At 42.9% G+C, this 72,089-nt stretch overlaps 1 protein-coding gene across 1 annotated transcript; it reads right to left on the minus strand.

The window, feature by feature from the left end:
- Positions 1 to 5,790: 5,790 nt before the first annotated feature.
- Positions 5,791 to 23,528, minus strand: C4H4orf54 (chromosome 4 C4orf54 homolog). The gene is given in 3 exon segments (XM_068542493.1): positions 5,791 to 10,605; positions 18,121 to 23,494; positions 23,496 to 23,528. Coding segments are annotated over 2 exon segments (5,370 nt in total). The 3' UTR covers positions 5,791 to 10,605; positions 18,121 to 18,157.
- Between the last annotated feature and the right edge of the window lie 48,561 nt (positions 23,529 to 72,089).

A 72,089-nucleotide genomic window follows, 5' to 3' on the forward strand; every position in this document is an offset into this window, starting at 1 on the left:
CTTTAATAAAATCTGAGGGGCCTTGGTGAATACAAAACACTTATGGGATGAGAAGACAATTCCTAAAAATTAGAATTATTTGTGCTTAACCAAAGCTTTCCACAGTCTCCCTCTACCCTTATTACCCAACATTTTATATTACACCTGTTAGGCGACATGTACTGCTCTAGGCACTTCATAGGTATCCAATCGTTTCATTCTCAAAACAACCCTATAAGGTAGAAACTGTTATTATACACCTTTTGTGTATGGAGAACTGAAGAGCAGAGATATTCAGTGACTTGTTTAAGATCGCACAGCTGGTGGAGAGCAGAGTCAGGGTTTAGCCCTGGAGTCTCCCTCTAGAGTTTAAGCATGTAACCGTTGTACTATGTTACCTACCCGGGATCCAGTCTAAGCTCCTAAGCCTGGAAGTCAATTTCTTCTCCCCACTCAAGTTCGACATTTTATTCCAGCCTCATGTGCACCAGTCTTCACGAACAGCACCCCTCCTGTTCCTGCCACGTGCATTCTCCAAACACACCAACATTCGGCTGTTCCGGTTCCTTGGCTCTCATCCTTCCACCTGCCCTTCTGCCCAAATGAATCTTCCCAAGCCCAGCTTCCGCTGCATTTCCTATGCATAGAAACTGCCAGCCACTGAGCCACCTGCTTCCCAGGTACACTTATTACATATACCACCGCTTGTGAATTAACCATACCAACCTGCCCTTCTCTCTTTCCTTATGTCATTAAAATGTTCTTTTATTATGTAAATGTCCTATTTTCCCAAATGAAGGGTGAGCTTCTCAAGCTCAGGGCCACGTATATGTCCTTAGTATCCTCCACATAGCACAGCCGGTGTTCAGTAACTACTGAGCTATTCCCCAGGGATGTCAGTACGTTTGTAGCTTTCAGGATGCTCAGACTGCCTTCAGAGTGGCCAAGGAGACATCTGAAGCAGACAGAGCCTGCTGTCTGTCAGAGCCTCCATAGTGAAACAATGTCCCTCACGGCCCAGTGCTCTAACGCTTTCCTCAAAAGAAAAAAATAAAGGAACAAACAATAAGGGCTAGATGAACCTTGCCAAAAAGGAAGAAAAGCAATATTTCTTTTTTTATGATAAGCAATTTAATAAAATAAACATGATTTCACAAAAGCTCCTGGTCAAAACACAATTTTTTTTATAAAATATTTTTCTTAATTACAAAATACTTCAGATGGAAAATAGAGGGTGAAACATCTATGCATTTAAGATCCAGATTTGGCACTTCCCTGGTGGTGCAGTGGTTAAGAATCTGCCTGCCAATGCAGGGGGGCACGGGTTCGAGCCCTGGTCCAGGAAGATCCCACATGCCACGGAGCAACTAAGCCTATGCGCCACAACTACTGAGCCTGCGCTCTAGAGCCTGCGCGCCACAACTACTGAGCTTGTTGTGGTCCCTTGATTCTTAACCACTGCACCAACAGAGAAGACCTTCTTGACTTCAGATATTTTAAAAAAATAGACAGGTATAGTTAAAGCCCCTTTTTTGTCTTTCCCTGATCTCCCTTCCTCCCTCCATAGAACTAGCCGCTCTCCTCAAGTTGGTAAGTATCTTTCTATCCAGACTTTTGGTTCTAAGGAAGTTTCTGTGTAGTCATAAAATAGACATTTTTGTTTGATATACTTGGGAGTTTATATAAATGGTATCACACTGCACCTGTCATTTTGCAACTTGATTTTGTCCCTCAGCATTGCTCTTCAGATTTATTCATGCAGATGCAGGTGGTTCCCATTCATTCATTAAATGATATCATTCTGTTCCACTGTACTAATAAGCCTCATTTTATTTACCTATTCTCTTATTTATAGGTATTGAAATTGTTTCCAATGTTTTGTTATTTCAAAAAAAGCAGCCCAAAGACACTAGTTTTTGCTTTTCTTGTTTTTGTGTATGTTTGTATGTGTACCTTTGCTTTATTTCGTAAGCACTATTTTTTTTAATGTTCCCAAAAACCCTGAAACAGGCATTTATTGTTAAAAAAATCATCGAGGAAAATGAGGATGGGGAGGGGAATATCTCTCTGGGGATGAGCACAAGAACGTGATGGGTGAAGTGCATAGTTCTCCGCTCAGGACCTCAACCTTCTGGCTTCCCTCCAAGAAAGAGGTCAGCTGGTGGTTACCAGTGCCCTGTGGTCCAGAGCAGTGGGTCTCAAAACTGTGTGCAGAAGAATCACCTGGAGGGCTTGTTAAAGCACAGATTGCTGCCCCTCCTCCCCATTTAGGATTCAATTGGCCTGAAGTGTGCTGAGGATTTGCATTGAAACAGGTGAGGTTTCCCAAGTAAAGCGCACACTGTTGATGGCGGCCACACTTTGAGAGCCTTGCTCTTGAGAAAAAGGAAGACACTTAAAGTCACAAGAAGACCACCGGTCTCTCCTAAAGTTTGCAAGCTGTGTGTGTGTGTGTGTGTGTGTGTGTGTGTGTGTGTGTGTATGTATTTGGGGGGATTGTTGGGGGGTTGAAAGTAAAGAGTTTGTATTTTCGGCAGGGAAATATGTATTTCAGCAAATCACAAGGAGCTTCTCATCCCTCAATCGTCAGGATAATTTTATAAAAGTGCTAAAATATAAAGTTTCTAAATGAGGTGTTTGCATGTTTCGGGGTGGATGGTGGGGAGACATCTGTGTGAAAAGTTTTAAGAATGTTTATGTCCTTTTATTCAGTAATTCTACCCAGAGGACTTTATCTCAAGGAAATCATCAGAGATGCTTGGAAAGATTTGTGTTCAAAGATGTTCATTGCAGCATTTATTTTCATAGCCCCAAACCATAAAAACTAAGTACTTAAAAATATGAGATTGTTTAAACTTGTTATGATACAGCCATATAAAGAAATTTAAGATATAGCTGTTAAAAATCATTCCTTTAAGAATACTGGAAGATAAGGAGTTAGGTTTATAAATTTATGAAGATAAAAATAGACTACAAAATAGCAGGTAAAGTATCAAATACACTTGCAAGTATTTATTTCTGGAGGCATTTTGTTTAGTGATTAAGAATTTTCCCTACTTTTCAGTTTTTAGAAATTTTAACATTTTCTAATATCCTTCAAAGAACATTCACTATTTTTATAAACAGGAGATAACCCAATAAATGGTTTGAGTATTTTTAAACAACCTGTATAGGAGTGAACTTGAATTTTTCAGGAGCAGAAATGTTATAATGGAGAGGTATATTGTAGTAGTTAATATTTCTTGAATACAACTACAGGCTAGGGGTAATATATATTATCTCACAATTCTCTCTTTATAATGATATATAATATGTCACATATTATATATAATAATGTTATTCTGCAATACTGTATCTAATGTGTGTTTGTGTGGAATATACATATGTGTATAATAAAACCTGTTTTCCCTCTCTATCCAGAAGTACTGAAGGTATATAAGCCTTCAGGGAAGATTACACTCAAGGGACAATCTGTTGATTGGGTTGTAACTTCAAGGAGCATAAAAAAATATATACTATTTTGCTGTGTCTTTGATGACTACCTTTTCACACCACTTCTGTTGGATAAACTTGCTATCAAAGGGTTTAGTCCATGCTACTTCTCCATACACCCCTCCCCTTATTGCCCTTCAGCAGCTCCCTGCCCCCTACACAACTAAACAGCTTTTTCTTTTTCAGTCTCTCGCTATTGCGCTGGTTTTCTGGTTCTCTTCACACCTAGCCCTCTTTGCTCCCTGCCTGGCCCATGCTGGGTCGCTGGCATGGATCTCCTCTTTGTGGCTGCTGGCCAGTTTCCTCTTGCAATCTCTGTGCATTTGACAAGGCTTAGACTGGAGAGCTTCATCAGCGTATCAGGCATTCTCACCATGTTTAAAGGCTTCCTGAAATCCGAGCCCCTTCATGAATCAGAGCACCTGGCATATAGCAGGCATTCATTCATTCCTAAACAACATTGATTCCCTCCATGCTGGAAATACAGCAGTGAAATTCTGCCCTCTGAGATTCCAGCGTACTCCCAACACACACACAAAGCATGCCCAACAAATCTTGTATAGACCATTCTCATTCCAGATTTTTTCTAAAATCTGAGACTACAGTAATCTAAGAACTAACTTTAAAATTCCTTTTTAAAAAAGTGTCTGTTTAAACACACTCCTTAATGAGGATGGTGGTTAAAACAAGTTTCCGAATTATTTGACACTCTTTCCATTGAGAGCTGCGACTGTGTCCCTGCCCACTGAATCTGGGTTCTGGGATTGCTTGTCAAATAGAGTACGCTAAAAATGATGCCGTGTCCCTTCCTGAACTAGGCCGTGAGAAATGGGCAGCATCTGCTCCTGTCTCTTGGATACTCATTGTTGGAACCCAGACACCATGTTTTGAGGAAGCCCAAGCAGCCCAAGGAGAGGCCCAGCCGAAGAGGAACTGAGGCCCTTGGCTGGCTCCAACTGAACTCTCGGCTGATAGCTATCATCAGCTCTCTAGTCACGTGAGGAGATTCTCCCTGGAAGTCATGCTGCTGTCTGAAGCAGAGCCAAAACGTCCATGCCGAGCTCTGCCCAAATTGCAGACTCACAAGTTAAACAAATGATTTTTGTGTTTTTTAAGCCATTAAGTTTTGGAGTGGATTGTTACTCAGCAATAACTAGAACGATGGTTCTGGACATAGGGCAGTGGATCTGCTTTAGTAGGGCTTTGTTAGGTGGTTAAATTGCTCTGTATAAGAAATAATAGGAAATTAGAGGATTCTGAGCCAGCAAGCTAAGGAGCAGAGGAAGCAGAGGATGAAGAGAGGGAGAGGGCTCTAGCCATAGGCAGGATGGCTAAAGCACAAATGAACTCAACCACCAGCAAAATTACCGCGTGCCAGAGATGGCAGGGGACTGTATAAGAACAGGGATGCCAGGGCTCAGGTTTAAGGAGTTTGCTAATGCAGCTGGCTGCCCGTGGGGTGGAGCACCTGCTAATCTCCATCCCATGTACCCTAAGCCTTCGGCAAAACCCTGCCACACATATACAGTCTCAAGTCTGGAATACTCAGGACGGGATGGGTGTCCTGCAATGAAGCCTGGTGGGGTAACGCAATGCAGAGTAAAGTAATGCACACCTGAGGCAAAATGGAAGAATGGAATTTGAGAATTCACTGGAAACAAGAGCTGGAAGCCAGAGGTGAGTCAGGAAAATACAAGGCCAAGAACAGCCCTCAACTTAATTTCTTGCCCTACAACCCCCAAACCCTGGACATACGTAAGGGATTCTGGATGTATGTTCTTGTGGAATGTGGTTTCAAGTCTTTTGGGGGCTTCGATCTTCAGGTTTATAGTGACTTCAACTAGTGCTTGACATTTTACAGTACTGATCGTCCCTGTGCAGTGGGTCTCCAAATGTGTGCTTCAGATATTTAGGTTCTGAAGGGGGCTGAGGGGGCCTCAGTGTGGACCCTCGGGGACACTCGTTGTCTGGGTTGCTCTTTGGTGTCCACGGAGCATCCCGCAACCTGGCAGGTGCCCCTCACAATGCTACTTAAAAATGGAAGCAGTTAGATGCCTTCGGTCGATCAGGTGAAATACTCCGGGTACAGGGAAAGACCATACCAGCCTCTGACCTCCAGAACTGTAAAATAATAAATTTGTGTTGTCTTAAGCCACTAAGTTTGTGGTTACCACAGCAAGAGAAAACTAATACAACCTGGATGTGAAACATTATAATAGAGTATTTTCGTTAAAGGAAGGATTTATGTTAGAAGACTGAAGAAAATGAAAATGTCCAAAGCTTGTTTTTTTGAGTTAAAATAAAGAGAAAGAATGCATGTTTTCTTTGCATCTACTTTTACTGGGGAAAAAAAAAAAAAAACCAACAACACATTTTTTTTTTTTCAAAAAGAGTCAAAATAAAAGACCATTACACAAGATCGCACAATCACAAATGCTGGCAATTAAAGGTAAGTAAGCTAGTCAGTCTCAGAGAGTCCTTGTCTAAGTAGTTTTCTCCATATGCAATCCACTGACACAGTAATTCTCAGAGCTGTTGGGCTGGATTCAGAGTCCCAGGGGCCATGCTCACTGCATTCCATAATTGAATCACATCAGACCTCAAGCAGGAACTCTTCCACCAAGATTTCTATCTTGAGAGCAGTTTAAATGTCCGTGTTCTTTCCATTTCCCACTGGCTTTTTTCATAGTCAGGGGTATAATTCAGCGTTAGCCAATGTCTTTCTCCATTTACCACACAATTTACTCTCCTCTGTTTGGGACCTAACTTCCTCAGTCTTCACATTCTTTTCAACCATCACTGTCTTTACTGTACAGTAAGATGACTTCAATGTAAATATAGAAACCTACACCTTCAAAGGGGGAGAAAAAGAAAAAACCACCTGCTAGAAAAAGATACAGGGATGACAAGTAATTTCAGGGAGCCCTGGATAGCACTTTTTGCCATTAATACCAGCTTATAAAAAGCAAGTAGGAAACTTTAAAAAAGAAATCAAATTCCATGTGTTTTGTGTGTGTGTGTGTGTGTGTGTGTTTTATTCTGCACCATTATGAATCAAATAGGAAAATAACTAATAATATGCTCTAGCTGCAACATAAAACAAGAATGTTAACAGCTTACAAATGCTACTGTGAACATTTAGTTCTCTTCTGAGACACGGGGCATACAAATGAGTCCAATTTTCAGAATCCTCCCCTGGGCCTTGTAATGACATGTGACACAGATGGACACGTTTGGTTTTTTTTTTTTCCCCAAGGACCAGAGTCTGCAATTCCGATTAGATTCAAGCTCAAGGTACGATTTAGCAAATGCTACATGCTTTATTAATGATTTTATGCACCTGTGAGGTCTCCTCAGTACCCAGAAGTTAGTTAAGAATATAGAAACAGTCTCTTGAAAATATGTATCATATCTATATGTATACTTCCTTAGGAATTCTGTAAAAGCCTAACATAATTTGTGAAGTTGATTTTTATAAGTAGTTTTGTAAAACAAACCTACACATAATTTTTCCCCTCAACAGTACTGATAAAATACAGGGCACCTTCTTCTTTCAAGTATTTGGGTAAAACAGCATACCCTGAGAATTTGGGGTGCAAACCTACACCTTGTAAACTGTAGAATGAAACTCCTCAAGCACCACATTGGAAAATGTATATACCGTGATAGTTTTTAAACAGAGACTATTACTGAATGTGTTTTCTCATACACATATAATATATACTTATCATGAGATTACAGTCAATCTACTTAAGAATCAACACTGTCCTGCACTCCAAAGTATTATTTCAGGTAGCATGGGCATTCAATTTGTAGCAAACACTGATTTCCATTTCTATGAAATATGAAAAGAATTAAAATGCATTAAATCTCTTTAAGAGGCTAGAATGATGAAGTCAAATCTGAAATTAAGAAAAAGAAATTTATATCGTAGATATTTCCTAGTGATATAAGGATGGGCTTGAAATGTGTGTTAACATTTAAGATTTATCATAAAGATGTCAAAGTGTAATTTGTTTTAGCTTATTTACTCAATGATATCCAGAGAGCCATACACATACAGACATACGGAGACACAGGCAGACATACAGAGAGCCTATATGTTAAGTCACTAACTGCATATTTGGGCTTCGTTTCATCCTGAGGGCAATTTCAGTGAGTGCTTTTTAAGAAAATACATTCTGGTGAATTAAATTTTCGTACGGGTTACAAATTTGTTCAGTTTTCCAAAAACAATTCAAATGGAGCATATTTCAACCTTACCATTTAACCAACAGGGAAAAACAGGAAATGGGTCAAGATTTCTACACACAATGCCCTGTGATTCATCTGGAAAACTGAGTCACACATGTAACCCTGAGAAAAAAATGGCAAAAGCCAGACTCTGCAATGCTAATTAGATTCAAGCTCCAGGCACTATATAGGAAATGCTACATGCTTTAGTAATGGTCTTGTGTACATGAGCCATAAAAGAGGAGTTCAGTAGCTAAAAGGACACTGGTAGGGTAATGGTTTTATGGGTCCGAAGGCTTCATAGACTCTTGGTTTTTTCTACTTAACTCTGGTTGAAAAAGGAAGGGTACAACTGTTTTATTCAAATATCAATTCAACCTCAAGAAATAATAAGACAACGAAAATGAGGATTTAGATTTACCTCATGTTTTTAAAAATGTTCCTCCCTATCACTGGAGGTAGTAAATGGCCCGGCAGGTTTGATTTGGTTTTTTATGGCTTGATGAAATGGAAAACCATAAAATTAACAGTAGATGATATGGCGTTCATAGAATACTATTTTAAAGTCACATTTTAACCACTTGGCCATTTACTACATCCACAGCAGCTTCTCAGAGGACATGGCCTCTCTGATAGAACCGACAAATGAAAAGTTCTCCTTTCTTTCCAAGTTTCTGTCCTAGTTTACCTCAATGTGAGAATTTAAGGCTCAGATCTGCTGATGATAAATAATGATAAATAGTGATAAATAGCTCACGGGCCTCCCAGACCCTTGGTAGGTAAGAACTCTACCACATGTTCTAGGAAAGGAGATGTCTCTTTTTTTGAAGACCTGGCAAGCCATTGACTACTTGACACGAGCACTGGGTTTACCTAAAAGTCACATGTCATTTTAAAACAGTCTTTTCAATTCTGGTTCTACCTACCAAATCCTATCTGAGTTTCACAAGATGTGTTCAAATACTTGAGATTTCATGGTGCTGCTTTAAGTATTATAAGTTTAAGATCTTTGACTGAGTCTACTTTCTTGTTTCAATATTAAGTGGCCTCTTACCCAGCACATCTCTACTGAAAATGAGGAAGGGCTGATGCTGTAAGAGAAGTTTCCCAGTGGTGAAAAATTAAGCAAGTTCTGGGGTGAATCTGTTGACGTACTTGGGTAAGAAGGCCTCTATGACAAAGGAATAACGTTTCCCCAATATGGCACAAGGGCATCTTTTCCAAACACAGAGATTGTTTCACATTTCATGTTCCATGTCTCAGAGAGGCTATCGCTTCATGTCATAGCTCATCAGCCCAATGATTGATTGAATTGTGACCAGAGCTGACTATTCCTGCCTCAAACCCTTCCTTTTACCCAACAGAACTTCTTTTCAGAGTAAGATCCCTTTAAGGAAGTTCCTGAATGTGAAATTGAGTTTGTTTTTTTTTTTTTTAAAGAGTCCAACTAAGATGGAAAGCATAAATACAAAGTAATGAGATTACATAAATCATACAAAAATCAGTCTCTTAGTTTTTCTACTCACATCTTCAGTTATGAGCAGTATAAAATTTTGTGGTTTCAAGAAGCTGTTTTAAGCAGAAACCAATATCGATGATCATTAAAATCAAAATAGGCTTTAAAAGGCTTTAAAAAATTACCAGAATGCTTTATCTTTGAACAAATAAGTAAATAAGAGGAGATTCCTTTAAAAAAAAAAAAAAAGCCTGGGAGAACCTTCAAGTTATTGTTTTAAAAAGTAAAGAAATATTCCAATGTAACATTTGTTGAATACATATTGACTCATTATTATGACGAGCTAAATGTCTATCTGTTCAATCAACTCTTCAAAACTCACCATGAACACTCACTAAAATAACCTTCAGAATTGGGCTACAACTGAGGCAGTATTGAATGTCAATGAAAGATTCTGTGATTTGGATTCTCGACATCTCTTAAAACCATAAGAAGCAAGTGATATAAACCTAGGTCACTGCTATGGGTATGGCTAGGGCTGGAGATAATCAGAGCCACCAAATCAGAGTTTACTTTCTACTCCACTGCCCCAAACAGGTCACTCTTCAGACTCCAAATAATCCGTGAGAGACAGGAGTGTGCAACTAAGGAGGGAGGGATCATTGAAGAAGAAAAATAATCCTATACACTCATAGCAGAGGTTGGATTCTGAGGGAAGTAGATATTTTATACCTTTCTGAAACTAAGAACTTAACTTTAAATGCAACCACTGGCTCTCTAGTCTTCCAAGCCATTCTATTTTAAGGCAACAAATAGTGTCATGGCATTGTATCAATGGGAAAGTTAAAACAAGGCACAAAAGTTAAAACCACTTTTTCACAATCACATTTGAAATCATGCTAAACCCAATAAAAGAACATGTAAAACATAACCAAGAGAATGACTAGGCATGATCCAAAATGCAGACCCATCATATTTAAATCCAAACAAGTGCTACAACTCTGCCAGCCAGCCCTGATATATTCTGAGAATCTGCAGGGAGATTTGTGATCCAAATTACTGATTTGCTCATTTGGTTTACAACAGAACCAATCCTACTCTGTTGTATGTTTTGACTGAACTATGAGAACATGTAAGAGATTGTTTGCCTAGTCACAAATGCAGGAGGGAAAGATGAAGGGAAAGCTTATATTCTGTATTAAAGTATAAAAAGAAATAGTTTTATGCAGGAAAAATGCAACCATTCAATCAGCTTCGTAAAACTAAAATAACACAAGCTGTCTTAACAGGGTTATTCAGAAAAATACAGAAACTTACACACTTGGTTTATAAGAAGCAAAAACTAAGAATAACATATGTAGAGGAAGGTTTCCAGATGAATTCTTAGTGCTGTTACAATGCAGCCTTCAGATTCAAGAAGATTCATCCGTCTTTCTGTCTTGCTCCTATAAAGAAACATAATCAAGGAAAAGATTGTTAGTAAATCTCGCTCTTAAAGAAGGAAGAAAAATGACAAAATACATTTTATTTAACTATTTGGCTAATTTCAGTGTGAATAATGATGAAATTCACATTTTAAAATGTGTTTCGTGAGTGTGTTTCTGAACCTACTAGACATCCTACTGACTTTAAGAAATTGCCCCAAATGGCACCCTCTCTTTGAAACTTGAATTAAATACAGTCAACCATTCAAAAATGATTTTAGAGTTAAATATTTAGTTGTACTGAAACCATCCATAACAGAGATAAAATAGTATAACAGACATGTTCCTAAAATATACAAAAATGATATTTAAACTAAATTGAAACATTTGAAATTTACCATGAGTTATTAATCTAGTTAAATGAATAAACTCTATACTCTACAGTGAATGGTCACTACCTAAATTACGTGGAACTTCATATTGCGCATTTTGTTTAAAATGAGATATACTGGTTAGAGCCTATAACTTAGTTAAATCCATTCTAAGACAAGCATTGACATGTTCAAAACCTTACTGAAAATTAGCCCTTTCTTTCTGTTAATCTCTTTCTCTATATATATCTATTAGAACTTTGCCTAAAGAACATTTTTAAATTAACCTTTGGGAGTTGATATTTGAACATAATATTATGAAGACAGAAATAGAGTGGCCTACAGGTAGTATTTGTTAGGGATTAGAAGACTCTATCATGTGAAAAGTAACTTCTAAGAAGTATCAAATAACAGCTATCTAATCAATTACATGCAGAGTAGTGTGGCAAAGGATATTTTAATCCTGTCATCTAGAAACTGACCTGTGTTAAGTATATACTTAAGGAAAAAGAAGTCTATAAGAATAATTATGGGTTTAGAGAATAGCTCATGTGTATATATTTCAGGTTCGTTGATTTTACTCTTTCGTGTTTTATATCGAGAAATGACTTTCAAGAGGAAAGGGACAGTTGTGGGTTTGGAAACTTCTCATTTGCTAAAAAAGTTTAAAAGTTTCTTTTACCTTAGGACACATGGAGTAGCAACAGGAACAAAAATATATAATTACAAGGGAGAGGAGAAGAAAATAGAAGACTAAGAAGAAAAATTTTAATGTGGATGCAAGGATCTAATGAAAACTCAAGCCGAATCCCATTGTGAAGCAAGGTTTGCAAGGACTCTCTGAGCAGAAAGGGAACAGAGAGAGAGAGAGAGAAACAGTGAGAGAGAGAGAGAGGGAGAGAGAGAAAACACTACAGGATGGGGAGAGCAGTCTGAGGAAGAGAGGAGAAATCTGCTTCTACCAGCTGCTGGGGTCATTTTTGGGGATCCATAGTCCAGATACGGCCTTTTCATTCTTTTACAGGATACTGCTTCCACTTATATTAACTTTAGAGGGATTTTGTTTGAAACTCTGAAAGTAATAAAATGCTCCAATTCCTATTAAGGATGAACTAATAAAAATTGCCGGTTCAACCTAGCAGAGGGTCACGAAGAAGTCAGTAAAGGGAGAAGAGTGACTGCACGGTGTCACCGGGCAGTTTGGCCTGGATGACTTCCCATGATTTTAGGACCGGAACACATGACAGAGTTCAGCAGGGATGTTGGGTCAGATTTTCCCTTGCTCCACAGAGGTCTGTGCCCAGACTGAGAGGAAAATCACCACATGCAGCTGGCCAACTATGCCCAGAGTTGTGTAACATGCTGGAAAGCCGTGGGGCATACTAGAGGACCCCGACCACAGCCAACTGGCCTGACCCAGGGGATCAGGCAGCCCAAAGGGGACTGCAGAGCTGGGGGCATGACCTCTGGTTTGGGGAAATATCAAGCAATCCTGGATACGGGTCCCTGGTGCTGTCCTGAGAGTCTACAGGAATAAGGGCTGACTTTCTGCCTTGGTGGAGGCCCCTGAGAGATGAGGGGCTTCTGAGGCATTGATGAGCTTCTAGTCTCCAAGGGAGATAGAACTCTTACTACATGCCATGGACTGTATGCCACGTCCTTTGCAGTGATTTTACGATTCAATCTTCACGACGCTCCCGAGAGGTATCCCCATTTTACAGGTGAGGAAACTGAGGTCCAGAGAGGGCAAGTCACTTATCCAGAGGAGGAAGATTTTGGGCCAGGGCTGCCTGACTTCATGGTGCAGATACCTGGGTTTTAGTCAAAGCCACACAGTTTCTCTTAGACTGAAAGGCATGAGCCCATCAGTATCCAGTGGGATCCCATGCTCAGGTGACAGACCACACTCGCCCCTCCCCACATACACGCAAAATTATCCCCCCCTCCACACACACACTGGGAGCCACAGCCCCTAGAAGTGCCGGAACTGTTTCTCTTTGGGACATAGGAGAGCTAAATTTTAATCAAAAGAAAAACACATATGGAGGCTTAGTATACGCTAGACATCGCCAGATTCGGGGTCAATTTCTTACCTTATTCCCTCCCTTTTTTTCCCAAATAAGGGAAGAAGGACAATTCACAACAAGGAACTGAGACGGGGAGGGCAGAGAGGGAGAAAGTGGGCAAACTAGGGGTCATCAATAAGAGCATGGGCCCCCAAGCTTGAAGGGCCTGGATTTCAGCTGATCTCTTAATCTGGGACAAGTTATTTTTTCATTTGTCAAATAGGGATGAGAATAGTACCCACTCGTTTAAAGAATCAAGTAGTACCATGTTAAATCTTAGTATATAATAAATGGTTAATACACATTACTTTTCATTTTTTATTAATTTTGTAGAGAGTTGAGAAGAAAATATAAGGCAATAAAATTGTAGAGAAAGGCACAAAATAATAAGAATGGGGAAAGCTACAATCCAAGAAAAGAGAAAGGGAGAAAAGAAATGGCAAAAGAAAAAGACATGAGGAAGATAATAAAATAAAACAGCAGCTATATATAATAATCAGGAGAGGAAGCCACCATCAAGTTAGGGAAAAAAATAGATATAAATGAATTGATTCAAGAATGTAATCATGGGATGCGCTGGAAATGAAATGTCAAGCTTGCAGCCTGCAGCCTCGTCACCCGGTCTCGTGCACAAGGCTGCAGAGAATGCAGGTGAAGGAGCCGCAGCTTCAAGCCTGCCCTTGAAGCTGTCCAGTCTGTGATGACAACAGAGTCCAAACAGAAAAGGGAGGAGAAGGGAAAAAGCAAGGTGGGGCTTTAAACTAAATCAACTTCAAGTGAATGGGAAAGGAGAAACCACAATAAGGAATTAAAAAAAAAAAAAAATAGCAAAGTACAGAAAGTAAATTCTCAAATAAGAGGTAAGGGAAGAAAAGAGGGGAAGTAAACTGTGGGCCCGACCCCAAGATGGAGGACCAGAAAGAAGAGTGGCCCTGGGGAGAAAAAGACAAGGGGACTGGGAAGCAGTAAGAAAGAAGCAAATGGAAAATAGACTCTGGTCTGGGATGATTTAGGTTTTGAGTCCCAACTCTGCCCCAGAGGGACACTGTGACTTAAGAAGGGTCACTTAACCTCTCTGAGACTCAATTTCCTCCTACAATTTTAACATAAGGGGATGGCGTTCAAGGATCTAAGTACCCTGTGGGCCCCTTTAGAAAACTCTCCGACAATAGCTCCCTCTGAAGCCCCCTTTCTCTTTCAACTTCAGTTGCTGATCTTTGGGGCTCTGCTCAGGGGGTAGAAATAACTCTGAGGAGTTGGCGAGAAAAGAAAGACCAACGATGTAGGAACAACATGAAGCACACTCAGAAATGAAGAAACAAATGGGTAAAGTTTTACAGAAAAAAGAAGAGACTTTCAAAGGAAACAAAATAATTGTAATACCCACTGGGTAGCAGGCATGGTGCCAATTAAAGTTTTCTGTTGTTATTATTACACATTTATCTTTATGCCCTTGTAAACGGTATTTAGTATCAAGTCTCAAATTTTAAAACAAAAATATGGTATCTAAGTGGCTGGGCAGGAGAAAGCATGAAAGTGAATATGTTAGGGAAGGAAAAACATAGCTACCTGCCTCGAATGACAGAAAACTAAAACAAAAATAATCTCATCAGAAAAGGCATCAAAGGTCCTGTGGAGAAGGACCTTTCAAAACTAAAATGAACGAACAACAAAGGCCTAAAACAGAAAAGGCCTAACAAAAAAGGAGAGAGTTGTGAAGTTCTGAACCGTTGTGCTCAGCACACTGGTGCGTTACCAATGGGTTCCTGTTGTGACTCTCCGGCCACTGGGCCACCGGCTGGGAACAGCCTGGTCCATTTATCACAATGTGTGATGTCATTACTAAATTCAAATAAAATACGTAATATTACTACTTATCTTCTGAGATGGGTTGTGATCTGGCAAAGTTGGAGGAGCACTGCAACTTTCACCACAGGAAGAAGAGAAGCAGGAAAGACCCTACCTATGAAAGCAAAACTAGAGGAAAATTCATAACAGAATAATCCGAGAGTAGCAGCAGCTAGCTATGCTCAAATCTATACCGGGGAGAAAGCAAGGCTCCCTGTTACAATGTGCAGCTAAAAATAGATGATGAAATACTTATTATTTGAGCTGGAAGGAATCTTAAAGGTTAAGACAGGACTTGAACACTGGTTTTGCAGTTCTGCATGTACGGTCCGTGTCCTCCAGCTGGAGTGCAGGCTCCTGGACTGTGGGACGGTACCAGGTCACGTGTGGGTTTATAGCCTCACCGCAGAGTACACCGTGCCTGGCGGAGTGTAAACATGTAATTCACATTTGTTGAATGAATGATGGAATTAGTGCTTTTCGTTCAAACATTCATTTCACAAATGTCTGGAGAGGCAGAGCAGATCCAAGGTGTCCTGGCTGCCAGTTCGGGGCTCATTGCACTTCTCTGCCATCCTTCTTGTGTTTCATGCCTCCTACCAACAAAGAAACAGCGCATGGTGTGGTCCGGGAGCTGGGAGCCAGGCTCATCCTGGCTCTCTCACTCTCTGGGGACCTCAGCAAAACCGTTTCTTTCTAAGCCCCAGTTTTCTTCTCTGTGAAATGCTATGCTTGGATCAAACCATTTATGTGACTTCTAGCTGAAAGGGGCACATAAAACCCTACCCTACCACAAGGAAAAACTCTGGAGTAAGTCTGGTTTTCAAAGGAAATTTAAACTGAAACCAGCTTCCAAGCCTTCTCACACTGACCATCCGTATGAACATCAGCTGATGGATGGGGGTGTACAATGTAATTTTTGATATATCTGAACCACGTTTAAATTTTTTTCACACAAGGAAAAGAACGATACACTTCTTTTTTATGTATCTGACTTTTCTTTGGAAAGTGGCATAGAACTTTCAGGATGGTGAGTTTTGAAGGATTTTTATAAGGATTTAAGTTATTACCTGAATTTGGGTAATTAGATTTCTGCCTGTACACAAAAAGCTGATAATTAGCTCCTGACTAGTCTTTTGCTTTCTATCTTTAGGGCTGTGGACTAAAATAAAGGTTAAAGAAGGGTAAGCTTTCAAAGAAATCACTGTTCAAATCTCCAGTACAGAAAACTCTGATTTGTATTTGTGTCTGATGGAAACAACTCCAGGCCTAATCTCTCCAGACTCAGCAGACAGGAGAAAAGCCAAAGGCAGCTGCTACAGGGACACGATTCGAGCGTGTGCCCGGTTCCTCCCTCCTCTGGGCCCTGTCCTCCCTTCCCCTTGCTCTGCACCTGCACAGCTCACACAAAGGCCTCGCAGGATTAGCTGCTCCCAGAGAGCCCTAGGTAAACATACCACCTGTCCAGAAGATGAAAATGCTTTTATCTAGAGGCTACTCTTTTCCTTCTACAAAATGAATTCTCTAAATCTGCGCCTCTTCCACATGCATATTTCTTTATTTTCTACACTGAACAATAGATACATTATTTATCTTTAATCTTCCCTCCCCTCTGTATTTGTGGTCATTACATAGGGCCCGTTGCAAACTCTTGGAAAGGAAATCATCTGTTTCTAGACTGCAAGTAAAATGAGGCTTGTGCTTTCACCTGAATTCTTACAGAAAGACCCAAGGATTTTTGAACAGTGGCCTAACGTTGTCTTGCAGTCCAAGAAATGTAATGCATAGTAACAATCCCTTAATTTGGAAAGGTTTTATATTTTGCAATACACTGTTGTATCATCTGACATCCAGATACATTTTGAGGAGTAGAAATTATTGACACACGAGTGTCATGGGTGCTAGAGAGTTCGCATGTCTAAGAACACACAGCCTGTGAGAAGACACTGGGACTCTGATCTAATGAACCTACTTCCTAATTTAAGGCTCTTTCCTTGAAGAAAGAAACAATGTTCCTGTTTCTTTTAAGTACAGAAGAGAGAGGAATGGCTTATTTCTTTCATATAAGCATAGAAAGGGTTCCTCTCCTTTCTTGGTTCAGTATGATCTTACCAAGGAGTGAAACTCCTTAGAAGCATTTATGTCAGCCCTTCCTCGTGTGAAGGGGGCAGGAGAATGAGAGGGCAAATTTCTCCCCACAGTGCTGGCAGCTTTGTGCTGTATCTGAAGGTTGTCCCTGTCTTATGTTTTTGACCTGAAGTGTCCTGGTTCAGAAAACCCGAGCTCACCTTTCCTATCAAGTTCCACGGACTGTAGTTACAGCCAGGACTCCTGTCTGTGAATCTGAATTAACTTGGGTGTCAGGATCTACATCTACTTCATCTGATTTCCTTTAGAGGGGGCAAGGGGGAGTTGATTCTTTTCTGAAGGGAGAGAATGCAGATAGGAAAATGAGTGCCTTGTAGGGGTCAGCAGCAGAGCGTAGTGGATTCAGTCTGAACGAACTGGATCAAACACAGCAGCTCCATTTCAGGAGTCACTGCAGGCCCGGAATCTCCTCCTCTCCTGGAGGTCAAGCCGAGTGTGTGTGTGTGTGTGTGTGTGTGTGTGTGTGTGTGTGTATGTAAAATACCTTAAAGACTGGACTCACCTAATAAAAAGTATTCTGATTGCCTGAAAACAGAAAAACAAGAGCTTAAAAATACAGCCTTTTTGTATAAGAAGCTTCAAGAGGAAGATGTGGTGGAGGGAGAGAAGGCTTTCTGTGGATTTTAGAAAACCTCCTAACAAGAAAATGTCAGTCTTTGACTCTCTTTACTCTGAGGAGTAACCAGAGTAACGGTGTCCCCAGGGATTTTCGTGCCTGTCACTGGGGCTGCTAAGAATAGAGTGAAGCTCGCTCCGGAAAATCCAGACCGGGTTTTTATTTCTTCCCCCTGCCAATCTTCACCCAAGGCTAACCTGATAGATCCAGGGTTCCCTTCCCTCCCACTCATTGTGGGAAAAACACTCAGGCAATTTGAAAAGGTCAGAGGGGAAAGGCCAGCTGTGGGACTGAGGCGTGGGGAGAGAAGGAGGCTTGGCAAGAAAATTAGCTCCTTCATAATATGGATGCAGTTTTTGTTCTATTCTTCCGAAATGCCCATTTCTAGAGACAGCCTCCGCTGCTGTTAAGTCTGCCCCTTCAAACAGAAAGAAATAGGATTGCTGTTAATCCCTTAAACCTGATTATCAAAGTGATGTCCACTCACCAGCAGCTGCGCCCTTCTGCTTTCTGGTGACCGCTCGTCATCTGTGTTCCACCACGAAGCTCATGGTGGTGCCGTCAAAGGAGGGGGGGGCGATGATCCGCGGCCCCAGGGGCTGCGAAGTGATGCTGATGACAGGCTTGCCTTGCAGCTGGGCAAAGCCCTTGGCCCCCACGAGCTGGGATGTGGCCGCTGGGGCGGAGGCGGAGGAGGAGGTGGGAGACTGACCGGAGGCCATGAAGTAAGGGGCCTCGGTGAAAGATGCAGCTGCCTCTTTGCTGGGGGGCTCTGCTGCCACGGGGGAGAGCTCGGCGCCCCTTGGAGTGTGAGCAATTGGGGTGGGCTGCAGGGCGTTGGCGGGCAGCACCGTGGGCAGAAACCCGGGGTAGATCATGTAGGCGGGGCCGTAGGCCCCGGGACTCAGGGCCAAGGGAGGCCCGGGGAGGGACATGGGAGCCACAGGCTGCTGCTGGGAGGTCATGGGCACGTCCACATACTGCCCCGTCTCGGGGTCAAACAGTCTCCGGGTCATGGGCTGAACTGGCGTGTCCACCAGATAGTACTGGCCGGTTGTCACATCCAGGAGCATCTTGCGCTGGGTCTGCGGAGGCTGCGGCTGCTGGAAGGGGTCTGTGGGGACCGGAGCTGGGCCCACAGGCGCAGGGGCAGGCATGCCTGGAGGGGAGAAGCAGAGGACCTGGGGCTGGGCCCCCTGGAGGGCGAAGGGCAGCAGCTGCTGGTGGTAGATCGCGGTGGGGGTCTGCTCGGGGCTCTGTGGCCCTGCGGGGGCAGCTACCGTCCCCCGGGGGTCGTCGGGCTTGGTGCACCAAGCTGGCCGGCTGGTTCCGCTGACCTGAGAGCCTTTGGGGCTGCTGGGGACCTGACTGCGGGCACTCATTGGGGGCAAGCTGCAGAGAGTGGTGGCTGAGGAGCGTGGGGGCCCCTCCCTCCCCGCCCCAGGCCTGCCTGGAAGCTCCCCAGCTGCAGAGCTCCCTTTAAGGGGGATGGTCAGGTAATTCTCGCAGTCGCTGCGGCTCTTTTCCAGATGGCTGCCATTTTTCCTGCTGGTTACCTCTTCGAGAGATGCCCGAGTGGCCGGAGAGATCTTGAGAGACCGGAGTCCCTGCGATTTGATGCCCTTTGCCGCCGAAGGACTCTCTGGAGCGGGGCCTTGTGGGAACTTGCCAGCGACACCCCCCGTTTTCTGGGTGCTGCTGGCGCTCACCGTGAACACGTTCCGGTGGCCGGGCAGCGGGGGCAGGGGCTGGGCTCTGTCCACATCCTTGTGCACCGGGGGGATATAGAGGGACCGGGGCCTCTCCCTGGCCAGGTTCTCAAAGGCGGCCGCGCGGGCGGACACACTCTCGGCGCTCGGGTTGGAGTTCCTCCGCTGCAGACGCTCTACGGGGCCCCCTCGCAGGACCACCCCTGCGCCTTTGTGCCCGGCGCCCCGCTCCTCCGCCCCACCCAGCCGTTTGGCCAACTTGTCGGGGTCCCGCTCAGCAGCCCCGGCCTCTTCTCGCTCCTCACTGGCGATGAGCGACAGGACGTGGCTGTCGGTCATCAGGGGCAAGGGGTCGCTTTTCCGCTTCCACTCGTTCCTGTTGAAGCTGTACAGCTCTTCCATGGACCTCACGGCCGCCGTCAGCTTCTCCAGAGCATTGCGGGATGTCTTGGGGCCTTTTCCTTCCTCCTTGACCTCCTCCTCCTTGACCTTCTCTGGGGTCTTCTGAGCCTTGGAGACGATCTTGAGCACGGGCAGGTACGAGCCCTGCTCAGGCTTATTGGGGGCGATGGTGGCCACGGGCAGCCTGCCAGATGCCCTGTGAACCAAGACTGTCCCTTCTGGCGAGGAGGAATTCAAGACCCTGCTGCTGCCCCCCTTGCCCACGTTCTCCCTGGGCTCTCGGTCTGTGCTGTCTTCCCTCTGGTTCACCACGGCCTGGCACGTAATCACCATGGGGGACAGGGATCCCGACCCACCAGCTGCAGGAGCCAGCTGCCTGGGTTTGGGCCCGGTCAGCCCCTGCTCTGGGGTGACGCTGCCCTTGTCACTGCTGTCCCCTGACGCTTTGATTAGTTTCCGGACGTCTCTCACCTGGTGGAGGGGGCCTTGGGCCTTGGACTTGTCCCTGACATCTCTCACCTGGAACTGGGGCACTTTTTCCAGGTTGTCCCCCCGGAAGAGTTTCTGCTGTGCCCTGCTGTTGTCCTCAGTGGTCTTGAGGAGGTTCGAGGTGCTGCCACTGGCCAGTTTGGGTGTGAGCAACTTGGCAATGTTGAAGTCCGAGCCTGGCTGTTGCACGCTCCCCAGCCGGATCTTGATTTCGGGAACCTTGGGCCTGATCACTGCTGTGGAGGTGGCCTGGGCAGCAGGGTGCTTGGTGGCCTGCTTCCCCGGCTGCTTGTCCTTGGGTGTCTGCTGGATGTTGGGGACAAAGAGGCGAGACATGATGGTGGACTTACTGGCAGAGATCTCCCCGAGATCAGCCCTCCAGTCGCCCCCTTTGGGGAGTTTCAGCTTCCCAACGGGGGCCTTTTCTTGCCGCTTCTCAGCCTCTTTCTCCTTCCACGACCGGAATGCGCTGTTCTGACTGCGGAGGAAGGTGCTCTTGACGGTCTCTGACGCACTCTTTCTAATTTCACACACCTCTACTGGGTGTCCATCAGCGAAATCACGGCCGGAGCCCGCATGGCTCTCCCGAGGGGCACTGGCTTTGAAAACTGGGGATTTAGACCCAGCTGCGGACCCCTCCCCACCTGCATCAGACACGCTGACCACCGTGTACTCAGAGCCGGCCTCCGAGTGGCGAGAACTCTGCCTCTGCAGGCCCCTCTCCCGCTGCCTCTCACCCCCGGGGGGAGGGCCCTCCGTCTCCTTGGAGGCGCTGGAGAGGTGATGGTGGGATGTGTCACTGACTTCTCCCCTCTCCATTCTGAACTCGTGTTCCCGCTGCATCTTCTTGGAGATGACATTTTTGAGCAGACTGGAAGCGAACTTGGACTTCTTCTGGGGGCCGCCAGCTCGGGAGACAAGCCTGCTGCCCTCGGAGGCCTCGGAGCCATCATCCGTGTCCACGGACCCGGGGCCCTTGCTGGGGCCTTTGGTGGCCCTGCAGGGCCCCGCGGCAGAGCTGGCTTTGCTCTCACTGCGTAAATTCAGAGGCTCGAGAAGGGTGACCACGCGGGAGCCCGACTGGACCTGCTTCTGGAAACACAGAGGCGTCTCCACGTGTTTGATCTCCCCCTCGACTTTGCTGACGACGAACTCCAAGGCCTTGGTCTGGGACTTCTTGGACTGGATGTAGAGCTGGTCTGCGGTCGTCCTGGCCCCGCTGCCCTTCCTCAGACCTGCAGCCATAGAGGCCGCGCTGCTCCGGAGGAGGCTCTGCTCCACCCTGGCTCCAACACCGCCACATTTCAAGTCCAGGAAGGCCGACCAACGCCCAAAGCCGACTTCGGAGAGCGAGGAGGACTCCCGGGAACTGAGGTTCAGGGCCTCAAAGTAGGGGTAAGCGAGGCTCCGGAAGGCCCGGGAGGTCAGGTTACGCACCTCTTTGTCGGCGTCGTCCAGCTCGCTCACGGCACTGGAGGCTCCGCTGGAGTAATCCACCAGCTCCTTCGCCCGGATGGCCCCGCACCGCGTCTGCAGGCGAGCAGGGACGGCGATGAATTTCTTTGCATGGTCCTGAGCCACGGCTGCAGCCGGGTCTTGCTTCAGTGAACTTGAATTGTGTTCAGCAGCTGTAGAGACGCGGAGGCTCATGTCGCCTTCATGCTTGGCAGCATAAATAATGTTTTGCTTTGCACACACGTTGCTAGGCTCATTTATAGCCCAGGAAGTCGGTTTGATTGATAGGAGGATCTGGCTTGCTGCACTCCCGCAGCTGCTTGCGGCGGCTGAGGCTGCCTCCAGCGGCTGCAGCAAGGGCTCACACGGGGTGGCAGTGCCAGGCCCCGTGGCTGGGGGAGTGGGGTCGCTGTCCGAGGGGCCGCTGCCCACTTCCGTGCTGCTGGTGTCGCCACCGCTGCTGCCCGCGCTGGGGCGGGCGGGGTCACTGCCGGTGGGGCTGGGTGTCCGGGTGGCGTTGGTGCTGGGAGTGGTGCTGAGGTAGCAGCTGTTGTCATCGTCCTCTTCGCTCGGCGTGGTGACGTCCTCTGGGGTCTCGTCGCTGCCACCAAAGGAAGCGTAGTCCACGAATGAGTAGATGACGTTGTTGTCCTCGAAATCCCAGCGGGAGGCCAGGCCCACGTCGAAATCCGTGTCCTGCTCTACCTCGCTCAGCTGGATCTCGTGGGTGGTGATGTAGTGAGCCTCCTGGTTTTGGGGGGGGTCCCTGCTGCCCTGAGATTTGGCAATCATGTCTCTGCACTCGGTTCCATCTCCTCCTCTTCCTCCCTCTCCTCCTCCTCCTCCTCCTGCGTTTCCCCCTTCTTCTCCTCCCTGGGGCTGGCAGCTCACTGCGTTCTCACCACTGTCACTCTCAAAGTCTAACGATGAGGACGAGGTGGCCAGAGCCCCCGTGGATGTGGTGCTATCACCCATCTTGGAAAGGCCACCTTCTTCTGCTTTGTCCACCAGGGAGGAGGAGGAGGAGGGAGAGGAGAGGGTGCTGCCCTCATCAGTGCGGGAGAACTGGGATCTGGAGAGTTCCAAGCAGGCAGGAGTCTTCTGGGGGGTTGGAGCCTCGCACTCTCGGCTGTCGGGATCGTCTTGGGCTTTCTCCTGGGGGCTCCTAGAGCCCCTCTGATCGCCCGGGCGCTGCTCCAGAGTAAGTCTCATGGTCCGGGGACTGTCCCTCTGGACTCCAGCTGAAGTGCATATCTCCACATATTTCGCTTCTCGCTGGGAGGGGGCCAGTGGCTTGAGAAGTGGCTGCAGCTGCTGCTTGAGCTCCTGGCTATCTTGAGCTCCGCTCACCCCCTCCCTGACCTCCTTCGGCCTGGCCTGCAGATTCAGCTCAGGAGGGGCGCCTTCCATTCTGAGCCCTCGCCTCGGTGTCAGCGACAGGAAAACACAGTGGTGAGCACCGGGGCGGTCCTGGGCCCCTCCCTGGCCCCGGAGGGGCTGCAGAGTAGCCCGAAGCAGGGTCCCACGTGCCTGGATTGGCCCCAAGGCTGTAGGCACCACTGCCGCTGCTGCCACCGCCTCCCAGTTCTTCAGCCCCTGTGGCGGGGCCCAGGCAAGGCTGAGGGAGGAAGGAAGGCTCCTGGATGGGGTGGCAGAGGTGGTCTGTGGCCAGGGGGCTGCTGCTCTGGCCGAGACTGTGGCCAGCTTCCCGTAGCTGAGCTCTTCTGTCCAGTTGTTTGCCTGGCACCATCGGCAGCTAGGAGTCTGAATGCCATCGGCCACGGAAGAAGCAGCATCTGTAGGTCGAACCCCGGGACTCCCAGAAATGGAAGGAAAGCATGTGCTGTTTCTTGTGCAGCCTTGTTCCTTTCCTGGATGGGGTAAGAGTGGGTCACGTCATTCCAGAAATATTTTTAGTATCTATTCCCTAGTCATACTGAAACCACACTTGAGGGTAGAGAGAAGAGGCTCTAAGATGAAGAGAGAGTGTTGGGGGTGGAGGAGGCATGTGGGTTCTAATTGAAATCGACCAAATGTCCTACGTAATCTATTACAGGGATGTCTAGCAAGTATGAAATTGTTCTTTACTGACTGCCATCTTTCACTCCCAAGTCTGATTAAATGTTTTTTTTCCCCCTTGTTCTTAAATAAAACCCAAATTCAGCATTGCATTTCAAATCAATTACGGACAGCTCCGAAAGACTTCAAAATCTCCCTTGAACATATGGTAGCTTTAAGTTTGTCTCAAAATCTATGCATTTCCTTTCTCTTTCATCTCAAATCAATCAAGTTCTGGTAATAAAACTTTTCACAGGAATAAAACACTCTGTCCTTCCTTCCCCAAAGTCCTACTTTATGAAACATAATCTGTTTGTTTAAAAATAGGAAGAATCCCTTCTAGAATCTTTACTGTGGACTCGAAGTGTACAGGGGCAATTTTTAAAGACTTAGAACTTAACACTTCAAATAAACTTTTAATTATAGTCACTAAAAAGGAGCACGTGGGTTAAAACTGACACGACTTCAAATCCCTACCACCTCAAACAAGTTCCTTAAACTTCCAAAACCGTGGCAAGACAATAAACCTCCAATTAAATATAGCCTGGGCTGCAGCCTCACGGTTCAGTTACACTGGCTGAATTCCAGACCTGCAGGGCACCAAGTCAAAAGGCACAGAAGAACAGCGAATACACTTACCCTTCATGAGTACAGTGCGGCTTGGAGGGAGGTTCAGAGAGGAAATGTGACCCACTGGCATGCCCCATGGCAACGAAGCCCAAATCCCAGTTCACTGGCTCTGAGATCCTTCCATTTCAAACAGTTCAGTAGTTGTGCAAGTGAATTTGCCAGGCAACCCAAACGGGGGCTCTGTACTGGCCATCCTCAGAGCAGATCCCTTGGGTGCTATCCGTGGAGAACCACGACTCTTGGTTTGGTGAGATCTGGCCCTCATCGTCTGCCAGGCCCGATTCCACCACTATACATAGTCTATGTGTCACTTATGCCGATTGAATAAAGCACTATTTTAAACATTCACATTTGTGGGGAACAAAAATAACACCATTAACCATCCCCTTCCAACATGAAGGCAACCCTCACACAGAAAAATGTTCCTTCCTCTGGATGGGCGTGGGAGGAGGTATGGAGTGGGAGCCCCTAGCAACTGAAGCATCCACCTTCCCATCCTTGGGATGTGGACGGCACGGCCCCGCCATTCTCCCCAGGACAACTCCCTTCTGCCCACATCACTGCCATTAAAAACGTGACATAGGGAAGGCTGGAAATATCAAGTATCACAATGTGGATATAAAGCCAGAGCGCTAGATGAAGAGAGTAAAAGAGAAAAGGAAACAGAAAGAAACAGAGAGGGGGAGAGAGGAAGGGAACGAAAGAACTAGAAGGAGAGAGAGAGAGAGGATTTGCTAAATTTGCAATCAACTGTTTTGATTATGGAGAACTGTGTGTAATGGCACAAAATCCTGGATTCTTAATGATAATAAAAATTTTAAACCATAATAATTACAGTATGAGTTACAAAGTGTTTACTATGTGTGAGACGCTATCTGAAGCACTTTTAAATGTGTCTGTATTAATTTATTTAATTCTCATTACAATTTGGTGAGTTAGGTACAAGTATTGTAGTGATTTTACAGATGGGAAAGCTGAAACACAGAGATGTTAAGAAATTGTGGAGCAGAATTCAAACCCGGGCTGCCTAGTTCCAGAGTTTGACCCTCAACCGTGATGCTGCAGAGCCTTGCTGACTTCCACGCTCAAATACTCTCTAGGGCACCCAGATGCTCAATTAGACGGGAGCAATGCATCCTAGGCAATTTCACCTGCATGACCACAAATAAACCACATAACCGTTTCTTGGTTTTGTTTTGTTTTGTTTATATCATCAACCTGTGTACACATTATGTATTCAGGGATTAAGGAAGATGAGCGTATACATAAAATGAAATAAAATATAATTGGCTCCTCCAGGCAAGTAGAGCGTTTTCAATGCCCCATTTTAATTTTGCTTTGAAGCCTTGGACGAGAAACCCTGAACACTTTCTCAAGCACTGTGGGCCATGCACACTCCACAGCTGAATAGGAGATGGAGTTTCTGCCCATCAAGGCAATTATAGTCTAAGAAGAAATTTTTCCAGCACTTTCCATATGGCCCTGTCTGTCATGACAACTCAGCAGATTTTAGCAGTTTTGCCTTGCAGTTGGCAAAGTACAAAATTGGAAGGTCAGATGCCCTGGATGTAGGTTAAAGCATAATTGTCTAATGCCCTGAGTTCTGGAAACTTACTTCCAGAGTTTTGCTTCCTCCAGAGAGTGCACCCCTAGCCAAGGCCCCCCAACAAAGAGAGAAGGTTATCCTAAAAGAGGTACTTACCTCCAAAATATCCGTGTGGCTCCTTTTCTCTTTTTTGTCTAAGTGAATGCCAGTGTAGGAAAAAATCTGTAGAAAAACCTTTTTTAGATAAGGTCAATTTCCAAAAAGTGGGGTTTAATTCAAACCACAAATTCTATTTAAAAATCAAAAAAGCAGAGAATTTGGAGTAGGACAGATTCTATTAAAAGATTTTAAGAAAAGAAACTCATACATGGAAAAACAAAGACCAATTGTAGGGTAAAGAAAAACAATTAAGAACACCAAACTTCGGCCCTCTGGCGTTTTCAGAGCTCTGGATCAGTATATGTTACTATGCAATACTCTCAATTCTGTTGAAAAAATTTTTTGTCATTCATTAGCCATAGAGCCTTTTATTTCCTAACATGACTACAGTCATCTTTTTTTTTTTGCAGATGAACTCAGTGGTTGCCTACCTGATCTCAGCTCTTGAGCAATTAGCAGTGACTAATGCCACCAGCATTAACCCACGTTAAGCAAGCATACTTGCTAGACCAGGCAAGGTATACTCGGCAGACAACTTTATATGGGAATTCAAAGAGCAACAAAAAGCAAATGACTCGTGTCATTATTTTTATCTCTGCAGAGAAAGTTTCTTAGCATTCCCTGAAAGTCTTGTGAAATGTATCATAGTGGGGAAAACTTTAACATGATTAAAGAAGTGAAGAATGAAGGCCAGGCTATCCAGCAACTGGTAAAGGGTATGGTTATGTTTCAGGTCTCTGACAGTGGCACAGTATGATAGACAAACATCTCATTTGAAAGGAAGAACAGTTTATCAGAGGTAGACTGGAAGAGCAGAAATGAAGAGGTGGGTTTAAACCCTGACTCAAACTAGGAGTTGGACAAAAGATTTTCCAAACAGAAACATTCTCAGGATTCTCTGGGGTGCAACAGGAGAGAGAAAGGGAGAGAGAGAGAGAGACTGATTACTTTAAATTTTGTGTAAGGCTTTCCATAAACACCTGCACGCCTATCCGCGCACACTGTTTTCACAGGCTTTTCTTTTCTTCAGACCACTGCTTAATGCCCAGAGTGTAGCCAGCTGTTTCTCTTCCTGGCCCAGGTTGACACCTGTAAGAATTACATCTGAAGGAAAGGCACCATTTTCGTTTGTTTGTTTGGTTGGTTTTTTGGCTGGTTGTGCCAGAGTGCCTATTATTTAGTTAATGATATAAATGTTTTACACACTTTAACTCTTTAAATCTTCTCAAAAACACCATGCAAGTGCAATTATTATTCCCATTTTATGGATAAAGAATTGAGTGAAGACATGTGACCTGGATGACTTTTCACAACTAGTAAGTGCTGGAGCCCTCACTACCTGACTCCGAGTGACTCAAGCCCACACTCAGCTGATGGCTGGGCTTTCAGTCCATGAGGTGGGGGTCACAGGCTCTTTCCCAGTGCTGGCCAGTTAGCTGTTCCGCAGCCTGCACCAGCTGCCTGCACACGGGAGAGCTGGTCACCATGGAGACCAAGGAAACGGAGTGGCAGGATTAGTGTAAAACTATCTCTGTGAATAGAAAACAGCATGTCCCGTGAGGATGAATAAGTAGCCCTATCTTCTTGTGCAAAGAAGAACATGTTATCGTTGAAGCGTGCCGTGCACATTGGAGATGCAACCTCTTAGCTATGCCCTTAAAACTTGGAAAGACAAGAAGGAACAGTTCACCACCAGAAATAAAATGTTCACAGACACAGGGCACGCAGAGGGCAGAGGTGGTGCGAGAAGTCCTTTACTTCTCCCCTTGAGTCAGGATGTGTACTGGGTGTTGCTCCTCTCTGGTCCCTCCCAGCCCACCGCCTGTCTAAGTGGTCTCCTACCCATGTGCCCCCCCCCTTCCCCAGACCCATGCCCCTTCTTCTTCCTCTTGGCCCCTGACAATAGTTTCCATCTCGTTCTCTCTTGAGGGAGTTTTGGGTGTTTCAGATCTTACTGGATAAAGAAAAATTATCCCTTCCAGACCAACCTCAGAGTGAAACTTGGACAGGACAAATAAGTCTTCTTCTACAGGATACAGACCACTTTGAAGAGCCTAACTCTAAATGTTTGTCCTTCTCCCCAAGGCTGTCTGTTATCCTAGCCTGTAGGAGGCGGGAGCCTGAGAGGGCAGTTGCTAAGGTTGCCTCCTTGGTCTGGGAGAGCAGGTCAGGGAAGGTGCCTTTTTAGGGTTTCACAAGTTACTGTAAATTCTTTTCTGGTTGGTGTTGAAACAGAATTTAAAGCATCAATCAACTCAGCTGTCTGTCTATGGAGTAACACCAATGACTTATTTCTGAGACTTTAGAAAGGAATTTCTTTTTGCCTTTTAATTCTTGATATTGCATTTTGGGGGCTAAAATCATGTTTCTGTTTTGTGTTACTTTGGAAAATATTTCTTCTCCCCACATTTCTGATTTCAGACTGCAGCAATTTCAAACCGGAGCCTTTAAAGACATACTCAGTAGTTTATTTTTCAGCTTTCTATTTTCTATGAATATTTGGAATCATTATGAAAATGAAGAGCTCATTTCTTTCCTTGCTTCAAATCTCACATTTAAATCTGCTCAAAATTCAAGTACTGAGATGCAAATCAAGCAACTTTTTCGAAAACAGTCTGACAGTTTCTATCATACATAATAAGACCATTAGGGTTTAATAACATATGTACAGGAATGTTTATTGCAATGTGTTGTGATAGCAAAAATAAATTGAAAACCATGTGAATATCAACCAGTAGAGGACGGTTGATTGATTACAGAGCACGTACGCTATAGCTCATTGTGCAGACATCCATTCTTCAGACACTAAATGAAGAGGAACATACGTTCCAATCGTGGAAGAATTTCCATGAAAAGAAAATTACAGAATAAAAATGTATTAGTGTGATTCTACTTCAAAAACAATAATAAAACTTAGTGAACATTACTTACCATGTAGAAGTATAACACCAAACGGACATTGTTTTTGTATATGTAGGAAGGTAATATTGAACAATTATTATTAAATTTTCCTTTATGCAGCTCAGTGTTGTTTGAACTGTTACAGCAAAAAAGTTTTTCTTTTATAATAAAAAAAATTTATTTTGGAAAAACTTCATTTCTCTGTAAACTTTCCTTAAGTTAAGCCAATGCAGCTTAGAGTGGAAACAAAGGCAACTCACTGCAGAAGACCAAAGAGACTTTTTAAGTTTACTTTCTTATTTCATTAATGTAGGAAATGAAGTTCAGAGACTGTAAGTGACTTGCCCAAGGTCACACAGTGGCAATGAATAGTGGAGGAGGAGTAGAATCCATTTCTCCTGACTCCAAATTCAGTGCTTGTTCCTGTGTTGCTCAAACTTAGTCATCGAAGTGACCAAAGGGAATAGGAGATCAAATTGCATTCTCAAAAAATTGGGGTATGATCCCTAAAAAAGCAAATAATTTTATTGTGGAGTTATGTTTTACCTTAAAAACTAATGTCGATTAAATAAACAAACTATTGCCACATGCAGCAATATAAATGAATCTCACAAATGTAATGTTAGGAAGAAGCCAGCTGCAAAGAGAACATACTAAATGATTCTATTTATATGAAAATCTGAAACAGGACAAACGAATCACTGGCGTTGGAAGTCTATCAGGATGGTGGTGACCTTTGGGGGTAGTGTCAGAGAAGGGCCAGTGGGGCCTCTGGAGTGCTGTAAGTTCTATTTCTCCATCCGGTGCTGGTTACATGGATGTGTTTGCTTTGTGAAAGTATATTGAGCTATATGCTTACGATTGTTCACTTTTCTGTACACACGTTACACAATACGTTCATTAAAAAATTAATGTGATTTTACAACCGTAATATACCCATATCTAATTTCATATATTTTTTTCAAATCTTGAAATAAAGTCAATAGTTTGTTAAAATGTGCAGTAGTTGTCACTTCACATTCCCCTTGGCAAACTCCAGCGTGTCTCCAGATGCACCAGTACCCCTGGTATTGATGAAAAGCGAGGAGTCATGGCCATCCTTGGCTGCAGCAGAAGTCAGGATATTTCGGGCCGATCAACAGAGTGTTCCAGAGCTTGGGCACTGGAGTTACACTGCCTGAGTCTGAATAATGACTCCACCTCTCCTAGCTGTACAACTGAGAACAAGTAATTTAACTTCCCTTTACGCCAATAGGGTACATGTCAATAGAGCTGTGAAGATTAAAACTGGATAATCCACTTAATGCACTTGGCACAGGGCCTGGCCCATAGTAGGCATGGAATAAATGTTAATTATTGCTAACTCTGGTTATGCTGTGTGGAAATTTTAACCCTTCTCTACCTACATGTGTATCTCCCAACTCCACCTCCCAATCAGAACACCACATGTTGCTTTATACGTATCAAATGTTCAATATTTTTTAATTGAATTGAATCCAATGCTTCCCCATGGTCTATAGGAGAAAGTCCAATCTCCTAGTTTTCATTTAAGGTTGTCCCTCATTTCATCCCCGTCTGTTTTCCAGCTTCAGTTTCTTCACTCTTCCATATTAATCCCCTGTCCCAATCATGCAAGTCTAAAACAATTTCCAGGCATGCCTTGCACTTTTGTATCTCAGAATGTTTCACTGCTTATGTCTTGCACTGTCCCCACTTCCCATAATATCCTTCCTCCTTCTCTGTACCTTCTATAATTTAACCAATCTTTTAAAACCAAGATTAAATTGATCTCCTACAGCAATGCTTCTAATCTTTTTTGACTTACAAAACCCTTTAAGAATTTGACAATTGCAATTTGACAATTCTCTTTCTTAGAAAAAATATGCACACAAGTACAAACCACCCGGTTCTGGAGGTTTCACAATCCCTCTGAGCCCTGGTCCAGTCCCCCACCTGTGGCCCTTAGACTACTATCACCATTATAAAGTGACTCTTATTCTCAATGCCCATAGTAATCCCTCTCTGGACTAATACACTGTACCTTCTTTTGACATTTATTTTCACTTTTTTGGGTTTTTTCTCATACCCAGAATGTAATTTTCTTGAGGATAAAGGCTTTGTCTCACACATCTGTTTGCCCACAATGACTAGGCAGTATGCCTTGAACATAGTGAGTCCGGAGTAAAAATGTGTTGACTAACTTGTTCACTTATCATCTGTCTTCTCTCCTCAGGTGATCTCATCCTGGCCCATGGTTTTAAATGCTTTACGTTTGCTGGTGCCTGCCAATATTATGCCTTCAGCCTAGCCGTTGTTCCTCAATTCCAGATTCTTATGCCCCGTAGGCTACTTGACGTTTTCATGTGAATGTCCAATAGGCATCACAGGTATAACATGTCAAGAAGGGAACTCGTGGTTGTTCGCACCACCCTTCCCCTTCCCCAGACGATCTTATTTCTATCCCAGGCTTTTCCATCTCAACAGTGGTACTTCCATCAGTAGAGAAGCTGGTCCTGCCTTTTACTCTGCTCATCCCCATCCCATTCTATGGTAAGTCGTCTTAAATCAATCTCCAAAATATATGCCAAAGCCATTCCCTACCCTCCATCTCCAGAGCTGCCACCATGGCCCAAGCCCTCACAGGTCTCACATGGCCCCCAAACTGCTCTCCCTCTTTTCCCCTCAAATTCATTCTTCAGCTGCTAAAATGATTTTTTACAAATGCAAAGGAGTGCTGCCACTCCCTCTCTTAAATCCCTTTCCATTGCTCTTGGAATAAAGTCCAAACCGCGCACAACCTGGCTCTCACCTGTGTTTCCAGGGTGGGCTCCCTCAGTGGTCCTCCAGAAGCCAACCCTTCCCTGCCTTGGGCTATCAATCTGTCTGAAAAACCCTTCTTCTTTCCCCCGAGCTCTTGAATACCTGGCTTCTCCTTATCCTTCATATTTTAGCTTAATCTTCATTTCCTCATGAGATCTTCCCTGACCATCATATTTAAAGTGGGCCTCAGAATGACCATGTATCCCATCACTCTGTATATTCCATTCCATTCCATTCCGATCCAATTACCTTAATAAAATGTATGTCTTTATTTACTGCCCATCTTTTCCACCAGAATTTAAACTCTCTGTAGGCAGGGGACATGTCTGACTTGTATATTACTTCAATCCCAACATCTAGGAAAATATAAGCTCCTCAGGGCAGAGATTTTCTTTTTCTTTTCTTTTTCTTTCTTTCTCCCCTCCCTTCCTCCCTTCCTCCGTCTCCCCCTCCCTCCCTTCTTTCCTTTCTTTTTCTTTTCTTTTCTTTTTCGCTTCTTTTGTTCTCTGATATTGTCCCCAGTACCTAAAAAGTGTCGTGCCACTAGTAGGCACACAACGAACTTTTGTTGCCTGTGGAAGAGTAGGGACTCAGTAAATGCTATTTTGTCTACTTTATTGAATCAATCAGTCAATCAATAGTTTAATTATTACTTTTGGATAACTGGAGAAAAGCTAACAACATTATTTAGGGAAAATCCTTCTTAAATGACTAGCTAAAAATGATTTATAACTAACGTATCAGAGCACTGTGATCTCTGGGAATTATTAACACATTGTTTATAAACGGTTTCATCCAAAGTCCTTAGAAACACTTAGTACTCAAAAGTTAGCAAACGATTCCCTCGTTATCTTGTTTACCTTAAACATTTGCTTAGTAAAAAACCGTTTTAAATAAAGCAAACATAAACTTCTAAATACACTGTTATCAAATAATACATATTCAGAATGAATAAATCCTAAAATAATGACTTTTGTATATAATTCAGCTCAACAGCTGATGAGGTAAATTCAGAAGAGGCCTCTTTGGAGTATGCCGTAGCACTTCATCAAACCTGTCACTGCGTCCAACAAAATTCTCTGCTGTCTGTACATCGGCCAATTATATCAAGTAGGAGCTTCCTGGGTCAAAAGAGATCTCTCAATACAGTCTTTAAAAGCTCAGGGGTCATTCATCAAGAACGACTGTTTCGGGCTTCCCTGGTGGCGCAGTGGTTGAGAATCTGCCTGCCAATGCAGGGGACACGGGTTCGAGCCCTGGTCTGGGAAGATCCCACATGCCGCGGAGCAACTAGGCCCGTGAGCCACAACTACTGAGCCTGCGCATCTGGAGCCTGTGCTCCGCAACAAGAGAGGCCGCGACGGTAAGAGGCCCGCGCATCTCGATGAAGAGTGGCCCCCGCTCGCTGCAACTAGAGAAAGCCCTCGCACAGAAACGAAGACCCGACACAGCCATAAATAAAATAAAAATAAAATAAATAATAAATAAAAATTAAAAAAAAAAAAAAGAACAACTCTTTCCTTTAAGCTCCAAAAGCTGACCATTTTCTGCCAGCAGCCACGGGTGATGAAGGATGCAAGGAGTTCTAACTTTCACTGCGGAGCATCTAGGCTTAGTGGGATTACAAAGGAAGGAGAAATCAGCCAGATACATTTCAGGCCCACAGACCCTTCTTATATTTATAACAACATGTTTTCCTAGTAACAGTTTATTTTGCTGAAAACATTTAATAAAAACGTTCAGAGCCTCTTAGGAGGAGATGGCTTCACATTCCCTAGTGGAGCACCTGCCTGACTTTAATGTGGTACTATTTTAGTCCCTGGAAACATATACCGCCTTCTGTAAGACTCAAGTTGGTCTCTGTATAATCACCAAGCTCACAGCCCCTAAGAATAGAAATAGGTGCAGAGGGTTTTTCTGGCTAACTCTGGTGAACTGTCCTCTCTCAAGCCCTTAGCAGCCAGGGAAGCAAACTCATGGGAAAGAATACCATTTCTAACTCAACACAACACACTTTAAAATATATATATATATTATTGAAGTATAGTTGCTTTACAGTGTTGTGTTCATTTCTGCTGTACAGCAAAGTGATTCGGATATATAAATATATATATATTCTTTTTCGTATTCTTTTCCATTATGGTTTCTCACAGGATATTGAATATAGTTCCCTGTGCTATATGGTAGGACCTTGTTTGTCCATTCTATATATAATAGTTTGCATCTGCTAATCCCAAACTCGCAATCCATCCCTCCCCGACCCTACCTTGGCAACCACAAGTCTCTTCTCTGTATCTGTGAGTCTATTTCTGTTCAGTAGATAAGTTCATGTGTCAACACAACACACTTTTAATATGAGAGCTCACAAAACGTTTTTTCACTGACTTTGACACATGTTCTCCTAGTTTTGAAAGTTCTTCTCACCTGAGTTTCCTCCCAACTGTCTTAGTGTAACTAAAGCAACCTCTATACAATTCTGGAAGAGACCTCACAGACTGATCAAAAACACAAAGAGAGATTTGGATTGGTACTTGGGGAGACATCCTTCCCTTGGGCCTTTTCACTCACTAAATGGCAATTTTAATTCACAGTGGAGCCACAGGCTGGTTGGACTTCTATGGGTTTCTAAGACTGTGCTTAAGGTAAAAAGACAGGTAAGGTCAAAATTACCCTTGGAAATCCCTTAAATTGCCCATAAATTCTGATTTCAGGCTTTTGAGTGTACAACCCTGTATAACATAATTTGTGAATCTGTATGATTATGTACAATAGATAATTTATAAGTGCACATGTTTCTTCAGTATATAATAAAAAACATATATGCAGAAGAACACTTGACAACATTTTATTTCCAGCCTCCCACGCCCCACAAACAGAGTGGCTGAATTTGCATAAATCAAATTTACTTGAATGGAAGATGGTTCTCTACTTCAGCAATCAGAGATACCATTTGGGCTCTGAGTTCTATCCTGAAGCCTTGATTTCCATTCTGTGCTTGAAACAAGCCCATTAGGAACCAGTTGTGTACCTTAGATATTATTCCCATGGAAAAACTTTAATAAATATCAACAACCTTACTTAGACAAACAAAACAGTCACAAGAAACTCATATTTGGGTCATCTGATTATCTAGAAAGGCAGGTAGTTTTTCTTTCTAAGCCAGAGAGAGCCCTGATCTTTTCAAATTCCTATCTGTTATTTGCTGCCTTTCTTCCATAAAATGATTCATTTTATTCATTCATCAAGTGATTCATTCACTTGATGGACTTTTGATGTTGTACTTGAGTTTTAAAAAAGCCATTAAATGTAAAACATGTTCCATTTCTAATATTGTAGTATGCAATCAAATCTAAATTATTTGAAATGGCTGAAGTGAATGCTTTGTGGATGTGTATATTTGTGTGTGTGTGTGTGTGTGTGTGTGTGTGTGTGTAAGTGGCGGGTGAGGAGGACTGCATTTCACAACCTCTAAGCACAGTTATACCTCTCAGAATGGACTTCTAGAGCACATGTTTACCCTTTTGCTGCGAATGGATGTGTTTTACTCAGTTCTTACTTTGCAGAGCTGCACTTTTTAAAGTTCAGCTCTCATTGCTACTAGCATAAAGAAGACCATGCTGAGGACTCCACAGAAAAAATAAGAATGCTCTCCTCTCCCCAGTGTCTGATGAGTGTGGAATGTAGAATACTCTCAATGAGAAACCAGGCAACTCTGAAAACTGGGATAACCATAGCTAACATGTTGAGGGTGAGGATTAAAGTAGGTAAAGCATGAACGTGTGAAGTACTTAAAATATTGCCCAGCATACAAGGAGTCCTCCATTGTTGTTTGTGTTGCTTCTATTGCTGCTCTCATGATAACAGGCATCCTGGGAATGAGTTCAGATGCTTTTGAACCATCTAGTGAAGGTTTTATAACTCACTGACCCAAGATACCACAAAGATATATGGAAGGCTGGTAGAGTTCACTTTTAATACTAGATATCCATTTGAAACAAAGACTCAGCCAAGCCTTTCATCTTTTATAGCCTTTGTGGGGGGAAAAAAGTAGGCTGTGATTTCTCTGTTGGAGAATGAGTAGAAATCTGGAGGAAGAGTGACTCTATAGGTTATTTAGTTCAACCTAGTTAGTGTAAAGCTGATAAAATTGAGAATAAGACAGGCACCAAGGCAACAGACACTTGTCACTACCAGTGTCTACACTACAAGTAGGTCTTCTTTCCGCATTTGTCCAATTCTATGGGGAAAGGAAAACCAAAATCACATTTAGCCATGAGATTGAAACACAGCCCAATCTTCTTTAAAGGACGTGAACTCTAAAGTGTCTTTTTAAATTAGTCCTACTATGAAGATATAACTAAACCCACAAAATTTTCAGACACTCGACCAAAGCTATAGTTATAAATCTCTATGAAGAGTTGAATAGTTGAACAATTTATGCATTTTCATTATCTATAATAGGTAACCTACCTGTAAAAAGAGTAATCAATCAGAATATAAATAAACACCAAAATTAGATTTATTGTTATAATTTTGCCTTGGTTCAGTAATACGTGCTTCTATCATGAGAATACCTGCAACTTACTTGCTATATTGTGAGTTATAGAAAGGAGTGAAGAGACTAGAAAAATAAGTATGTCGTAAAATAAAATAATGATTATTATAGATGTAATTACATGTGTGCAAGAAATACAGGGTAATAACTGAGACTGCTCTAATATAGAAATGAAAATTTTTTATCTTTTACCTTGTAATGAATTTACCTGCAAGTTGAAAACAAGGAGATTTTTGCCTTCTCCATAATCCTCATCATCACATTGTCATCATTATCATCAATACCTTTTAATGAGTAATTTTTATGAGCCAGCAATATGCTAAGTGTTTTACATATATTATCTAAGTAATCCTTACATCAGTCTTCTGGGTTAGGTTCTTTTTATAATCATGAACCTGACAGGACAACTGAGGCACATCTTTCCTAAGGTCATACTGCTAGTAAGTGGTGGCAGAGCAGTGATTTAACTATTTCCAAAGCCTAACTTCTGAATCACTAAACTTTATTGCTAAAATTTGGTAAATCTCAAAGAAAGGGGTAGAAAGTCCAAAACTCTGAAAACATTTTCAAATGGAAATTAAACTGTACATGAGAGACCAGATAAAGTTGATGATTTATTAGCACTCTAGGATTTGAGGGAGGATCGTACCTTCAAGTTCTATGTGACACTGTATTCATTATCATTTGCTGACCAACATATTCTGCCACAACTTAAGGGCTTAAACCAACATGTGGTTATTATTTCACACAATTTCTGTGCGTCTGGAATTTGGGAGTTGCTTAGCTGAAGTGTTCTGGCTCAGGATCTCTTGTGAGGTTGCAGTGAAGGTGTCAGAGAGGGCTGAAGATGCATGAAGGCTTAGCTGGGGCTGGAGCATCCACTTCCAAGATGGCTTACTCACACATCGGCAAGGAAATCCAGTTCCTCACCAGCAGTTGGTAGGAGGCCTCAGTTCCTGACCATATGGGCCTCTCCAAAGGGCTGCTTGAGCATCTTCCTAACACAAAATCTGGCTACCCCAGAGCGAGTGATCCAAGAGTAAGAGAACAAGACAGAAGACAGGATGCCTTTTATGATCTAGCTTTGGAAGTCACGTACTTCTGCCTCATTCTCTTGATCACGATGTGGGAGGGGACTACACAAGAGTGTGAAGTCTAGAAGGGAGGGATCACTGGGGGCCATCTTGGAGGCAGGCTACCACAGACACCTTCCAAAACTCCCCATCATTGTCAACTGAAGTAAATGGTGATTTTTACACACAGTTTCTATTAGGATGTCTAACCTAATCACCATGGCCATTCTCAGGTATTATTGTGTTTATTTTCAGGAAGTTTTCATAAAATATTTGGACTTAAGAACACAGACAAAGAGAACTAATTTGAATGTCCTCTCTGGATAGTATCCTTTAGCAGTCATTATTCAACAATCTTCTATTATTATCCCATCATTCCTTTATTTTTCAAGGATATTTAGATCCTGGGATTACCACCATCATCATCATTATGGTCTTTCTTGGTATTGAATGGAGCCATAACAAACGTAAGGGCCAACATAAGACCCTGATAAATACTCCTTATGGTTTTTTTGGATGACAAGTATCTATGAGGAATCCTCTTGACCTTCTCCTCATTTCTGTGTCCCTGGCATTACAGCATAGTCTGGCATATAGTGATGCAAATAAGATGAATATTAGAGCTACTGTTGGTGACAAGAACTTAGTGAACATTCTTATATGGGATAATCTTTGAAAGAGAAAGTTCTAAAATAACTTCAAAGAAATTCCGAGGAAGATAGGCTACTAAGGATATAGAACTCTCCATGGGAGCCAAATGGCCACGAAGAGAAGCTAGGCCTTGTGGCCAGCTCAAGTCATGAAGGGTCCCAGCTTCGTGGAAAGGTAGAGCCAACTATTACATCCAAGTTGGTGAGTCTGCCTCAGGAAAAAATGAAACTGACTGGGTTGAAGGGAAGAAAGAAACTTGGTATGACCATGCACCAGGAAACCTTTGCCAACAGCCCAGCCTATGGTAAGCTCTTTGACACTTGTATCTGGTCCCCTCTAAAGCCAGGACAAATCCAGTAGTAATAAACCATGAGGATAATGTCAGAGTAGAAAGGGTCAGGGTTGGAGAGTTGGGAGAGATTTGTATGTGAGGCATCTAGACACACATACCCAAACAGACACTTTATGAGCTGACCCCCCCCCCCGTATTTCTCTGATGTCATCCTTACTTCTCTCCCCCTTACTCTCTGTTCCAGCCATAATTTTCTCTTTACTGTTTTTAAAAACATGAGGTACTTTTCACTTTTGCAGTTTACATTGGCTGTTCCCTCTGCCTGTAATATTCTTCCCCAATCGTCCTCATGGCTAGCTCCCTCCCCTTTTTAAGTTTTTGCTTAAATGTCAATTTCTCAACGAGGTCTACCTTGGCCGCCCTATTTAAAATGTAAACCTGCTTCCAGCTCCTCCACTCCTGATGTACTTTCACTGATCAGATTATTAAATAGTAATTACTACTTTCTAATATACTATAAAATTTACTTATTTATACTTATTTATTATGTTTTTCATTGTCTGACTCTCTCCACTGCTAGAAATAAGTTCAATGAGAGCAGGGGTTTCTGTCTGTTTTGTTTACTCACATTTCCAAGCATCTAGCAGAGCACCTGATGTGAAGTAGGTGCTCTATAAATATGTGTTAAGGAAATAAACGATTTACATATTAAAGGGATGAATCTTGATGCACTGTGGAGAGAAGACGTCTGGAGAAGAGTGAGAGGTGAAGCAAGAAGACCAAGTAGAAGCCTAGCATTCCAGTTCAGGTGAGAGGTGACAGCAGCTGAGTAATCCTGTTTCTGGCCCAGTCGCCTTGTCTGAACAGAGCTGACCTTACTGTGAGTGATTGCTGTACAATGTGCCTCCATTTGGTCCTGGCCTTACTCTTAAATCTTGTTGGATAGTATCTCTTTAAAGCCCGGCTTAAATGTTAATATCCATGTGAAGCCACAATGAACTTCTGCCCATCCCAGGCCAAATTCATTACTACCTCGTCTTGTTTTCACAACATCTTGCCCATCCCTTTATATATAACACTCGTTGCACTATATGAAAATTAGAATACATATCTTTACATAGCCATGAACGTGTGCTTCCCCTGCCAGATCATGAGGCCCTTGAGAAGAGTGAATATATTTTATTGGTTTTTATCTTTGTAACTAAAACAAGATTAATGCCTGCCCATGGTAAATGGTCAGGAAATAAATAACAGCTATTTTAGATCCAGCTCTATTAATTTCATTTTAAAGAGGGATATCTTTTTGTCTTAAAGAGTATTAATTTAATCATGTGGTAACAATTGATGCAAAATGATTCTTTTTGAAAGAAGTCATGCATTTTTACAATTTTTAAAGTCATTTTTTTTTGAGTGAACAAGAGGAGCTACAATTTCTGCAATTGAATTTTTTTAAATGTAGAATAGTTCAAACATAATAGTTTACATTTTGGTTTTGGTTTTGTTTTTTTACCAGAAAAAAAAATCAGAATTTCAGGCAATCACTCATTAGGTCCCAAGTTTCTGGTCTGGAAGGTTAAGCATGTCTTCAGCTCCAAAGGAGCAGATTAAACCAGTTGTGCTGTCAGCTTGAGGCATTTGGAGGCTGGCCAGAACTGCCTAAGAATTTTTTTTTTTTCCTTCTTATTCTCTTCCTTTCTGCCAGGCTCGCTCAGTGAGTCCATTTGCAGAATCAAATGAAAATCAATCCCTTTTATGCAAACCTTCCTGAAGCAGCAGGGCTATGTTTGGTCACAAGAGCAAAGGTTGGTGCAGTGAAAGCCCTTGTGGTGATTTCTCTCCACCCAGGGCTCGCCAAGATCCACTCCACCACGCAGTGATGAAAGGGAGGATCAAACAGCTCTCTCAAAGCTCAGCTCCATCAGACTGCCCTTCTCTAAATATAGCGCACTTCAGTAAACACCACTGTGAATGTGCAGGGTGCTTGCTGGGGAATACATTGCCACCACCATCAAAATTGTATGCACGCTTGTACATATCTAGATCTTATTGGACCCTCTTTCATCAACTAAAATACTAAGCAAATTCTCTTTTTATTTTAAACTTTGACATTCCATCAGTTTCTGCCCAGTGTTTTAGATAAATTAACTTGAGGGAAAGGGCTCTGAATGAGGGAAGGTTGAATCAATGAAGTTTAACCACAGACAAGGTTGAGCTCTCTGAAATTCTTGAAAATATTACTGTAGGCCAGGTTACTGAGGTCCACTGCCCTGTGTCCAGGATACGACACTTCGCCAGTCAAATAAGGACTGGGTCAATCAAATTAAGACATTGCATTGCTTTAGACAGATTCTCCTGAGCAGTGTTTCTGATATAATTATAAAAATGTGTTCTGTTTTATTATCTGAAGCCCCCAATGGTGAAGGTGCTGTCCTTATTTTTGGTTTACGTTCACCTTTGATCCTGATGGAAATTACACATCTTTGTTCTGGAGCCAGCACCTGGTCCTTCGGCTTCGGTTCACCCTCACCTAAAAAAAAGATCAGGTGAGAAAGCATACCAAGTGTGCAAAGCTCAACAATGGTTTAGGACGTGCACCAAGAATGTGATCTCCAATGGGACACCTAGGGATCACCGTCAGAGGATGTGAAGGTTCAAACTGACTTTGACCCACGAAGCCCCCATGCGGGTGGGAGAGACATGGAAATCTAGAGGTGACACTTTCTGAGATCAGCTTCCCTCACCACTGGGCTCAACCACTTTCGTTTTTACATGGAAGAAAGTTTGGAACCTCAGTGATTCATGACTCCCTCCATGTATGGTTTTTAATACCTGTGATTTGGGGGTTGATGAGGTTTTTCATTACTGTACACACCAATTTCTACTTCATTCATCTATCAAGTCAACCCAACACGTTAGGATCCCAGTTTTAGAAAACAAATCTTTCAGTCTTGAATCAGACAAAAAAAGAAATAAAACATAAGATAATGCTAGCCAAATGTGAGAGATGTAGAGTCTAATAGACAGGACCAAAGAGGGAAAATTAAGATCCCAAAAAAGACTTACAAAATATACATTAAGGGTGGTTTTCTTCTTTACAAAAGGATTCCTCAGTAGGTTCCTTTAAATCAGAATTATGCAGACCAAAGCTGTCAAGTGGTAGAAAGAATCAAAAAGTCTTAATTAATGTCCCAGCTACACCGTTTATTAGCTATGTGACCTTGAGCACTTGTCAGTTAACCTTTTTGAGCTTCTGTTTTCTCTTCTATAAATGGAGATAACAACACCTACTTCACAGATTTGTTAGGATCAAATGAGATAATTTGTGTAGAAGCACTTGGTTAACATAACTCATTTATCTGTGAGTTCGGTGAACGTTCAGGGAGCAGGTACTATGTGCCAGGCACCATTAGGCACTGATATTATGATCTACACAGCATGTGACACTTTCATTTGCAATTTTCATCTCTTAGAAACTTCCAACTTGGTTTGTATGTAGTATAATCCCAACTTCTCAGAAATATATCAACTGGTGGGAATTTCCTGGCGGTCCAGTAGTTAAGACTCAGAGCTTTCACTGCCGATGGCCTGAGTTCAATCCCTGGTCAGGGAACTAAGATCCCGTTAAGCCGTGCAGCGTGGCCAAAAAGAGAAAAAAAAGAAATATATCAGCTGGGTAAAGTGAAAGACAATAACACACATTTATTTACCTTTTGTATATTTCATATGCACCATGAATTACGAACAAAGGGCCTACTTCTAGAAGACTTACCATCCTTATTGAAATGAGAGGTTTTGGGACTCTCAGCCTTTCCCAAACACAGAATGGAAACGAAACACCTCTTGGTGTGTGGGCGCAGATGTTACTGAGGGGCTGGCCATTCTAAAGACTCTTCCGTGTTCCTCTGCAGTCTGTACCTTGGGCACATAGCAGGGCAACCTTGTTGGGGCTGGTTTCTCTATTCCAGAGCCAGGCTGTATTGATAGAAGTTCTGCTTCAGTCTGTTCTGATGCCAAGTGCCTTGTACGACCTCCCTGTGTCCTCCCTCAACTGCTGAGAGCCCTCTGCCACCTGCCTTCCTCTCCTCTCTCAGCCCTTGTGTGAAGCAAGGACGGTTTCAGTCTTGCATTAGATCCTAAAAGTGACCATCAGTAATCTTGCCTTACCCTCACCTCTTCTATTTGGTAGGACTTATATACCTCACATAACATTTCTCAAGCAGCTTTGCAGACTACCTCTAGAAACTTCTGTTTGCACAACCATAGGGAGCAGGAGGGCAGCATTGCACAACTTCCAGAGGTTTTAAACACATTGCGGTCTATGTCAGCAGCCTCTCCTGGAGTTGTACAGTGCACAGCCTGTCAGCCGCACCTGGTAGCCTTGATAGGAAAACTAGAAGCTTGGGAAGATTCCCTGAAACTGAATCTGAAGCTTGATCACATGTGAAATCCACACTCTCTCTGTCCCCCGAAAATTGTTTTGACCACTTTAATCTAGCTTTCTAGTCAGCAGTGGAAAGAGTCCTGTCTAAGTGCAGGCATGCTTAATGCCTTGGAATCTCTCTCTTCTCCTCTATCCAAATAGTCAGATAGTCACCACCTTAGTGCAGGTCTCTGTCATCTCTCCCCTGAGTTCCTGTAGCCACCTCCTATCTGGTCTCCCTGCTTTCTGTCCCACCTCCCATCACCATCCATTTGCTAGCGTTGACAGGGTGACTCATCTCAATCACAAATCCACTCATGTCATGCCCCTGCTTGGAATCCTTTAATACCTTTCCATCGCCTTCAGGATAAAATCCAGCCTCCTTAGCATGGATATAGGACCCTTCATGATTCTGGCTCGTGCTCTGGTCTTCTGCTTCTGAAACACCGTACTGGCCCAAGTCAAGCCCAGGCCTTTGTGTCTAACATTTGCTTTGCCTAGGATGCCCTTCCACCCCCTGCCCCGCCCCCTCCTCCTGACCAAACCCAGCTCAGACGTTGAAGACAAAAGCAGGGACCTGGCAGTCAGCAATGAAACTATCTCTTCAGCCCACAAAGTGTGGAATCTTGAAGAAAGGTCAGGAAGAAAGTCATAGCTGGCCCTGCACACGCTGGTTCACAGGGGCTAGATGCTGGTGGCAAGAAGTTCAGAGAGCTCTGCGGAGAGCAAGGCCGTGCTGAGTCTATTTCACTGCTTTCCTTCCTGGCCTCTGGGCCGCCACACGGAGATAACCAGATGGAAGAAAGACCCCATGAGGCGCAGCCTCAAGTTGCCTGGAAAATAAAAGTCAGAAAACGTAGCAGAAAAAGTTAAGTTCAGGAACCAGAAAAACTGAGTTCTGGTCACAGTATCTTTAGATCTCAGCTTATCATTTTATTGTGAAAGGACTGACTCAGTGGGAGATTTTCATATTGTGCTTCATACAACCCTCGGGGTTTCCAGATGTTTTTCAAGGGCCACATCAGGGGAAGAGATGTCGAGGGGGGGATGCAAGTCCCCCAGAGCATTCCCACTCTTGTCCGATATTCCGTTCCTCTGTGTAAGATCGCATCTGAAGAAAGGTTTATGTTGCTTAAAATGCATCGGAAAACCGGAAAAGAGATGAACACACAGCAGACATTCCATGAACCGACATGTGCTTCATCTTCTCCCAGGGTTAAGGAGGACTTGCTGACCGATGTGGTCAGGGGGACCTGGGCACTGCTTGTGGCTGTTCCCTCAGCAGCTTACCTACTCTGTTCCCTCCAGCTGGGCTGCATACCGTCCAAGGATCAGTTGGACTTTGTCCCCAGACCCGTCAGTGCCAATTGTGCTTATGATTTTGATTGTATTCTTTTAATTACATATTATACACGCCAGTGTAATACAGTGAAATGAGTTTCACGAGTACTTCTATGAATGCTAAGGAGAACGTTTTAGAAAGCCAATAAAAACAAGTCACTAAAACTATTGCTATGGAATTACGTGTGAGCAAGTTGATTCTTTGGGGAAAGACTGTAAACATCTAGATGGAATCTACTCTCAGATTGTTTCACAAGTATCTTGGAGTTCTAATTCCACTTTAAAGAAACCCAGCCGGGGAGTTGTGCAAGGTGCATCAGAAAGTGGGGTTCACCGGTAAGAGGCAACAACACAACTCCAAACAGTGTGTCCACACTGAAAACAAGACCTGGTCCTAAATTAGACACTGGAAAATAAATAGACATCTATGTTTTAAGGAAACATAAAATATTTAAATATATATGCATATTATGTTTATCATTTTCCACTTCGAGTTTTTCAATTATCTGATAGTCCAACCACCAATGTGTGTATGTGTGTGTATATATCTAGAGACAGACTAGAAGATATTCTTTCTGCAAAAACAAACAAACAAACACAAAAACAAACCCAGAGCAACAGCCCAGGATCTAAGGTTCTGTTGGCATTTTTCCTCCAAACAGAGAAGACACTTCTATGGAAGTGGACCCTGATTGGCCTTGCATTTGTGCAGCTGTCAGGCTCAGCGGCCACTATAACACAGACAACACGGTCGTTTCCAACTTCGACAGGTGTCCCTGATTTTTAGACTTTCTTAAGTTTCAGCAGAGACTGCAGTATGATCATGGAAAAAAAAATTGAACTAGAAGAAGAAAGATAGTCGAGGGTGCGGAATGAATGGTGTGCCCTGGGGGCCTCTCTAACTGGTCGGTACATTCGTGGTGCCAGGGGGCTCTTGTTGGCAAGCCCAGTACTAGGAAGATTTACTGATGCTGCTTTCAACTGCAATCAGTCACTGAATGACTTAGCTAGTTTGGGTCAGGTAGTGGCAGCACATCTACCATAAATATCCATCTTTGCCCAGTGATAGTTGTAACTGTTTACAGCAAAATCAGCATTACTAGAGGTCAACAGAAATGTGCCAACTGGGTGGGCATTGGCCTAAAAAGAGTAATACATTAGTGAAAGGAAGATGCCCTATCTCAGTTGGTGGAGGTATAGCCATTGTGCAATCTGAGTGTGGATCCCTGGTATGTAAAGCAGTTTTGTGAAAGAATAGTAATTTATTTTATTAGGAGTTTCTATGGCCTGTAATTAAATTACAACCTTTAGTAAACAAATCAAGAGCTTAGTGCCTTAAATTATAGATAAGGCATGAGCTCCCAGAGTGGCATCTTGGCCCATGTAGAATTCCACCTGGGAAAGTGCACTAGGTCTCAAAAAACCTCCAAAAAGTAAATATCTCCTACATCCAACCACTCTCTGACCTCTGCAGCCCCTCTTCTTTATGATAGCCATTGTCTCAGTTCGACATATTTTATGTATATTAAAATATATTTTCTTTTTATAACACAGTTGAAATCATATTTTATATACGTTCTGCAACTTGCTTTATGCGTCTTATTTTTTAAGCTATACCTTGGTGTAGAGTTCTCTTAATAACAAAAGATTATTTAGCTAGCTAGCTCATGTCATACTTTAACGAGGAAATGTGGACATAGTGGGATAAAAAAGCATGGAAACAATACAGAAGGATACAACTTTTTCAAAAACTGCTGACAGCATGGGAGATACAAGAGATCGTGTGAGGGGTGGGGAAGAGGCTGGCATCTGAGAGGGAGACATGTCTTTTTTCTTTTTTTAACATCTTTATTGGAGTATAATTGCTATAAAATGGTGTGTTAGTTTCTGCTGTATAACAAAGTGAATCAGCTATACATATACATATATCCCCATATCTCCTCCCTCTTGCGTTTCCCTCCCACCCTCCCTATCCCACCCCTCTAGGTGGTCGCAAAGCACCGAGCTGATCTCCCTGTGCTATGCAGCTGCTTCCCACTAGCTATCTATTTTACATTTGGGAATGTATATATGTCCATGCCACTCTCTCACTTTGTCCCAGCTTACCCTTCCCCCTCCCCGTATCCTCAAGTCCATTCTCTACATCTGTGTCTTTATTCCTGTCTTGCCCCTAGGTTCTTCATGACCTTTTTTTTTTTTTTAGATTCCATGTATATGTGTTAGCATACGGTATTTGTTTTTCTCTTTCTGACTTACTTCACTCTGTATGACAGACTGTAGGTCCATCCACCTCACTACAAATAACTCAATTTTGTTTCTCTTTATGGCTGAGTGATATTCCATTGTATATATGTGCCACATCTTCTTTATCCATTCATCTGTCGATGGACACTTAGGTTGCTTCCATGTCCTGGCTATTGTAAATAGAGCTGCAATGAACATTTTGGTACATGACTCTTTTTGAATTATGGTTTTCTCAGGGTATATGCCCAGTAGTGGGATTGCTGGGAAGACATGTCTTTTAAGAGCAGGGATAGGCCTGCTGTGATGAGCCTTACCATCTTCTGTGAAATGCAGGGCTAACCTCAGTCTCAACGAGGCTTCATTTTCCAGGGAGCAACCTGTAGAACAGAACTTGAGTCATATCAGGAAATGTCTTCCAGCATTGTCATTATCCCCAGCTGATCTCTGCTAGTTTACAGCACCTCAAGTAAGGTACTAATTAAGTAGGAGTCAGTTTTTGAACGCCAGGCTTTCTGGTGGAGTGGGAGTCAAGCTATTATGAGGGCTCTTTATTCCCTTGGTTAATATCTTTCCTTTCCTCCAGGACTGTGCTTACTCTTTGTGGGGAAGCTGAGTGAGTTTAATGGCGTCCTCTCTATTAACAGGGCCAACTGGAGCACAGTTCCTAAGGAGATGAAGAGTCTTGGGGGTCTTTAGCTTCCATCAGCAGGGATGGAGTTGTTGGATTCTACAAAAAGGGCACGGGCTTCGGTTCAAATCCAGGGTCTACTACACACTAGCCATGCAACCGAGGCATGACTCAACCCTTCAAGCCTCTATTTACTCATATGTAAGATGAGGGATATTAATCCCTCCATTATAGGGCTACTGGTAGAAGTCACTAAGATAACGTATGTTCTCATGGGCCAGGTCCCTAAACACACTGCGTCAGGCACTGTGCTAGATTTCCAGAGATTGGACACATGTTAAACACGTGGTGGTCAGTCACTAGAGACTTGTTGAGCTGACATGATCTCATAAAGTAATAGGGAGACTCAAAAATTAAACAAACAAATAAACACTATCGTTGAAAGGGCTTTGGAACTGTGCTATGAGACAGTAGATTAAATAGCTCTTTCCATGTAAGTTCCACAGGCCTTCTTCCCCAGAAACAGAAATAGAGAGAAGTAGGGAGAAGAAAAATAAGATATTTCTTGAGACTAAAAAAAAGATTCATAGAAGTAATGTATGTAATACATCTACTGCAACATGATTATTAATGAAAAATTCCATTGTGAAGGGTCGCAGCTGAAACCCTGGCCCTGTTCTCTTTGGATGTAGATATTGAGGACAGTATTTCTCAACCTCGGCACTATCGACATTTTGGGATAGATATTGCTTTGTTGTTGGGGGCTGTCCCATGCTTCTTAATGTGTTTAGCAGCATACCTGGCCTCTACCCACTAAATGCCAGTAGCACCCTCCTCCAAGTTGTGACAGCCAAAAATGTCTCCAGACATTGCCAAATATCCCATGGGGGATAAAATTGCTCCCAGCTGAGAACCAGTGCACGAGGGTCTATTTGACCAAAGAACTTAAGAAAAAATATATCCCCAAGGAAGAGACTCAGTACCCAGGCTTAGCCCAATATCAGCACCTCAGTTGCTGGGACACTTCTGAGTGTCGGTGTTTCTGCCACCCAGATCTGACCTCCAGTTCAGCTGCATATTTGTGCCCAAAGGGGAAAAGGACGACAAAAATTGGAAAGATCTGCTTTCACTGAAGTCTCTCCGAGACATTGAGAAATATCCCTCCTTGCCATTGTTCCCTCTTGCTAACTTTCCTCTAGCCACTCCGCCCCTTAGATATTCCTCAAACATACTGTATTAATTGTGTCTTTTATTCTGTACTTTGGATGCTTTGGCATCTTGGGGCTTGCTGACCCTGGTGGGACTCCCATCCAAGGGCTAGGTAATTTCTAGAGATAGCAAACAGCTTGTCCTGTGAGTGTGCTCTCATATGCAAACCAACCAACCCAGAGCCCATACCACCAACCGCCTCCTTGCACACTAAGGGCAACTATTATATTTCCCTGCTCTAACCACCTCAAGACCAGATACCAGACAAGTAGGGACAGTCCCTCTTGCCCAGAGCTCGCTGTAACTATTCAAACTAGCCAATTCTAAGCTGCATACCCTCCTTGCCCGTTCCTTCCCACAGAAACCACGATAAAGGCTCTTGCACACGTTTCTCCCTTGCTCCCTCAGCCTCCAACCCTTGTGCTTCTCCGTGTGCCCCTTCCTCTAGGGATCTGTGAGTGTAAGAAATGATCTTTTCAATGGCAATTGTCTCCTGATCCATTGGCCTCTCCATACCTGGAAAATAATGGAACCTACTTTTTAAAACACCATGTTGTAGACGCTCACAGCTCCAGGGCTTTCTCCAGTTCTTCAAGCACACCATGCCCCTCCTACCATGCAGCGTTTGCCCTTGCTATTCCTTCTGCCAGAGATGACCCTCTTTCTTCAGAACCATTTCCCCCAGACCTAGAGAGCTTCTCCATACCCAGATCTCATCTCAACAGCACCTTCCTCACAGAACTTCCCTGAGTCCCAGCCTGGGTCAAGTCCCTTTCGCATTGTTCTCAGGGCATGCTACTTTTTCTTTGTGGCACTTAACATAGCTTGTGTTTGATTCCCTGGGCGATTATATGATTCAGGTTTGGTTTCCTCCGTAAGACTGGAAACACCAAGAGAGCAGCAGCTCTGCCTATTTTCCGTCACTATTGCATTCTCAGTGCACTGCCTGGTACATGCTATGTGTTCAATATTTGTTGATTGAACGAATGGATGAATCCCTTGGGGACTCCTAGAAATAAGAGGTGGAGCCTTTGAAGAGAACCTGAAGCCCAGCAAAAGAAGGTTGGAAGACAGTCAGAGAAACATATTTTATTACTGTTAGCATGGCTTCATTTTCCCCAGGCAGCTGGATTGTAACAGACAACATAAAGTTGACAACATAAGGTGTTAAATAAATTGTGGTATATACACATGATGGAATATCCTACAACCATTAGAAATCATCTTTGCAATCTAAGTGTCTCATACGCATGTCATAGTCATAAAGAAACACTATGTAGTTATTCAAGTTATATTGCAAATTTAATTTTGTTAACATGTGAAAATGATCCTGACATATTATTCAGTTTAAAAAAAAACAGGTTTTAGAACAATTTGTAGAGGTTGATATTGCCTTGTTTAAAATTAGTATGAAATTATAAATATGGGCTTATGATATGCCAGGCACTGTGAAAAACATTTTCCCTTTATATGAAGTATCTTATATAAGTATCCTTATAAGGAAGATAATATTATTAGTAGAGATTTTAAAGATAAGAAAATGAGGCTTTTAGAGGTAGAACACTTGTCTAAGGCTCAGAGATAACTATATTATTAGTGATCTTCTCCGGTTAGTTAGGACTATTTGCTTTCTCTATTTGCTAAATTTTCTTCAAATAAACATGGGTTAATTTAATTTTGCAGTAAAACATAATAAATTTTAAAATACATATAAACGTTTTTAATGGCAAAAGTGTTCTTTATGCAGTGTTTATTGTCAGATAAGACAGTAAGATAAATTTTATATACAGGAGACTTTCAATTATGTTTTCTAAAATGCTGAGAGAATGTACTGGAAGGAAATGGGTAAAAATGTTATAAATGAGTCTGTTTTTCTCTCTTTATTTAGGCATGTTTATTTCCCAGATTTCTTACAATGACCTTGTATTTGCCTTCACTATTAAGCAATTTGCCAAAGTTGCCTACTGTGGAGCAGTTAGCCCTGAGATGCTTTAACTTCAGGCCAATTCCCCAAAAAGTATCTGAGGCAATTTCAACTCTCCTCCCACAGTGTCAGGTGTGCAAGAAAGAGATTTAAAATGTTTTCCTATAGCAATATTAACTTTTATTTCAAATCTTCACTTTCCAAGAATGGAAAATCTTGGTCTCAATACATTTCACTCTCCTTCATTTCCAGCCCACCTCTTCCTTCACCCCTGTCTGCACCCCCATCCTAGGGATTAACCGCGGTGTTTTAGCACGTCTCAAACATCGGGGAAAGAGTGACATATGTTAGTATTTCAGAAATATGATCCTGCCTCACATCAGTGGTGCTGAAACACTGAAACAAGCAATCTGATCCCAAACCAGACCAACCTGGATTTACCTGTCTGAGTGATTGGCCTTTGCGGGGCAGGACTAAATTATAAAATCCACCCTCCTGTGACTTAGTCAGCCAGGCTGCCAAGAACTCTCTTTCCTCAGGTTGAGAGTTTATTGTCAAATGGAGATAGAATCCTCTTCACCTAGAAAGGGTGGTCACACCAGGTCATCCTGGAGGGAACTAAAAGAGTACATTGAAGCCTAAGCTGGCAGCTGCTTTTGCCTATTAAGTAGTCTTTCTGCTCTAGAGCAGATGGTGTTGGCAGTGCCACGCAAGTCACTCTGGAAAGACACAAACACATTTAAAAGTTGGCTTTGACTTTCCACATTGAATATCCTTTGAGTTTATACCTACATTTAGAAAATATATCTTTTTGAGTTCCCATATATATATTGTATATATATCTTTGAGTTTGATATATACATGATATTGTATGCCCATATCACTAGCATTTATGTGATGTTCACTTGGCAGGCTGGTCTGTCGGTGAATTTTCAATGCCTATCTAATCCAGCGCTTGGCACACACTGGGCGCTCAATATCTCTCTGTTGTATCGATGATAAACAGAATCCACCCTTTCATAAAAGGTGAATGTGCACAGATAATATGCACATAGCTCTGACGCAATGCAAAAGTATTTTATCTATAAAATGGCCCCTGGGGAGTCTTAGGGAAAAGAGTGCAACTAGCTGCTTTTCCCAGAGCTCCAGAGTGGGAGCAGAGTTATTTGGATGCAGGAGTCCATCTGGAGTAGAAAATACTTAGAGTTGTGCCATGCTGAGTGTGGGGAGGAGGGAGGTCCTCGCTTCGTCCTCGGGTATACCAGGTGCAGACCAGAGTGGAGGCATGCCAGGGGACCCGCAGAGAGTCAGCTTCAAGAGCAGCTTATCTCACAACTCAGGAAAGCCTCGGGTAGAAGAGCACCCCTAGATGCCCTAGGACCAGCCAGAAGTACACAGGTGGTGACTCCTCATAGTGGCTGGGAAGTAGGAGGTAGATGGGCCCCTGGGCTGGCAGCTGGTGATTGTCAGGTGGAGTAAAAGGGCAGCTTTGTTCTCCCCCAGATGCTCCAAGGACAAAGCTAGTGGCAGAAGCTGAGCTCTGCTGAAGTAAAGAGGTAAGATGACCACTCCAGAGGTCGAGGAAAACTTCCCTGTCTGCACGTGCGCAGGAAGGCTCCTTGGGGGGGGGGGTCAAAAAGGGAGAGGCCACCACCCCATAATATGTGTGGACATGCACCCACAGGCCTCTGTGGTGGGATCCATCTTAACAAAAAGTTGCGTACGCGTGTCGGGGAGGGTCCTGGGACCAGTCAGGTGAAAAAAGAAACAAGATAATTGGCCAAATGTAAACAAAGACCGGAAGGACTGTCCTATAGAAGGGATTTTAATCTCCTCTTTACTGCGCTCCTCTTCCAGGACTCCCGCACTCCTCTCCGGGGGTGTATTTCTGCCTAGCTAGCTTCTGACTTAAATAAGTAAACTGTTTCTCTATGTGCTCTCCCATACGTTGTGCTGTGTCTCTAATAATAAACTTTGTACCTGTTTTTATAGTTTTTGCCTCCTTGAAACATTCTTGTTTTCAAAGTGGGGAAAGAGCTAGGGCCACTTTGCTTCTAGCCTCTAGCCCCTGGCGGTCTGGTGGCTAGGAGTCCTGGTTTTCATCCAGGCTACCCAGGTTCTATTCCTGGGCAGGGAACTAAGATGTCTCTTCAGGACCGCTCACTGCTGTCTCTCCAAGATCAGCTGTAGAGTGTTAACCTGTACTCTTCAGAACCTGGTATTGGAATCAGCCAAACCTCCAAGCTCAAATATAGATCTCATAAAGAGTTTAGGTATTTGGAACTTGGTGCCTGTGGACACCCTCTGTTTTCATTACCATAGTCATGATCATTAACTTTGCAATTACATTTATTTGAATACCTACACACCAGGCACAGTGCCAAGTACTTTGTTTCTAATCGTTGCAACCTCTCTGGAAGTTTTCATTATCTCCACATTACAAAAGACAACATGTGCCCCCAGAGAGGGCTTACATCTAGGAACGGGCTTGCCTTCTCAGCTCAAAAATCCATTACTGGAATCTAAAAAAAAAAAAAAAAAAAATGGTTCTGATGAACCTAGGGGCAGGACAGGAATAAAGACGCAGACGTAGAGAATGGACTTGAGGACACAGGGAGGGGAAGGGTAAGCTGGGATGAAGTGAGAGAGTGGCATGGACTTATATACACTCCCAAATGTAAAATAGATAGCTAGTGGGAAGCAGCTGCATAGCACAGGGAGATCAGCTCGGTGCTTTGTGACCACCTAGAGGGGTGGGATAGGGAGGGTGGGAGGGAGACGCAAGAGGGAGGAGGAATGGGGATAAATGTATATGCATAGATGATTCACTTTGTTACACAGCAGAAACTAACACAACACTGTAAAGCAATTATACTCCAATAAAGATGTTAAAAAAAATTAAATTAAAAAAAATCCATTACTGACTCCCCATTACCTAAAGTTCCCATTTGTATCTATATTTCAAAGAACCCTAGATGGAGCCACGGAGGCACCTCAGGAGCCATCTCAAGGCAAGTCACAGAGTTCCTCCCTGAAGCACACATTTGGTGAAGCTTCCCTGATTTCATCTCTTTTCAATAATAGGCAGTCATGTAAGATTTAATTTCATTTCTTCAGGGCTCTGCTCTGATATTTGATAAAAATAACAGAAAGAAAGAAAGGAAGAGATTGAAGTAGGAAGGGTGGGAGGGAAAGATGAAAAACGATTGGCCTAAAGAAGAAAATCTAAACTTCTTAATTTGGGCATTTCCAGACCTTCAGAAACTTTCCCCAGGATATCATCCCTTAAGGAACCACAATCTCTATTCTTGAACACTTTTACTCCTGCTTTTAAAGCTGTAAAGTAAAAGTAACTTAGTTTGAAGAAGAGCAGGGGAAGAGAGAGAATTTAAATTCTGTGTCCTGTCTGATCTTCAACAGATCACGTGCCTTTATCTTCAGCTGCAATCAGTTTGATTCATTCCATAATGTTTCCGGAGAAGAAAATCCAAATGTTAAACCAAGGTAGGCAGTCATATTTCCAGTAAAACTAAAGGATTATTCTGATGGTATTGCCAAGAAGCTATTACCTGTTGAAGCAGATATAAGAGCACTACTCGTGTAATTTACCTTTAGAAGGCATCCTTTAACCATTTGCATGCCACACATTTCCTTTGATTACCACCGTGCTGCACACATGCTCAGGGCTGCCCTTTGACATGAATACTCGTCACAACTGACACTGCTGGACACAAAATCATTTCTGACCGGCCAACTGGCTATGTTGACTCATCAGAATATGGATCTCTAATCTTTCTTAAGACGATAATGTGGCAACACAGAATGTTCTTTGATTAAGACAATTGCAAAAATATAAGCCACCATAGAAATAAATTTTCCAATAGAAATAAATTTTAGAATTATAGAACACGCTTATGGGTGAATCAAAAACCCTGTATGTTTAATCAATGCAATGTCTAAATGATGCCAACACTGCATACCGGAGATCGAATCTATTCTAAAATAACATCTTACTTTTCCTGAATCATTCCTTTTGCTGTTGTAGAACAGTGAGGGTTACAGGAATTTAGAAAACGACGTCTCAGAGTTTCCTCTTTGGTGAGTCACCTAGCAGAACCCGGGGCAGTGAGTAGAGCTGTTTACGTGAGTTTGGTTACTCATTGATAGCCTCTCTCATCTGATGAGCTAAGATCTAAAGGTTTCTTTTAGAGAGGAAATAGGTGAGGAAGATAAGCTTATTTTGAGGTTGAAATGAACTTTAGCATCTCACTATCTAGTGTACGTGTGTCAAGTAAATCATACAAATTGTACAGAGTGGATGAAGGCTTAAGGCGAAACATCTAGGGGCCCAATGTCACAGAGTCCTCCATGAATGGAGTTAATAAAATGATGGCGGCTCAAGATAGAAAGCTTGAGGGCCCACAGACACACTGAGAAATATCTTCCTCCCCAGGGGCCAGTGAGGGGGCAGAACTGAGGACACAGTGATTGAGTGGCCCAGGATCCCCCCAAACCTGGAGATGCTATTTGGAATCAACTTTGGGAGAGACCATCACCATATTTTTAGCAGTACTCACCCAAATGTGCTTAATTTACTGTAGCAAACTCAGAGTGGGATTAATGACAAAAAACACCAAGGTGCGGTATCTAGCTAAGAAGCATGGGATTAGGTTTAGTCAGATTAAGGGAAGAAATCTATGCTTTCTGTGTCAGCCAATTCTATGCTAGAGTCAAAGACGAACGCTGCCTCAGATGAACTAAAAGATGAAGTCATTTTTCTGACTTGGTGACAGTGAGGATGAGGGAAGCAGTGTAACATGTGCTGAGGATGCTGTGTGCAGAGGACAGCGGCCATCCTAGCCAGGAGGCGGGAAAGAGACAGCGGTACAGCAACAGGAAAGGTAAAATACAGGAGGGAAAGAATCAGGACAGCTTAAGGATGTTTAACCTCATCCAATCTGGAACTTTCCCTGTAGGCATGTTGATGTATTTGATATGGTCATTCAGTAGCTGGTGGGAAGTTTTAAAGCTCCCAGAGGTTACCAGTGGTTACTTCTAACGATGAAAGGAGAATTTATACAAGCAACAGCTTTGTGAACACAGCAGTGGCCCACAGTGATACTCTTCTTAACCCGACAGCAAGACTCAGAAAAGATTTATGATAGAAATCTTGAAATAGGACAATGTCTTGTGCAGAGTGTTGAGTGATACAGAAAGGCCTTCTTAGCTGCCCCAGGCCCACGAGGGCCTCTTTCCTGGGATAGTTTTCTAAACCCAATCTCTGGATTTTGACTTTTCAGTAAGGATCAAATATCATTTTCAGATATAACCCTTGTTAAGGTTATTGCTATTGGCCAGTTTTATAAATGTACACTTTAAGTGGAGCCAGAAGCACAGACACTTTTGAATGAAATAATCCTTTATGCATAAGTTACCAAACTTTGTATCACATGATGGTGTTACCATGAGTACAGCTAATTGGCCAAGGGCAGGCATTTGAGCCAAAAGCAGTCATCTATAGCTTGGCCAGCAGCTTATGAGTTGGGAGCCATAATGATGCATAATAAGGACGCTCCCTAGGCACTCCATGCATATTGCAGTCAGATGCTCTCTCTCTCTCTCAGGGAGTTTAACTCAGAGAGATGGAAAAGAAAAGAACCTGAAAGATGCAGAAATAAGGCAGTAAACAGAAGCCTGAGACTGCAAGGGCATAGAGGCTGTTTTCAGTGGCAATAGAGAGGAAAGAGCAGTAGAGGTAAAATGTTGAGTCACCAAAATGGTGGAACGCTGGCATAGACAGTGAAAGATGTGTGCTGTTGATGGAATGTGGACATAACCAAAGGCCAGCCAAATGAGAACAAGCAAAGGCCATTTATTCTGAGCTTGCTATAGCAAGGGAGTTTGCCACTGTCACCTGAATTTGGGCAGAGGCTCAAAGGCAGGTAGAGGAGTGTGAAAGCTTTGTACTGGACAAAAGGGAAGGCTTCAGCTGTGCCCTGATTGGAGGCTGTTGGCATGGGGAAGCCATAGGCAGGTTAACTAGAAGTGGGCCATCCTGTGGGGTTGGTTAGGGGTGGGTACTTCTCTTTCTCTAACTGATTTTAAGTTGGAAGCAGGAACAAAAATTAGGGAAGCTGTCAGTTATTAAGCAGGTCCCAGCCATGTTGGGCTGATTATTACAAAAGTTATTGTTTAGCATCCTAAACTGTGCTAGAGATAGCAATCTGGCTTCCTGCAAGTATGACTTAGAGCAGGTGGGCTTCCTGGGTTGTTTATTGCAGACAAGGGGTTGGTTTCCTGGGCAAGTTGCTGCAGGTTGTGGGTCAAAGGTCTGTTTTTATACATGATCTGGCCATTGTCCATTTGTATATTCGATCTCTCAGGAATCTTTAGCATTTGTGCCTGAACTGATAATCCAGTTCTCCATATGACCTGACACTACGGTGGTTGAGACAGTTCCCCTATATTTTCTGCTTCCGAAATGTTTTCTGTTTCCAAAACTGGGACTGTTTCAGGTTTAACACAAAACCTCCTATATCCTGGGAAAGCCCTCAGTTCCAGGCAAATCGGGATGGTAGGTCATCCTACTTGTATATATTCTTTCAGTAGCCCTAATTAACTGAGTTAATAAGCAAAGCATTGATGGTTTTTAAAATCTCATCATGCTCAATATTCTCTATCCCTTGAAAAACAAAACAGCCTAGCTAACGCAGGGCAACATGATATCCTTGTTTTGTATAATCAGAGTAGTGAAAAGTACATTTGTCTAATATCATTTGCATATGAGTGTGACAGAATGCTGCCCTGGCAATTAGGAGGCCTGCATTTGCTGCCAACAAGCTCTGTGACCTTGGATACATTGCAAAAGAGCAAAATGGTCACCTGTGCACGTTGTGGACACAGTGTACAGGCTTGGTTTTGACAGTTCCTTCTCTACAGCTTTGGAAAACTTATTTAATTTTTGAGCCCAAATTTTCTCATTTGTAAAAATAGAGATTCTAATAATCTAGATTTTAAGATCATTGTAAGAAGCATGTGAAATAATAGTGTATGTAAAACAGTTATCCCATTGCCTGGCATGTAATATGCTTCAATACATTTACGCACGTTGCAAATATATTTTCTTGCTAATACCTCCTGTTATGGACTGAGTTGTGCCACCCATACCCGCCCCCCCAAAAAAATTCGTATGTTGAAGTCCTGATCCCCAGTAACTCAGAATGAGAGTATTTGAAGATAGGGCCTTTATAGAGGTGATTAAATTAAAATGAGGTCTTAAGGGTGACGCCTCATCCAATATGATTGGTGTCCTTATAGGAAGAGGAAATTAGGACCCACGCAAGTACATAGGGAAGATGATGTGAAGACACAGGGAGAAGACGGCCATCTACAAGTCAAGGAGAGAGGAAATCAACTCTGCTGACACCTTGATCTCGTAGTTATAGCCACCAGAATCATGGGATAATTTGCTGTTTAAGCCACTTAGTCCGTGATACTTTGTTATGGCAATCCTAGCAATCTAATGTACCACCTAAAGATGATACCATCCTAATTTAAATGAACAACTTGAAATAGAGTAGCAACATGTTCAATACTATAATCTGCTATTTGGTTGGTTATTATTTGATTTGATCTATATCTGATTCTCATACGTGATTCTCATACATAAAAAGAAAATATTGTGCAAAATGTTTCTATTCAAGAGATCGCTATAGCAAGCAAATGTTTGAATGTCTCAGAATCAGTGGGTTTCTAATGATGTCGACTGAAATTACATTACTTTTGTGCTATACAAATCTTAAAATCACCTATTGGAAAGCAGATTTCAATTTTTTCATAAACACCTGACTCCTAATCTCAACAAATGAGAAAATCTGTGTTTCAAAGAGCAGTCTACACACCCCATGACAAAATAGAGTGTTCTCATTGCCAGACAGGCAGGAAGATGCTTCTTAGAAGAAATGGCTGTTGTCAGGAAGGATTCCCTCTTCCCCATCTGTCAGGCTCAGTTGTCAGGACTACAGCCTGGCCTCAGGGTACAGTTGTGAATCTTGAGGTGCTGATGAGCTCTAGTGCATTAACCACCACACAGCAGGGTCCTTCATCCAGGTAACTGCTGGAGAGAGCCAGGGGTGGCCTTTGTCCTGAATCCGTCATCCCTGTGATAGATTAGCTTTTGATAAAGCACCCAGTTAAGGGAGGGAAGAATATTTCAGTGATTCCAGTTAAAAGGTCAAGGCTGCAACTTCATCGCGTTAGACTTTTCAACCCAAAAGACTTCAATCCTTTTCTCTTAATTGTCTGATAACAGACGCAGGTTATCTGCAAATGCCTGACTGGTTTTCAGAGAGACTAGGGTTGCTCCATTTCCTACATTCCCAGAGGAGAGTGTGAGCTACTCTCACTGAAGAAACAACTATCAGCCTGGCTTGGGTGTCAATTTCCTCCAAAAAGACAGGAGCAGTGCAAGAGAATAAAATAAAATTGAATTAAAAATAAAATAAAATAGGCAATCTTGCCATGCTAAGTTGCAACCACGACTAAAACAAAGTAACACCACAGCAAATATGCTGTAAAGCAGAGTAAACATACCCTTTCAAGAAAAAGACATGATAATTTGGTGCCTTTCATTTGGAACACACACCGGAGCTTTGAAAAACAAAAAAAACTTGAGACAACCAAACTCATGGAGGTTTAAAAAGGCCAGCAACATGGAGTATCTAGAAGGAAGAAAATATCAAACTAGTATATGCAGAGTGCCAAAGCACCGCATCAGTTTGAAGCCCCAATTTAGTCGGTCAGCTACAACTATACTGCATGCTTTGACGGCAGTTTGGGATATTTGGGTCTCCTGTAACATCAGCTTCCATGTGTTTCTGAGCTCGATTCTCTTCTGCTCCCCTGATGTTAGTTGGGGGAAAGGGATGAGGGTCAAGGTTGGAGGGGGACATGAATTGCTTCTCAGGCTGTCAGAGAAACAGCTGTTCCCTCCTATCAGGGACTGGATTTCAATCTGAAAATTTTTGTCATAGTGTTCTTTACCTCTTTTCCAGCTCTCCAAATTTAAATTCTATAAACATTTGGGTATTTTTTATTACTACAGAAAATAGCTACACTGATTTACTTTTTAAATAGCCTTTCAAATATTTTGAAATCATTTAGCACTATAATTTGAGAATCCTTAGTTTGGGGAATGTTTTGTTCTCCAAGGAGACAAACGGCAGTTCCCAACCCACAATTACAAAGTTAAGGGAATGTTGCCTGTGACTCTGAACTCCCAACTTTGTTTTTCCAGTCAAGTGAGAAGGAAGGTTAGGGGAAAAGAGGGTTTAAGTCTTTAGTCTTTGGAAAGTTTGCTCAGCCTACAAAATCCCTACCAGTCTTTTGCCTTTTCCAGGGACTGTGGCAGTGAAATGCCTGATGACTATAACTTAAAACAGCTTTAATAACCTTCTCCAAAGGTATGATTTTAATTCAAATTCAAACTTCTGCTCTCTCAAAAGCTGACTTCGTTCATGCTTGCTTAATTTCTTTCTTGCCTTGTGCTACGGTAATTATTTGAATATGAATCAAATGCAAAAGGATAGAATTTTCAACCACATCCCTTTACTTGATAAAGTCCTACTTTACACCACGGCCCAACTCAGAGCCTTCTAACAACCTTGAAGAATCTTCTCCAAATGGATCTAGTTTCATCCTCCTGGTTATCCTTCAGCATCATGTTTGCCCACCTATAATAGCACTCAACACATCAGAAATGTCTCTCAACACTGGATTATAAACTCCTTGAGGAGAGAAATAGTACATGATTCTTCTCTGCATTCTCAGGGCCCAGCACAGTCTCTGGAGTACAGGTAAAGTAAATCCTTATTGAATTGAGTTTTCAAGGCTCTGTTGAAGTCAAAGACACCTTTGGACACCTCTGTTTTATGAAAACTCATCCATGATCCACGTGCTAAAAAATAAAGACAGTCCCAAGACAATGTGTATCCATGATATTCTATCTTTGTGATGATTTTCTATAAAGTTACAGAAACAGTCTCAGACCTGTAACATGATGCTTATCAGAGCCATTGTCCTTGGGATGCATAAAAATTATTGAGGGAAGAGCTGATGTCTAGATCCTTGCAACTCTGCAGGCCAGAAGAAAGTAGCACAACACAGTTAACGATCCATGCAGCTCTGAGAGCTACAGTTATTAAAAGGGTGGCTAGAGCATGTTAAGGACCTTTTGAGTTCTCTCTCTTTCTATTTCATCAAGAAGGGCAAGAATCAAAAAGAATCAAATCAATCTTTGCCTTGCATGCCTGTCTCCATGACCATTAAATGTTCTCAGTCACATATATCAGTGACACCTGAAAAGGGCTTGTGATTTCAGAATGTGATCATGCCTTTTCTTAACATGCTAAGGCCTCATTCCATAAAAATGTATAATTTACTATTTGCTGGGCACAATGTTAGATGCTGGGATAGTGGCAGTCATTAATGTTTTCCTACTCAGAATCCAATTGTCTTGCCCCTTACTTCCTTAGTAATTTTGTTCAAGCTAACAATGTGCTGAGCTGAAAGTCTCAGCTTCCCGGAGTCTCTCAGAACTGGGGGCGGAAAAGCAACACTGTCATGGACAATAAAATATAAACTAAAGGCTTCCGGGAGATCATCCTTATGCATTTAAGCCATTTGGGGGACAGGTCTCTGTTACTTGCAGCTGAGTCAATTTCCGACAAGACAGCCAAGCAAACCCAAGTTGGAGTGTGGCAGTTATCTGCCTGAGGAATGCCGGGGCTTAAATGTTGGCATCTCATATCCTGAGGCTTTTATCTCTCGACCGACCTGAAATCTTCTCCGTGGGTGGATGAATGAGAAGAATTGAGGAAATACACCTTCTCCTGTTTTAGGGAAGGAAGAGGATTATGTGCCCATATGATTACCATTAGGCCTAAGACACGGCGTGGGTGTTTGTTGTAAAGCAGCATGTGTGTGAATGAATCCATTTGGGAGTGTGCTCCCGGTGGGTAAAGAAGTGAAGTTCAAAGTGAAGGTCATTTCCCACAGTGCTATGAAACTCCTCCAGGGCAGCAATCTGGCCCTTCCCAGGGAGGAAACTCGATCATTACAGGACACAGAAGGCACTTATTTCCTATTTCTCTAAATCCAGATTTCCTTACAGACGTTGCCATTGATGCCCTTGAAGAGAAGGCAGTCCAGGACGAGAATTTCCTTATTAGCAAACAAATTATGGCTGAAAGCCAAAACCACTGGTAGAAGAGTATTGGGTTTGGGGAGAGGGGACGATGTTAAATGCAGTGAAATGGAGCTACATGACTGAGTTTCCTGCCTCTTTTTTTTTTAAAACAAAGGATGCCAATTCTTTTTTTTTTTTTTTAATGATTATTCTATGTTTATTTTATTTATTTTATTTATGGCTGTGTTGGGTCTTCGTTTCTGTGCGAGGGCTCTCCCTGGTTGTGGCAAGCGGGGGCCACTCCTCATCACGGTGCGCGGGCCTCTCACTATCGCGGCCTCTCTTGTTGCGGGGCACAGGCTCCAGGCGCGCAGGCTCAGTAATTGTGGCTCACGGGCCCAGCCGCCCCGCGGCATGTGGGATCTTCCCAGACCAGGGCCAGAACCCGTGTCCCCTGCATTGGCAGGCAGATTCTCAACCACTGCGCCACCAGGGAAGCCCCCTGCCTCTCTTTTGAAGTCACCTCAGTCCTGAGATCATCTTTGTAACCATCATTCGCTTTTGACTGGAGAAGCAAAGTCCCTCCCACTGTCACGGGTAAATATAGTAAGAAACTGGAAATGCAAGTCTTTGCAGAGCCAGGATCCTCTATAGGGAGCAATCTCCTCTCGATAACAAAGAGATAATAAAGCGACTCCAGCTGGCCTGATGGGTGTTCTGGAACTCAAACAGCTGCTTCCGGATGGAGCATTCCCACTTTTCACAGCGTTTTGGCAGAAATAGTTATTGGCTCACTCATGGGAGAGAAAATCTTTCCAATTAAGCAAGTTGTTGTAAAGGCACAAGGAGGGAGCTGGCAAAGTTTCCTGGAGGAGCCCACCTCGAATGGCAGCCTGACTCCACACTGAGGGCAAGTGTGCTCTGTGCACATCAGATGCTTTAGTCTCAGACAGGGGACCAGGGTGCCTAGGGTAAGGTCCTGCCCATTTTTTCCGTATTACCTCATTTCTGGTGTAGGAGTCTTTAAGTTTTTCAATCATAACCATAAATCCTTTCTGGGCAGCTGTGTGTGTGTGTGTGTGTGTGTGTGTGTGTGTGTGTGTGTGTGTGTGTGTGTGTGCGTGCGTGTGCACATGCCTGTATGTTTGGAGAGAAAGGAAAGTGGGAGGGAAGAAAAAGCCTCCTACTCCCTGGAGAGTGATATATTTGCAGTCATGAGAGATGTTTATAAATAAATATACTTAAAGTACTTTCTGAATGGCTCGAATATGAGAAACATAAAAAAGAAAGGATTGGACTGAAATAAAAAGTGAGTCTTAGGAAAGGGTCTTGCCGTTTAGCTTTAAGAGTCGGCTTTTTTTCCCTCTCCATCACCTGCCTGTCCGGTCTGGGCTAATTCTTCTCGCCAAGGCCAGTGACTCAGCAGAGCGCGCATCCGGCAGCTACTGACTGACACCCCGGGAGCTGCAACTGTCGGTCTCTCCGCTTCTGAGCGGCAGAGTGACCTACAAGGCGTCGGGTCTTTGTTTTCACAGTTCCTGTCTTGACATACATGCCATGGCTGTGCGCATTTTCTGCGCGTTTCCGTGTTGCCTCCTTATCATAAAGTAACCCAGTAAAGGGCTGCTAGATAGGCCTCCTGCAGTCTTCTGTCTCAAGCCTGCAACTTTCTTATCTGACTTGGCATTTAGAACAGGTAGATGGCTCCAACCCCTGGCAAACGTTGTTTGGAGCTGTGCACCGGGGGTTTGTTGCTTTGTGATATGATTAAGTAAAAGCATACGCTTTCTCTTTTGTTGACTTTCTCTGTGCTCAGAACTGCAATCAACCCAATCAGTAAAATCCTGAGGCAGCAGATGAGAAACCCCAAGCCTTCCTACTGTTACCAAGAAAAGCCCATACTCAGCTCCCTTGATCCCCTCGGGGGAGTTTACCCTTTACCTGGAGACCAGTAATTTCCCTCCATGTTGAAAAGCACGGAATTGCCATTAGATGGAGCTCAATGAAAGAAAGAATAGAGGATTGGCTATTTCTGGGTTAGAAAGAGGTTTTTTTCTGGTAACTCTATTGGAAGTGTTAAGGGGGCAGGTTTCACCCCGGTATGTGATTTTACAGAGGAAACCTCCACGTAAACTCAGTAGACATCTCCCGGACATTAATGTTATCAGTGCAAACTCATAAGCATGAATATCAGTGAGGAAACTGGTAAGTGGGAAATATAAGGCTCTAGGAAATGATCTCAAAATCAAATAGAATAATCTAGTTGATATGACAGAGTGTAGAGCATACGAGCAAACCCAGAGTCCTCGTACTTTGTCAAATGAGATCTCTCTAGCTTGTTCCCATTTCCTTGCTCCTTAGTCACCCACACCGCCATCTCACAAATGGAGAAAACTAGAGTCAAAGAGACGTGCAGCCTGAAAAGAGAAAGGTTTACGGTTAGAAGGCAGTTTCCAGTCTCGCTCTGTGTGATGGTGGCACGATGGCTGAGCCAACTGACCAGCCAGGCAAGATTGTTCTCTTTTGCTTTACGGATTGGGCCAAATCAGGATGTACACGATCCTATGTAATAGGGAAAAATGTATGTGTCATGGGAAAAGTACAACCCTTCTGAGTGACACAGGGGGAAAAACCCCTGAAGATTTTTGTTAACACCAAGCCAGTAATATAATTTAATTGTATCATAACCATTTATATTCCACTGAGTGACACTGGGAATTTGCGAAGGACGTTTCATTTAAACACTTCTGTGTGGTGAGGTTTTCTACTACCATAGAGCTCAAAACACCAAGGGAAAGAAAACAAAAATAAATCATTTCACTGCATTTATTAGTACCCATACTAAACCACAGTATGTGATTTGTGTGCTATAAGCATTTAAAAGATGAATTTGGTTCTATAAACTGATCTGTACTGATCAGTTTTTGAAAGAAGTCATTTTTCTGCTCTTTTCTAATATACACATATACAATTCTTCCCTTAATGCAGGGATTGACCATTTGTCCTTTCCTTTCCCCCTGTATACGTCACTTGACACATCAGAAGAGATGTGCCTTTAACACATTTGTTTGTAAATCAAAATATGTTTTAATTGCAGTGGGGCAGTCTTTATTACACTATTAGGAATAATTTCAGAGGAAAAAAAACATCTTTTAGGAGGTGAATAATTAAACTGTTGTAAATCTTTTCACATAAATAGAAGTTCATACGCTAAGTGTGCATAATATTAAATATCCCACACAATGTAGTAAACTGTGGCACTCTCTACCCATATGGCAGGTGTTCCCAGTTTGGCCGACTACCTCTTGCTTTCCAGAAAGATGTCCCAGAGGTCCTCAAAGATTCCAAAGATCTGAGCTCCTCCACCAGAATTCAGGTGACAACCCCACATGCCTTTGCTGACATCCTGATTTCCACTCTGAAAATGACCTGGTCTTGAGTCTAGTTACATCTAAAAACAGAGGTGGGAAGGTGTCAGAAAACAATAAACTTGTTCTTGAGTCTCCAGGAAGATACTTCCTCCCAAAGAATCAGGGAAGAAATCTTGAGAGGCAGGAAGGCAAGATGCAAGAAGAGGAAGACGACAACAAAGCATAATTAAAGTGTCGTGACCTTAGCCTGTGGTTCGACGTTAGGCTTATCAGTGAGTGCCTGGATGGAATATTAATTTGGATTTCTATTCCTGCATTTACCTCCTTTAAAAAAGAAAAAAAAAAAATGTAGGACTTAGTGACTGACTGGGGAGTGAGAGGGAAAAAAGCATCAGGAGGATGTGGGGTTCCCAACGTGGATGACCAGTGGGTGATGGGCTCTTCGCTGCGCTCAGGGTGGACACTTCTGTAATTTCAGTGCTAGGATGAATGCAGAACATGTCTGTCTGCACGGGTAAAAGACAGTGTTATAAAGAACGGCAGTACTATGGCTTTATATTTATATAATGCTTTGTAGTTCTCCAAGTATTTTCAAAAACACTATCTCTTCTGATACTCACAGCAACCCAATAAAATAGGTAGGTTAGTTATCAATAGCCTTGTTTTAGAGATAAGAAAACTGAGGCCGCAAAAGCTTAAATGATTTTCCAAAGGTCAAGGGGGAAATAGGTGGCAGGGTGGGGCTTGAACTTTAGTTGGCTGACTCTAAATCTTTAGGCCACTGAATTTAGCATTTAATTATTTTTCATAACTTTATGAGTGTTAGTTAGGTTGCTGGTTTGAAATTAGAGTATAAAGTCTCTGAAGCAGAGGAATCATAGCATGCATTTAGTTCTGGAGTTTCCTGATCTTAGCGCTATTGATCCTCTGAGCCGGAAGTCATCCTGTGCATTGTAGGGCGTTCAGTAGCATCACTGGCCTCTATCCACTAGCCCGCTAAAGGCCAGTAGCCTTCTCCAAGTTGTGACAGGTAAATAGGCAATCCGTCGTTGCCAAATATTCCCTGAAGGGCAAATCACCTCTGGTCGAAAATCAGCGATTTAGTCATTTCACAATCCTGGGGACTAAAGAGAAGCCCAGTAAATTCCTGGCGATTGATTGAAAGCTAATATGCATTCTGAAATGTTTTTAATAGAAAGCAATCAAACAGGGAGGTTAAAATGGAGCGTAAAGTCAAGGCCATTGCCTTTTTAGAGTTTGGAATGGTGCCTAACAAATCAGGAAGGCTGTGAGGGTGACTGTCCTTGTGATGATTAGCAGACTTAGTTTTATAGGGATCAGTGTGGGAACAGAAGAGGGACATTGTTTCTCTCAAAGGTAGGTATGTGCACAGCCCTGCATCTCCCTGCACACAGCAACAGTGACTCGAGTAGAGGACGCACTCATGTCTATTTCATTTGTTTAGAAATCCCAGCCACCATGGAAGAGCTCCTTAACGGGCTGTGAGTGCAAGGAGCCCAGGACTTGAGCACCTTGGGAGTGGAGTCTATTTCTAACCCTGCTACTAATCGAGTAGGAAGACCTTTGGCAGGTCACTGCCCGGCTCTGAACTCAGAGTCCTCATTCATAAAACGAGGAGGTTGGGATGTATTATCTTGCAGGTACCTTCCAACTTGAACATTTATCTATGATTCTATGATGCAGGCCCTCAATCCTCTGTTTGCAAACGTAGATAATGCATGTGTTCCTGAACTCAAACTCTTCCCATGTTTTCAAAAATAGTAAAGTGCATAAACTAGTTTTTATAACGCTTCCAGTGAGGGCTGAGGCAACACTACCAAATTAAACACATTAGTATTTCTCCAGGAAAATGTATGGCTGTTCACACTCAGGGAAATAAATTAAGGTAATTAACAGCCTTTCATCAGTTCAGGGAAGATTTTGTTGCCAAACGAGTTTGCCACAAACACAAACAAACAAAAACCCTTTTGGTATTCGGACCACTTTAAACTTCAGAATTGTGGATATGCTATCGTGTATGTGTACTCAATTCTGATTACTGATATTTCACTAATAAATCATGCTATAGGTAAGTAAAGTCTGCTAAGTAAGTCTAGGTATACTTTTTTCTTAACCCTTTGAGAGGTATAGTTTCATTAAAAAAAATAGGTCTTTTCTTAATATTTACTTTCTTGGTTCCCCAATTTCAAAGTTAACACAATAGGCATTTTTTTCAGACCTCGATTTTTATTCTAATATTTCATTATGAGGCAAAAAATTATTATCCCAGGTAATGTGTATGGGAAAAGTACAAATGAAAATAAAAGTGAATTCCTTCTTTAGCTTAATGTAAAAGCATATAATAAATTTCCTGAAAATAGTAACTGAATGAAAACTTATCAAAATAAATGTAACAAAATTAACAAATAAAATATTATTGTTTGTTTGTTTCATGTTATGTTAATTAGGGTCATGTTAACCTGCAGTTTGGCAAAATGAAAAAGAAACAAGATTCAGTAAATATCGTTCCCGGGGCAATAATACCAGAAAGCTCGGGTCGTTCCCGGCTGGGACGGACGTCAGGCTCTCAGGTCGGACATGAGTCTTCCTCCTACGGGGTCTCCGTTTTCCAAATGACTATTAATAGTGCTGCCAACCATGGCACCTTCCTTCACTCACGCAGCCCTTTCTGTCACATATGAATAATACTCCACAACAGAAAAAAACCTCTGAACTAAATATGTTAAAAAGTCTTTACCGAATAGAACATGCGTGCTCGTGATACTGAAGGGGAACGTAAGGGAGGTCGTGAGCCAGCAGTAAACGTCATGCGATCTTTCCATCAGGAGCCAAGAGCAGAATACGATTGTCTCGCACTTTCTGTGAGCAGCCAAGTGTGAAGCTGAAGCTTTACATATTTCAAGCCGTAGGGAAATGAGAGAGAGAAAGTGCTGGGGGAAGGGACAGAGGGAGGAAGGGAAAGAGTGAGGGAGGAGTCTGTGCAATGGTGTCGGTTACAGAAAATTTCCGTGAAGCATCCACCAGTTCAGTTGCCCATTTCATCTCATTCATGACTCTGCTGCTGATAAATGTCAGTCACTGTGCTAGGGGTGGGGAATACAGTGATGAACAAGACACTTCAAACTTAAAGCTTAGTGAGATAAACAGACAGTAAACAAGTTAAGAAAAATATAATTTCAGATAAATGCTGCGCAGGAAAACAATCGTGTAATCAAATGACACGCAACTTGTACGGGACGCTTCCGATGGGATTGTCGATGAAGGCCTTTCTAGGAGGTGAGAGTTAGACTGAATCCTGAAGGAGGAGAATAAGTCAGCCCCAAGAGGCACTCCCAGTGCAAAAGCCAGAGACAGGAAAGGGCTCGGAAGAGAAAAGAGGCCCGGGGATGAAGCGGGAGAAGAGGCAGGATCCAGGAAAGGAGAGATGGGCTGGTTTATATTTTAAAATGAACATGTCAGCTGCTTTGTGGAAAATTGGGTTGGAAAGGGGCATGAGCAAAAGTCAGAGCACTAGCTTGAAGGCTGATGCAGACGAGGATATTGCAACTTAAGAACGTTCTAATACACTAAGACTAAGGGCTAGTTAATGAGAGAACGAGATATTACCTTTTCATATCATTGTCCTCCAAGCCTATAATTTGTATAAGCTTTACGTGTATCTTTTTATATTGTCAACTTGCAACCTCTGTATGATTAAAATACATATTTATTTCTTGGTGTGGATGCTTTTTTTATAATCCAAATATAGACAAGACTTTCACAAAGGCCATATTGTTAAAGACCTAAGCATTCACACTGTCGTCAGATGAACAATTCCTCTTTAACTTGTCCACCTCCTGTAGGATATTAAAGACTTAAATTTTATTTCCTTTCAACCTTCATCCTCCTAGATTGAAAAATATCTGTCTCATATACATGCCCCTTTATTATTGTATCTATTTTCAGTCCTCCTGCCTCTCTTTTTTTTCCAAGTTGACTAGCGGATTTTCTTGAGATGTGGAATTAGCACTGCATCTGAAAAGCTGAACATGAATCCTATGATTTATTTTGTTTCTTTTAGAGCAAATTTTTACCTTGTTTTGGAATTTGTATTATACTTCAATGGGTCAGCAGTTTGTTTCAGCTCAGAACAATGAAATGTGAGGAGAACATCTGTTGTTGTTGTGTGTGTGTGTGTGTGTGTGTGTGTGTGTGTGTGTGTGCTGGCTTTAATTATCATATTGTTAAACTTCTTAATCAGGATTTCATATGTTGATGTCAACTTTAGTCATCCTGTTAAGACTCAGCTTTGGGCTCATATTCATACTGACTTGCTCTTGAGTTGTTTTTAGTGACAGCTTTTGTTTGCTACACACCTCACTGGCTTGCTTACCAACACCAGTTAGATGTCGTTCCCTCTTTCATATCCAAACCAGAACACATTTGGGTATTCCTGAGACTTTATAGAGCGTGTATTGTTTGTTATATGAACCTAACCTACCTTGTTGTTTTCTCATATTAAGAAATGTAAATCTACTTTGCTTCAGTGGAGCTATTTTGGTAATGTTTAAGCAATTTTGGTTCTGTTTAGGGAGTGAATTCAAGGTTTCCATCACTTGATTTGGGTTTTGCTAATTCTGTACCAGTAATACAACCATTTTGATTTATCTAAATAAAACATTGCTTCCCCTTCCCTCAACCAAAAGACTCTGCTTTCATGGTTGTCTGAGTAGTCTCTGTGCTCTCACTGGTGAAATGAGGTTAAATAAAGGATTTAATTAGTTATATGTTGGTGTGTAACAAATTTCCAAACCTAGCAACTTATAACAACAAGAAATATTTACTATCTCACAGTTTCTATAGGTCAGGAATTCAGGGGCAGCTTAGCTGGTTGGCTCTGGCTCAGGATGTCTCATGAAGTTGCAGTGTCTGCCAGGGCTGCAGTCACCTGAAAGCCTGAAGCTAAAAGATCTGCTTCCGAATGTTCACAAGTTGAATTTGGCTCTTGGCAGGAGGCCTCAGTTCTTTCATAGGGCTGCTTGAGTGTCCTCCTGTCATGGCAGCTGGCTTCCCCCAGAGGTAGGAATCCAAAAGAGAATGAGGCACAAACCAAAATATTTTTTATGACTCAGCCTTGGAAGTCATATTCCATCATTTCTGCAACATCCTATTGGTTACCTAGGTCAGCTCTATTCAATGTACACCCAGGTATGAGTACCAGGAGGTGAGAGTTATCGTGGGTCATCTTGGAGACCACCTACCATAGAACGTAAACTAGAACAGGGAGAGGCATACAGGGGAGGAGGAGGCCATGGAACCAGACACACGCCATGACAAGGAGACCAACTGTTGTTCTTTTGGGGAAGTCCCACTGGCTAGATGCAGAATCTGGAAGGTGTGGCAGCAGAGGCCACTTCTAGAATGTAGAGAGCTGTGCAGTGTTACACGTGTGTGGATCGGGCATCAAAACATGGCATCGATTCATGTCAGAGCAGGAGGTATTCTGATTCAGATGGGCACTAAGCAGCATCTGGAAAAATATTCATTATTCACTTATATATTAAATATTTACTGAAGAACTATGGACACTGGGCACTAAGGATACAATGGAAAGATTGACTCCCTGACATCATGAAGCTTTGAATTCAGGAGGGGCTGTGTGTAAGTGAAAAGGTCACTATAATGCAATGAGGTCTGTGATAGGAGAAGCACAGGCTGGTGGGAATTTCATAAGAGGAACATTTGACCATAATTTGAAAGGTCAAGAGAGGTGAAAAGAAGAAGTGACATTGGAACCAAAGCTTGAAAAGGAGTTGGAGGTGAAAGACAGGAAAACAGAGAGTATTCTAGGCTATGAGAATAGCACAGGTAGCAGAGATGACCCTGGAGCAAGAAAGAACAAGTCCCCTAAAGCAGATACAATGTGTCCGGAGCTATGCACGTAACCCTGAGGAACAAGAGTGAGAAGGGACTGGCGATCCAGTGCAGGGTTTCAGATGGGGTGACGGGGCAGAACCACAACCTTGGGAGGGAGGGAAGCTCAAGGGGAGGGAAAGGAAGGTCCAGCCCTGGAGGCACAGGGATTCTCTGAAGTCATCCAGACAGGAACTGTGAGGGTGGAAGCGACATGGGCGGGAGGTCGCACCAACTCAGGTAGCGTCTAAGGTAGGAGGTCTCTAAGCATCTAAGCATCTAAGATGGGAGGTCTGATTGTTCATATCAGAAGCCATCACCTTCATGAAAGTGCTGGGATAGGGAGGACCAGGAGAGGCAGGGAGTGACCCTGAGAGGATGAGGCAGTAGACGTGCACAGGAGTCCTCAGACATTAGTGTCCAGGGGATAATGCAGAAGTGAAGATGATGCAAATAAGGGTCAGGAGCTAAACCCACAAACTCTGGACAAACATCCCTTCATGCAGAGCCCTAAACTTCTTGCCAGGAGAAGAGTAGCTTCTCAGAAACCCTTCCCAGACTAGACAAGATGAGTAAGGGGAAACTAGTCTGCTTGAAATTAATGTCACAAGAACAAAGCAGAAATGTAGCTATCCCTGGCGCCTAACATTAGAGCAGACCTGAAGTAGTCAGACCGGGTCCTGTTGCCTCCATTAAATCAGAGCTCTTCAGGATTAGATTGGGAGATTGCATGGGCTGAGCTTTCAAAAAGGGCTCATCAGTGGTCCTGATGGTGGAGAAAATAAGTAGGACCCAACATCCAACAGTTCTTGACCCATGGAAAATGTGAGGCTCTGCATTATTTCATACCGTGGTTCTTAAACTTTAGTCTGCATTAGAATAATGTGAAATCCTTGTGAAAGGCAGATTTCTAGGGCCCATCTCCAGGCACTGCAATTCAGCTGATCAGCAGTGGAGTGCAGAAATCTGTGTTTTAAGAAGACTTGCTGGGCAACATTGATGGACCTAGAGATTGTCATACTGAGTGAAGCAAGTCAGTCACAGAAAGACAAATATCATATGATATCGCTTTTATGTGGAATCTAAAAAAAAAGGGGGTATAAATGAACTTATTTACAAAACAGAAATAGAGTCACGGATGTAGACAAAAAACTTATGGTTGCCAGGTGATAAGGGGGGGAGAGATAAACTGGGAAATTGGAATTGACGTTATACACACTACTATGTATAAAACAGACAACTAATAAGAACCTGCTGTATAGCACAGGGAACTCTACTCAATATTCTGTAATGGCCTATATGGGAAAAGAATCTAAAAAAGAGTGGAAATATGTATAGCTGATTCACTTTTCTGTACACCTGAAAGTAACACAACATTGTAAATCAGCTATATTCCAATAAAAATTAAAAAAAGAAAAAAGACTTGCGGGTAATTTCTGAGGCCAAGAAGGTGGCAGATCACACTTTGAAAACAATTATTT

This window comes from Eschrichtius robustus, chromosome 4 (genome assembly GCF_028021215.1).
Source record: "Eschrichtius robustus isolate mEscRob2 chromosome 4, mEscRob2.pri, whole genome shotgun sequence".
In the NCBI taxonomy this organism is placed as follows: Eukaryota; Metazoa; Chordata; class Mammalia; order Artiodactyla; family Eschrichtiidae; genus Eschrichtius; species Eschrichtius robustus.